The sequence below is a fragment of the Eleginops maclovinus genome, chromosome 23 (genome assembly GCF_036324505.1).
Source record: "Eleginops maclovinus isolate JMC-PN-2008 ecotype Puerto Natales chromosome 23, JC_Emac_rtc_rv5, whole genome shotgun sequence".
Classification (NCBI taxonomy): Eukaryota; Metazoa; Chordata; class Actinopteri; order Perciformes; family Eleginopidae; genus Eleginops; species Eleginops maclovinus.
Window position 1 is genome coordinate 12192700 of NC_086371.1, and position 72089 is coordinate 12264788.

Here is a 72089-nt window from a genome sequence, read left to right on the forward strand (position 1 = left end):
CACTGCATCAGTTCTGAGACAAATTCAAAGTCAAATTGATAATTTGGACAGTCAAAATAATGTGACTGGGGATTGTGATGAAAATGTCATTTATGTACATTACAGCTTTAAATAAGCAGGGATACTCATCCACCTTTGCTGTTGTTGAGTAAGTGACATGGTAAGTTGCATCAGTACATCAGTTGATAACGAATAAGAACTCGTAATCAAAAAGGTTATAACAACATCACCGTCTTCAGTATCTTGAGGATACATTATAACGTATAAACAACCTGGGTGCTTTGGTTATTGCTATGGCAACTTAATACATAAAAGAATCACACAGCTGCAACCCCAAAGACCCGCCCGGTCATTGGCAATGTGCACAATGACTCATATTGGATTCGAAAAAACAATACTTCCTTGCGGTGTAAACATACGCTACTTGCTTCATTCTGGATAGAATGAGATGACAGAAATTCTAAAATCAGCCTGACCTGAAGTCACTGGTTTTGATTTGCTGTGTGGTCTGAGAAAAGAGAGCTCCCTGAATATGACTGTTCAATGAAATTGCATTGTCCCAAGGAACACAAAGTTGAAGTTTACCAAGCCACTCTCTCTCATAGATTTCTTTAATGTAATACTTGTGGCAGCATACACATCATATTTGGCCTGGGGAAGTGACTCATGCATGTCTTTCAAAGAGAGTCGTGCTTTGAACTTGTTATTATGTTGCCTTGTGCGCTCCTACCTTACAAGCTTGGGACCAGCCAGCGATTAGTCTTGAGGATGCAGGGGTTTGAGACCCTGCTGAAGACCCTGGAGCAAGTCAATAAAGTATACAAACAACAGGTCTGTGCTCTGATTATCGCTCCCCTGCTTCAGGGGCATACAGTACAACTTGCTGAACAAATGCTTTGGTAAACATTCACAGCCGAAATGTCAGAGCTGTGGGCACAGCATGAGGTAAAGTGCTGCAGATAGAAATTATGTTGTTTTTATTTGAAGAAGTAATTTAGTGGGTGGACTGAATGCAATACAAGGGTTTGATACAAACTAAGTGCCATTTAACATAGGGCGCAGTATACAACGCTGCAGATGCAATGGTATAGTGTTATATCTACAGTTATTTATTTTATTTTGAAACCATACTATTTCTGTCAATAAGTGGCTAATACTTTCAGAATAATGCAATACAGCTCAACAGCACCAAACTAGATCTTCCAAAAATGATTAGTAAAGGTAAATCACATGTATGGAATTTTTTTTACAAATACCAAGCATTATGACTTAAGGTACTGTACGATTTGTTTGTGGGTAAAACCAAACATTTATAAGTGATACAATAACAATTAAAAGAAAAAGACCACATTTTCATTTTGCAGTTTTGCAAGAATAGCATCATGACATGAACAGAGTTCACATCTGTACAGCACACATTTTCAAAAAGCAAAACCTAAATTGACAGTTAAAATGATTAAAAGGTAAGGAAAAAGAGTAGTCCATTCAGAATCAAAAACTGTGTGTTGAAAGTTACCGGTAATTCATTTAAAGGATTCACGATTTGTTTTAATATCCTTTGAATTGAATCATCTCATAACTGCACTAGGCATCAGACATTGCGGTATTAGGGAAGACAAACAATTTTTCATCAAAGAATACAGTATGTTGAAACACTGGAAACTTTCTACCCAGCAACCTCCATCTGCAGCCCATGATAGCCTATAAACAATATCTGAAACCAATTTGCTGTTTGTGTAGAAATACCCTTTGAAATTATACCCTTTGACATCCTTGCAGCTCAGTTGACTCCACCCTTGATTGTACAGTTTGCAATGTTCCACGAAGACAGCCGTAGATATATTTGAATAGGATACACTGACTGTCTCCCTCAATATCGTGTAGGAACCCATGTACAGTGCCAGAATTTAAATCAGTTCATGAATATGGAACGGTCCAGTTGGAATTTCCGTACGGTAAAGCTGCTTGTCACTCAGAACGTCAGCATCAACTTTTGCCCTTACAAGCCTGAAATACAAAATCCGGAGACTATGATAAATCTGGCATGCCCGGCGTGCTGACAGCTATGTGGGGCTCCAGAAGAATGACCTGCTAACTGTGTACTCCATGTATAGGGGGTTCTGATCCACTGCCCCTCAGACAGAAGACAGAGACACACGCAGACAAGGGAATTTTGAGGGTCTACATGCGAATACAACAAACCAAGCATGCGTTCAACTGCGTCCCTTGGGCTTGAAGGATGTCAATGCGCTTGTTTTCCAACCTTCAGCACTGTGGTTTACTTTTTAAGATTAGAGAGGAATACAATGGAGCACATAGAAAAAGAAAGTTGTATTCTGAGTTGCCTTTTTTTCACAATTTGATTCTCTATTTTTGGTAAAAGGATACAATTGGTGGAGACAGAAAATCCTTAATCTTGACTGTGAACCCTAAGGAAGGGCAGATGATGACTATCAAACTTCCTGTGGGCCACAGTTTTACTTTTTTTTGACTGACTTGAAGTAATGATCAGTTTCTTTTAGGGGATATACTTTTTTAACAAGATAAGACATAACACGATCCCACAGAGTGAAACTACAACACTTCCTTCCCTTCGTCTAATGCAGATTATTGTATTTCTGGTTTACTCTGTCATAGTAATTCCTCATGTCAATAAGATTACATTATGCAGCTGATCCAAGTTGATCCAGAAATCCTAATCCCAAAGCCCAAGAATGCCCGGTTTATAACACTCCCAATCTTCTTAGAAGTATAGTCGAGCCTACATCCGGGGCTGTATCAGGGCTGTGACTGGCTTTGTGGGAAAACTATTGCCTTACTTGTTCTGGGTCTGGGGGGGTGAGGGGTGAAATCATGTTCGGCCATTAGGTATTCTGCACCCATCTGTACCCCAATAATTAGACTCATTCCACACCCTGCGAACTCACAGTGACCTGTTTTTGCCGAGGGAATCAAGGCTGTAGGTTGTTCTTGGGATATATCCAATCCAATTGAGTGGATGAGAAGTGACAGAGGCATAAAAGCCCAGAGTGCCATGCTGCAGATTCTGAACACGTAATTAGCCCCGTCCCAGGAGGACGCGCGGTGAGTCTCCTTATTCCAGACCATACATTAGCAATGACATCCTTCTCCAAGTAGACAGGACAAGTAGACAGCGCAGATATTTCCTTAACAGAAGGGGGAGTGGAATATAAAATAATTAGCACACATTAGCATGAAATTAAGTTCTTAAAGTCATAAAACTGTGCAAAGTTGATATGAATGGTTTTGTTTGTTTTGTTAGATTTTTTTTCATTCCATGGCCTTCCTCCATTAAGTGGAAAATGGAGTCTGCGCTGACAATGGAAAATGTGAAGAGCATAACGGATTGATTAACTGAGTGAAATTAAATCATTGCCACAGGTTTGACAGCAAGCTTACCTCAGAGATATGACTCATTCTAAAAGCAATCAAACCTTAATTGTTCCACTCCATGAACACATAACAAAAAAAAAGGAAAGAAAATGCAGATTAGCACGGCAGCTACAATGATTATGTTTTCATTAATTGTCTTTCATAAAACTACATGCTTAATTAAAATGACTGGGTTTCTTTAACAATCAGCAAAAAAAAAAAAAAGATAAATAAATCTGTGTTTGTCTGTTTACAGCGTTTTCTGTTTTCTAAAATGAATCCATTTGAAATTGGCTGAAGTGGTTCCTAATTTGTGATTGTGCCTCAGTGCTCACTTCACTTTTTGTAATCTGTTTAACCTGTTGTAGTGTGATCAGAAGACTTTTTCTTTCTTACAGCTGAGGCTTTGGCCGACCTAGGGAAGCATCTCTCAGTTGGAGATTATCCTTTACCCTTGAGTGGTATTCTTCACTGGAGGGATTCAAAGTCGGGGCTTGAGGGACACAGATTTCCATCTCTTTTTCCGCTCTCCTCTACCCCTTCTCTCCCCTGCTTTCTCTCCACTTTGGCTCTCTTCCCTCCGTGTTGATTGTGGAAGATGGATTTTACATATTCAAGCCATACTGTATGCGAATGTATTTAAAAACGTACATCTTTAATAATGCACATTAACAGCTCATTGAAAACCAGCACACGGTAGAATTGTACTGTATATACAATATTCATCTTAAATCAAAGGGCTCTAAATGCATGAGCTGGATCTCATTTACATACTCGTTTGGGTCAATGCCATTGAGAAATCCAGGCTGTCTGCCAAATCGCAGCAAGCTGAAATCTGTTTCAGTGTGAATAAAGGTGTGAGTGAAAGCAAGGATATCATCTTCAACACCAAGATATGCTTTAGCATTTGAAAATAAGCTTCCCTTAAACTCCTGGCAAGTTCCAAACTGCCACAATGTTTCAGTAAAAGCCATACTGTACTACAAAGCACACTGATCCCCCCCCCCCCTTTCATGCTCACATTGCCAGGGTGCAGTTGTCGAGGTTGTCTCTTATGTTGACGCTAATGCTAATCCTGGGCGTCAAACAAATTCAACTTACTGTCCACTGCACAGAGGAAGAACTAAGAATATTATCTCTCGACACAAATGGAGGTGCAATGGTGTTCATCAGTGTGAGCCCTGCTTAAATATTCAGTTCCTTTCCGGCACAAGGGGAAGCTTGTTTGATGTTTATAGTAGAGATTTCATGTCAGGAGCAGAGTATCAGAGAACAGGTTGGCTGTATAGGCAGAGCACAAATATAAGCAGTATTGATTAAAAGCATGGCAGTTTAAAAGTCTGTGTAAGCATTTACATGTTTTTTTTCTGAGGCAAAGACATCTAAAGATAAGAGGGGAAAAAAGTATACATGGAACTCAGTTTGTGCTTTACGCAGCAGGGAGCCAGAGATGCAAGACTTACAGACATACAAAGAAAATGCAACAGCCATGTGTGAGCTCTCACAAGACTCCAGTTTGTTTCTGAAGCCAGTTTTAATGTGCATCAATCTGTGCAAAAAGTCCATCTCATCAAGCAAAGGAGATGAATAAATGAGTGTGTCTGACAGAGCAGTCATAGTCAAGATCAAAGGAGAAGGAGATAATTAACAGCAGACTAATTGGTAACCACCCCGAGTTTTCATCAGATATGAAAAAGACTGCAGCTTTGCTGGATATTAATTGGAGGAGAATGTGCATTAAATATGTTCGGGTGAGATATTTTCACTATTAGATGGTTTGACACAATCATACTGCACTGCAAAGTATCACGAATAATTAATAATTATAAATAAAGTACAAAAAAAACCCTATGTTCAACTCAACATGTAAAAATAACAGTAAAAATGAATGTGTCATTTTGCCTTTTATATTGCGTAAGTGTGTTAGTGTGTGTGTGTGTGTGTGTGTGTGTGTGTGTGTGTGTGTGTGTGTGTGTGTGTGTGTGTGTGTGTGTGTGTGTGTGTGTGTGTGTGTGTGTGTGTGTGTGTGTGTGTGTGTCATGGTAGTGTAACAATGTTTGTGTTGGTAGAGATTTTTGAGCAATGTTGACATGCCAATAAGCATTTGGGTCTGTTTCTTGAACGATGTGACATGTCTTCTGATACTCTGTGTGCATGGCGTCTTCACAGAGAAATCCTAAAAGGAAAAACATGTAGGTAGCGGCTTCATGCTAAAAGCCTTACAATGCCAGACCAACCATTACTGAGCCATGCCATTCAAGAGGAAATTGTAATGCGAAATCTTGTAAAAATGTTAATGGCCCTATGTTAATGGCTCGCATGGCATTGTTTACTACAGTGATAGGGTTATATGAATTTCCTCCTTTTTAATGTGTGTATAAAAGCTTTTATACATGTATGCATGTCTGACAGGTCTCATAGCACAGAGTACTAGAACAGTGAGCAGACTGGAAGCTAAATCAATAATGTACATCACTCTTGAGACATTTAGGAATACAATGGTGCTTTTGGCAGCGCGATAGTATATTAAGGAAGTTTTTCCCTTTACACCAAAATGTGAGGAAGATGCAGCTGTACATGAAAGGAGAGAGTATATGGGCCCACAGAATTAATGAGTCAACACAGGCCTAATAAACAGCATGTATCAATTTATCATTTTATCCAGCAACACGTGTAGAAAATACCGCCTTGGGAAGGCAGAGCAACAGTCTCAGATGGGACATTAAAAGCAGTATTTATAAGGCTGAAAATGCCTCATTCAGCTATGAGATATGGCATTATTAGGGGCTTGGAGCAGCAGTATGCCCTGTGGTACTATTGTGAAGTAATACTCTGCAAATATACGGCTTAAATACTAAGATCTTCTTAATCTATTATTACATTGGAGGGGAAAGCCTAAAGTGTAACTTCCTTAAGATGCCAGTATCCAGAAACTACAACACAAAGCTATGCATCAACCTCTGTTTATGACTATCTTAACACACACCAAAGGTCAGGTGAATATAAATCTTGTAACTCTACTGGATTATGTGTTACTTGTTAAGAAGGAAGATTTATAGTAGCAACATTTATATCAGTAAAATAAATGCGTGTGCTTTAGTGAATATGCTGATATAAGGTTTATATAGAAATGAAAAATGTAAACCCTCGCACTGAGAAAAACAGTACATCGTTTTTTGAGGAAGAACAGATGCTTTTTGAATTGTTTTGTAAAATGATATATAATCTAATCAATCACATTTTGGGAGTCGAGCACAGTCTGAAAGCAGGAGTTGAGGACATGAACACAAACCAAATGCTACGTTTCATTGTCACAAGAGAAAACATATTTTAAAAACAAAGACAGTAAAGATGTTGTTGAGCCAATATGGGCATTTAGTGAAGTGTATGTTCAATACAAGGGCATCTCCCAAATTGAGTTGAACACTCATAGGATGTGCTATATGGATGTTTTCAAAGTGTGTTGCTATAAAATGAAATCTGTGCCCCCTAATGTTTCCTCTTAAATGTAATTACCCAGAGTAACACATTACATTTTCCGCACTTTACCTTACGATGACTGTGTCCCCAAAACACATTTGGTAAAACAGCTATGTTCTATTGTAAAATTGCATTCTTGCTACAGCAGTGACATTTTCAAAGAGGCTTTCCATTTGAAATGGTATTTAACAAATGAACCTTAATTGCTCATATTGTGTTACTGAAAGGTCATGATGCTTTTGTGCCAAAACATGTTATTGTTGTCATAATGTTGAAACTGTATGTTATTAAATAGACATAGTGCTCTAAATGTAAGTATGTAAATGTACATGTGCCAAGATCCACAGCAATGAAGCAAATCAGAAAGGTAATATAAAAATCTAATAATAAAGTTAAGCTAACCTTATTTACTTGATCTTTCTCTAGCTGACAGGGTATTGCTTATTTTTCAAAGACTGTTTTCTATTTAGTAATATCACTTCATTATGAACATCTTGTAATTTCCACATAATCAGAATTTTGGGATAGACAAACTGGTGAGAACATGACATTTGATCTGTATACAGGGCCAGACTGAGCAAATAATTGATTCCTGAAGTCCTGCATATCATTGATGAGCAAAAACAACTAAAACCATAATCAATTATATAAAGTGATGGTTGTTTATGCAGCATATGTAGGACGACTGCAGCTTGTAAACAAATCATGGCTCTGTGTTCTTTGAAATGCTTTCATTTCCTTAAGAGTTGCTTACAAGCCAACGGTGTAATAAGTCCCCGGGGGAATGCTCCTATGCCCAATTGGAGTGGTAAAAAATGTTTGTAGAATTAGGTGTGTGGATTATTTAGGGTTGTACTTGACAGAGAGTTATTTAGTTGCAGGTCCACACAAACACAGTTTTACAGGCTTACAACCCCCACTGGGAGCTGTGGGTCTAAAAATGAAAGGCCTAACAACACACATTTAAATCTCGGAGGGACGCAGATGTCTCCAGTCTTTCTTGTGCGGCACGTGTTCTTGTTACACATTTGTCTGAAGTTGTGTAAGTTGTTGTTTTGTGTATGTATTCTGCTCCGTTCACTATACTGCATGGCATGTCTGAGCTCTGATCCCTGCAGTCCCTGAGACATGGTTTAGATAGGGCCCCAGAGACCTTGTGAACCAGCAGAAAAACACCTGCTTGTTTGCACAGCTCCATAAACAATATGCTTTCCCTGATATACCCGCTGAGATGTTCATGCAAGTTCAAGAAGGCGAGCAAGGGGAATATCCAGGGCAGTAGTTAGGATATGACGCTACCTAGTTCTAGCTAGGTCACTGACTCGGTTCTCATTACCAAGCAGAACACCTTGCAACCAAAGCCCTTACAAGTATTGTTAGGGATATGTGTTCTAGATATTTTCACTCCAAGTGCTGTAGAAGTAGTGCTTAAACAATGTGATGTAGGATAACAACAAACAGCATTGCACCAACCAAAACATTTAGCAAAAGGAATAGCTAAACTTTTGGTGTAATATAAGCTTATACCTGGTTAAACCCACTATTTAAACATTACTTTTATTTGGTTTGATTCATTCACAAACAGAAAGGTCAAAATGATTAGTTGTTCATCACAGTGCGATGCCTGGCTTGTTTCCAAGGTGCCTGTAGAGACCTATAATAATGCTCAGCGACTTCATGATGCAATAAAGACATAGTTTGAAGAATTTGTTTGTGAACAGAATGCTTTATTTTTTAATTTTGAGCAAGGCTAGCTGTTTTCGGCTGATTCTTGTACGAAAGAATCAAAGATGTACCTTCCGAAATGCTGAACTATTTCAATAGTGTATATTTTACCCTCTGACCTCAAGGAGTTGCCCACAGACCTTGGGTGCTTCTTTAATATACATTGTGATATTCTTTCTTTCTTTCAGGACAATTCATAAAAAAACAACTCTTCTTGGTAAATAAATGCATGTATTGAAAGTAGCATGCAGGAAATATTGTGGCTTACACAGATACGTCCACAGTAAATGAAAACCCCCAACCAAGTCGTTGTCTTGTGTTTCAATTTCACATCCCCACAGTGTGCAGCATATAGAGAATTTGTATTCATCTATTTGTTTCACCATATACTTCTGCCAGATAAGCAAATAGCATACTGAACAACACCTACTGTTTTCTAAGAAAACATGGAAAAACAACCCATGGTAGGTGCAAGATCTCCCTACGTCTCCTATTACAGCGGGGGAAAAATAAAACATTATTAGCCGTTGTGATCCAAATTTAACATGCAGCATATTGTGTTGGCACAGCAATTGAATATCACATGTTAACAATGGGCATGTGAAGCATTTGATTCCAAAAGACATGCATATGCACAAAGGAAATATAGCAAATAATAAAACACTTTTTTTTTTCAAGGTTAACATTATGAGCAGGGATTTTTCTACAAAAAATATAGTATGAGGGCGCTGATCTTATAAAATACCGTACATGAATTCTCGCGATAACATGAGGCCTATTTACAAGATGGCGCCGCGGACATTAACAGCAACGAGACATCGGCGCTCTGTAAAAACAAAGCTGTCTGTGCTGTCTGACGGCCTATTTGACACGTTTTTCTAATTTTTGGAGTAATTATACCGTTTCTGACGAACAGAACTATTGTTTTCTGCCATCACTTTAGAGGGTTATGGGGAAAATCTGCATTTTGGTATGAGGGCGCACGGCAACAGTAAAAGGGCCCATCGCCCCTGTTACCCTGGTTAGACAAAACCCTGGTAAATATTAGACTATTTTGACACGCACAAACGACTGAATTCATTTTTTACTTTGTGTTTTCATTTAAAGTAAGAGGCTCTTTTTTATGTCGATAAGCCAAAGCCACATAGTTATTTGCTATTTTTTTAAAGCCATGTTACAAGAAGAAAGCTAAAATCCTTGCCTATCTTGACTTCAACCTGGCAAATCTGAAATCAATCATCAAATCAAGCAGAACAACAATTTCGCAAAAATGGTGCCAGTAGCTGAAGCCACTTTCTCCACAAATTACAAACCAAGGCAGCAGATCTGAGTCTCAGTTAAGATTGCTGTTCAGTATTTCCTTTGAATTGAGATTACCAGCTGATTTATTTTCTAAATGTATAATTTGGAATGTTTATTGCACTGACATTATAACGTAACCTGCATATCATTTTTGAATATACATTTTTTTATTGTCTATATTTTTTAAATATTCCATCTAAATGAGTATATAAATAACTATACAGCTAGTTGAGATATCACCTGGCATTGCACACAACTATCAAAACCTATTCTTTAATGTCTTAAAAATGTAATGGAAATGTCAAAAACAGAATATGACTTCAAAAGAGCAATTTACTACGCAGGCAGTAAAAGAGAACAGGAAATAGTTAAATGCACACCAGAGATGTTGATTTGAACAGTGCAGTGCAATGTGCCAATGTTCACAAATGCAAGACAAACAGTCCACCAAGGCATTGTTGTCAACAAAATGGCAGCAAAAGCTTAATCGTTTTAAATGCTGGTGCCACAGTGAGGACAGCACAGAATATGGAATTATAGCACAATAATACAGATTGGCTGGTAACAAGGTTAGACGCTGATAGGATTTAGGGAGAACCTTGTGCTGCTTTTCTGCGCAAGGGTGATGGGAGTATCAAGCCCTGGTTAAGAATAATGGTTTCCCTTCAGGAGGATGTGAAATTGGATTGCTCATACAAAGTGCTTTCAGAAGATAAACCTGTGTTATCCAATTATCCACCTAAACTACATTAAAAAGAAGGGAAAAAATGAAAGGTGTGGAGGCCTGGCAACATTGATGCCCTAGACTGTAAATATACAGAGACTTTAGGAATAAAAAGTAAAGGATTGAGCTTACAGTTCAAAGTCATTGGGTTTTTATATGAATAGTGAAAAGTGACCCAGTGCAAAATGTGCATTAATTTATTTTCCACATTAGGTAATGTAGACGGTGGACCAGAGATGTCCTCTCACAGTCTGCCTGCTTTGATAACCTCTTCACTGCACGCCAGAACCCATGTAGATAGCACTGTCGCCCAACAGAGGGCAATAGTTTATTGCATAATGCATTTTACAACGGAGCACAGGTTTGTAAATTAATATCTCTTAATACCTTCACTTTTATAATGGTCATCTCTGCTGCAGCATTCACTGCAGAAACATTTTTTGATTAGTGTTACATTGCTGACGAAAGGTTGATGCTACAAAAAGTGGCCTAGGAGAATCTTTGCTCTATAATGCTGCAAGAAATATCTGTTAAACACTGAAGAGAAGATGATTTAAAGACATGGATTTGACACAACCAGGAGCCATTGCCAGACCCTCATCTTATTGCAGAGATGTGCCTTTGGCCTGTTACTCTGACATTTATGTTTTACTGTTTTAATCAGAAGTGAGTTTTAAGTATTGATCATGGTATCGAATGGCAAAACATTAGAAATTGCAAAACGTCAAAAGCTCAGTTTAGGTCAGATGTGAAATTCTATAATATTCCTGTTTGCACATGTGATCAAATGAAATGTCTTTTTTGGTCATCATTTAGTTTGAAATTTGCGTATGTGGCACAGTGATGATTTACAAAGCTGTTTTAAGTTGCTTTTGCAGCTCATTTATAAGAGGAATTATTATTTCCTAATGAGAACGATTCTCAATAGAAAATACAAAAGCCTTTCTACTTTTAAAAGAGTCAGCCAGCACACATTTGCATAAAAAAGCCTTTGATTATGATAGATACAGCCTGCAGTCAAAAAAACACTGGCCTGGAGCAGCTCTCCAGTCAGTTAGCCTCTAGTTATGGCTGATATTGTTCTCGGATATGAAAAATGATGCACAACTTTGCACTGCATAGAAATGTGGAGGTGACTTGCTTTGCCTATGTTTGAATTATTAAAGATTACATACTGATTAAATACCAATCCAAACAGACTAACACACAACCTTATAAACTTACTTGTTCAGTATTTGAGCATTTGCTTCCTACCACATGGGAGAGATGAGTTAAGAGATGCAATAAGTTCATAAAGACAGATTTATTGTTGGCAGGATATATAAAACACCCAGCATGGGACTCGGAATCCAGACAGACCGCCTAAGTAAAAGATTAAAAGTGAAAATTCTAAAGTAGGAAATAAGATGAAAACCATTGGGTTCTGATAAAGAGAGAGGACCAATGAATTAGTTATCAACCATTACCGACAAACCCAGAGACTTCATGCCTCTTAAAACGCAAAGAAGAGAGCGGGGGGGGGGGGGGGTGAGGGGGGGGGAATGTGGGCGGTGGAAGGGTGGGGGGGTTGAGGGGAATTAAAAAATATATTTTGCATTTGCTGTCATACTTTTCTGAATATATTATTAGGTACAAAAGGAGAATGTAAAGCAGATTTTTTTTTCTTCTTCTCCCTAAGTGACAGTACTGTGGGCCACCCTCTGTATAACGGATTCTTCTTAAATACAGTAATTAGTGTGTCCGACACTGTGAATACACATTTATTAAAAGTAGGTGGGCTGGGTTTCTGGGGAGCACAAGTCTGGCGCTACCTAGGTCTTTCACCCCCCGTAGGAGTGTAAAGTGTCGGTAAAAAAGCTCAGCAGGCACCAAAAGCACCCTGTGCCACACTGTAAAAAAAAAAATGTTGAGAAAACTCAAATTATCAAGGCAACATGATGCAAACAGATTTTTAAGTTTTCTCAACTTTTGACTACTGTTGTTGACTTTACTAAGGTTTTTAAGTTTATACAAGAGTTCTGCCAACTTAGATGTTCTTGTTCACCTAACAATGAAATTCTTGTTTCAATGCCAGGTATTTATACCTTCAACAAACACAGATATTCTTGTTGAATAAACATATAATTATTGATTCAGTGAGATTACATTTTTCCTTTATAAATCAATGAAAATGTATGTTGCTGTAATTGTATTTCGAGTTCTGCCAACTTGGACCTTCTTGTTCACCTAAATATGATATTCTTGTGAGGCTAACAATGAAATTCTTGTTTCAATGCCAGGTATTTCTACTTTCAACAAACACAGATATTCTTGTTGAATAAACATATAATTATTGAATCAGTGAGATATAACTTTGCCTTTCTAAATCAAGGAAAATGTATGTTGCTGTAATTGTATTTAAGGAATGGTCAATAAATAAATGAATAGATAAAATAAAGGGCACACAGCTGAAAGTTAGCTGAAATCTTATTTATTCTTCTTGTAAAGCATAGGTTCTGAACAGTTCTACAAACATTTTTTTATGCGCCTGTGAACTGGCACTGTATATTTTTTAAAGAATAAAACAAAACAAAAAATTAAAATCCAGTGCCTCTTGTCAACTGGCAACTCACAATTCAACATATTTGCAAATGGCAAATGGGACTTGCATGCTTAAAATGACTGCATGTGCAAACATGTACATACATTGAAGTTTTACCTGATCACAGCAATGAACTTGAACAGTTGAAACACTGGATATGCCCCTCTTGTGAACTGGCAACTTCCACTACCACAAATTCTGTGATTCTCTATTTCAGAACAGAAGGTGACTTATATGCTTAAAATGAAATGAATGTTGTGAAGTTTTACATGAGCACTAACCACAATGCACTGGAACAGGCGAAACATAGGTTAAAGTCATGTCTGGCTTCCCCATTAATTCACAGCAAAAGCTTTGTTTTCAGAGACCTTATGCGCTGCGAGCATCGAGAGCCAAGCTCGTAAAAGATAGTCTGAATTGCTTCAAAAGTATACCTCATCTCCTTTGGATAATCAATGTTCATGGCATACAGTAAGCCAAAGAGGTATGCAAAGGCAGTAGAGAGGTCTGGTAGGTCATGCAGTACAATGGTCCCTTCCAACACAACAGCCACGTCTCGCACATTTGGTGATATGGCGGCATTATCATCTTCAATGACGGTGAGGATGCCCACAGACACACCTCTGACCACTCTTTCTTCCTGGTCAGTGTCCTGAGGAAAAGTAAAATATGCATGGATGAGTGCTATGGAAAATAAAAGACAAAATACATTTCTACTGATTCTAAATGTAGCTTTAGTACCATGCTACTGATTCTTACCATTCAGCTTGTGGAAGTTAAAATTGCAACTCAACTGCACGGCTGCCATCACCCACCAACCTTGTTGTGCCAAGTTCTATAAAGAAGTATTTTCTGCCAAAGAACACCAGCCAACAATGGCCAGCTGTACCGGGTTGGCTTTTGCCCTATCAGCGGGCATATTTATTTTTTATTTTGGGTGAACTCATCCCATTTGGGTTCATGAGGTGAAAACATCTCTGGGCTCAAAATTAAATCTTCCATAAAGTGTATTATGCATAAAATGATTAGCATCAGTTATGAAATCATAAAATGTTTAAGCTACATTAAGCAATATTGATTGTACTGTGTAAGTTTATTTCCTACAGTTAGTATTACTTACCAAACACTCCAGAAGAAACTTGGTTGTGTCTTCCCGGACAAAAATGGGCAGGCCTCTCAGTGCTGCTGTCTTTCGGTGAGACACAATGTCCGATGTCTAAGGAGTATCCAGTGGAAAACACACAAACATATCAATTAGTTTAGTGCCGTAGTGAATTTATACAAAATCTGACTTTCTGTATAGTAATGAGGAGGATAATGCACAGGTCAGATCCCAGTAACATGCTTCAGTAAAAGACTAGCAAACAAAAACAAAAAGAAACTACAATCTTGCAGACAATTTTACTTTCTACTTTTACAAATTAAGAATACTGTTATAGTTATCAAATTCCACCAACTAACACCAACTGAGTAGAATCATCATGGTGTTGTGGGTAATCCGGGACATGATTGACCTCTCCACGTTTGGGCTTTTTCAGGGTGAACGGACTGTCATCTTCATCTCCCCCTTTTCTTTTCTTGTTTACATCTACCTCATTGCAGCCCGCCTGACGAAGCTTTGACCTGTAGTTTCCAAGCTTGTATTTAATACTTGTTTTCCATCCATCGTATCCTGTGATGCTACCTGGCTCCTTCAGGCATGGATACATGGATGCAAGTTTGTCCAAAATTTCCATTTTAATGTCTCTTGTCACGTCAAGGCCCTTCTTTGTCTTTTCATATGTGCCATTGCCCTTACGCAATTTCAGTTCAACATCATATGAGAACTTAGGGATAGAGAATGGAGAGGGCCACTCTGCAACATGCCTTAAATTGCTCGGGATAGAATCGGTATAGCTAGACCTGAAATCTTCAGAGTTAACACTGGCTGTATCCAGAGAGGAGACTGAACCAATTGAACGGTCACTGGATTGGTTAAGTGGAGATGAATCAAAGTCCCACATAATATGCAGGACTGCACGTTCAGCTGGTAATTCAGACATTGCTGTCAAGTTACATAGTGCATCTCCAAACTCTGGATCCTCAAACTGTAGTGAGAAATCACCTTCAAGTTGAAGTTTCTCTTTAAGTTCATCAATCAGTTGGGCCACAGATCCTGGTACTTCAGGAAGCTGGATTCGCCGGGCATGTTTGGAGGAGACAACTACCCTAAGTAACAAAGTCTGAAAAGAGGAGAAAAAAAGAGGGGGAAAATAGTTAAACCTGGTTAGAAAACATTTGACACCTGTAACATAGGGCTGCGAGTGGTATTTTCACTTGATAAATCAATAATACAATCAATGATCAAATAATGAATCAATTTGTTCTCAATCAAATAATCCATTAATTGTTTCAGCACCACTATAATGTAATACTTTCAATTTCGCACAAGACAACATACCATTTTGTGTTTCTTTAATGGAGAATGAATGTTCTTGCGGTCACCATCACCTTTCCACCAACTGAGTATGCTTCTAGTGGGTGGTAATCCGTCAGCACATCTGGATCCAGGACGACAATTTCTGCACAGTTGCCTTCAACAAGCTCATAAGACCTGAAATGTTCAATGTACCAGGAAGAGAGTCTTTTACAAATGAATGTCACTTCCTCTGCATTGACAAGAATAGTCACAATGGTATGGAATTCTGGGAGGCCACTGCACATGCACATGCTCTTTCTACTTACTTTTAAGTATATTTGCATCTGCCTGAAAACTAATTCTAACAGCCACAATGGGGTATAACCCTAAATAAAACACATACAAGGAATCAATAAATATGGGAGCTGAATACATCAACAACACAAAAACAAGATAAAAAAGTATGTTGGAAATCTGTTTATAGTATCATTTTTATTAACACTCTCCCACTATCAGGCCTGTAATTGGTAAAATTCATAAAAAGGTTTCATCTAATCTATATGCATAATTACATATGACAAGTAACATAAATGCAAACATGAATTGAAATTTGTCTTTGTTTAGATATTATAAAAAAACAATATGAAACCAGTACATTTGCTTTTTAATCCAACTGTTTATCATTTTTGCAAATTCCTAAAATGAAACTTTACCTTATTTCTAATCGATATTAACCTATATTACAATACTCTAGTCAAGTTGAGCAGCAAAAGACTCAAACAATATTTGAAACATAAAATGATCGACTTATGTTACCTAATTATTAGTCTATACCCCTTAAATGTACTTATGTTTTACTTTTCCTATGTATTATTTTGTTTTTATTGAATGTAAAAAGCTTCTTGCACAATCCCCTTTCCCAGATGTTTTTGTCAAATTATTTTTTTAATGTCAGAACTGAATTCCCTGGCACTTTGTTTCCTACTTTTGTTATTCAAACTTATTTGTGTTGCTGTTGGAATTTGACCGTTATCAATAAAGTTGAAAAAAAAGCCCGCCGAGCATGACGTCAGCTCATATGCGCTAGCCTCACAGTCACAAGCCCTTTTAGACTGATATTCTGCAATACTGCGGTTAAGAAGATGCACGTCGGCTTTGTGTTTTTACCCTTACCACAACGTGACGTGTAACACACCGGCGGCCGGCTCCCCATTACACGTAACATTACCTCCTCAACCAGCTTAACAGCGGAACAATAATGCCCCCCCCCCCCCATTCCGTGTTCGTACGTCTTATACAGAGCAAAACACACATACATACATACATATCCGCCATGAACTGCTGTATAACAGGGACATAGATTCAGCTGTTGTGTCAAGTCGCGCAGTATTTTAGGGGGAATTATTAAATTACCAAGAGAACGATTCTCATAAAATACAAAAGGCTATTATTTCTAAAAACAGCCAGCAACATTGGCATAACAATCCCTTTGATTGTATGATTATAGCCTGATGAGGTAGATAAACACTGGCAACACTCACCATCAATGCATTATTATAGGCTGGTTGTTTGGGAAGAAAAATATGCACATTTGTGACATAATATTTGGGGGTAACAGTCATGCCTATGTTTGTAATTAAAAGATCATTTTATAGCATAAAGCTAGACAAAGCTAAACTATTGGGTTCAGTTAATCATTGATCTATTTTTCTCCTGAAGATGAGTAGGGTGCATAGTTACATAAACATTCTTGTTAAGGTAAAAAACCCCACATGGACTCGGTTAGGCAGACACGCGAAAGACAAATTCAAAGAATCCCCAAAGTAGAATAAATGCAACACCATGGTTCTGTCAACAAAACAATTGAATTAATTTTCACATACCGCACCAGAGACTTCAGGCCTCTTAGAAACGCAAGAAGAGAGCTGGGGCGGTAAGGGGGGAAGTGTCTACGGGTGTCGGGTTCGGGGGATTAAAAATATATTTGCTTGTGTACTTCAATAAATCCATTGGTTTATCTTGTTTTAAATACAGTACTGTTGGGCCACTCTATAGAGTAGAAGTTTGTGGGACCTGTGATCACATTTTTGTGGTGGTGGTTTACACAAGTGGCAACACTTTTTTCCCCCGTAGATTAATTTAAAAACGCTAAGAGCACCAAAATTCAAGCTTTTTCGTCAAGTATGATCGAGTGGAGAAAGTCAGCCTCACTGTGAGGAAATCTCTTTGAAGGGCACGGCAGTAATGACCTGTCCTCACTGTGTGGCCTCCAGTGGCGTCGAACCCTGCCAATGTGATGCTGCTTTCAGATTAGGCCTGCGAGTGCCACCGATGCAAGGGAGGGCTCCCGGTCACTCTTGTCACACTGGAGCACCGGGATCGTATTGGGCCCCTGACAGGTCTGGTGGAGGCAAAGGACGTAGATGGGAGTCCAATCGCCCGTTGGCCCCCTGACACCCACCACCATGTAGGCCCGTGATTCCCTGCAGCAGAGGGATGATTATCTGCATGACAGAGCCTGGTGCATTTGCAGCCAGTGACTATGATAGTCCCTGGCAGCAAGCGTTTTTTAGTTCACTGTCTCATGCTCCTGTTAATTTCATGACAGGGAGCCTCGCACAGCTGCAGGAGAGGGTGTGGGGTTGCATTTCATAAATAATTTCACTTAGTTAAACCACTGGATTGGACGGATGTGATGCGAAATAAAAAGGATAACAACATCATTCACCAGAGGATAGAAAGGTGATTTAAATGTAATGCTTCTCTGTCGATTTTTACTGTTGATTTTACCCTTGTGGATTGTAGCATAAAAAAGGCTATGGGCTGTAATGTGTGGGGGCTATCATGATTCAAGTCCCTACAAATATGACATGAGCCCTCCAGAAGGGTGCAAGACATCTTGGCAGCATGAAATTACAATGTAATGACTCATTTTCTGCCAACGGTATTGTATAAGATAAGTATAATGGAGTTTTCACACTGTCGGACATACTGGGGTGAGAATGCTGAAATCTGTTGATTTTTTTCCAGTTTTTCGGTATTCTTTGATAAAGTACAGAAAAGTGGGAATGGATAACATTTGGTTGTTTTTTACAATGGCCATATTCATCTCTTATTCTGTGATAAGAAAGAATTCATAGTGGCGCATCATCAAAAATGAAATGAAGAAGAGGGAAAAAAGAGCATGTACTGCGGAGTTATTCTGTCAGAATAAATGATAGCAATTAAATAATAGATTGTTGAATTTGAAAGGAAATGGGTTCATTGTAGGAAAGCCTCTCTATGATTACAGAGAGATGAAATCTCTCTTTACATGTAATGATAAGTGTCGTCACATTGCCCAGGCTGCAAATCCTAGACAGGTCATAGTTGGAAAATTCATTTCCCCGTGTCCCAATTAGAGCCGGAGGATCCCAAAGCCTACTGTGATGTGACATGGCTTCACATGAGCTCAGAGGCAAGGCCCCATACTGCACAACACTCCGGGTCTGAACAAAGCACCAGTTTCTGATTATGGTCTCTGGTATTGCCCTGAGGCAATCTGCAGTTCTTTTGAGGAGTTTTCCGGCTATGCAGATGTTTCAGTGCTCATGAAGCCTGCAGTGATGGTGTGATAGAGGACTGAGCTACCACCAGGGAGGAGGCATGTTTTCTCTACTATACTTTCCCAAGCGCTATGTTGAGTCTCCACCAGAGATGAAAACTAGTGCTTGAGACTCAAATAAAAATTCAGGACCCAGGACTTCAACATGAGGTGGATGGGAAATTTCCATCAGCACTTGATCTATCTTTAAAATCGGCCCCTGTGCATGTGCTGCATGTAGCATAAAATCAGCATAATACATTACAAAGCATCAGTATACTGTCAACTTGTTAAACCATGGTAACATACACTATATTCAAATGGGAATTAGTGTTTGGCAGCTTCAATATTCTCAAAATGAATGTTTGAACATGGGGTATTTTTTACATGAAGTGTATGCCTTTAATGTGAATATAATAGAACTGGATAATTTGTATGCCAGGACACACAACTGACAATACTGTAGGAAACATTGATTGGACTACTTGAATCTGGTCTTTCTAGACAAAGCTAAGAATGTAAAATGTTCTGATATTGCCTTTTCAAATAAAACTGCCGATAGGTTACGCCCTGACAGCCATCTACAACATGTGTCCTTGTTTCTCCTCTCCCATCGATTGATGTCTATCACTGTCTCCTGAAACAACAGTAACTCAGATAATCCACAAGAAAATGGCATCAACACCAGCAACAGTGATTGAAGCTTTACTGTATGTGTTCAACAAGCACCTGCTATGCACAATGCATTATTTATTTTCTAGACATCTAAAGCAATTTGATTTACTGATGTGTTTCTTTAATCTTCATCTTTTTGCTCTTAATTCCAGCAGACTGTTTTATTTGTTTATTTCCTGTTTCCATTTGGTGACTAACAAGGAACTGTGCAAAGAATATACGCAGTAGAGACCTTAACAAATCACATTCAAATATATTCCAGTGAATGTTCAGAAGTTAAATCATCAAAATGTGATTAAACAATGCCCACAAGTGACAGGGCTTTCTTGTGCATTGTTCTCATGTTGGTCATAAATAAACAAACAGTGCTGGAACACAGAAATCATCTGGCCGAGGGTAAAAAGTGTTATTTGTGGCTTTCTGAATGACAATGCATCTCAGACAACATAAATATGATTAATGTGGTAGACTGAAAATAACGGTGTTAAATGGTCTGCCAATAACATTTCAAAGCAATTCCACTATTTCTGGTTCTAAATGCGATGAAGAACATACGGTAGGTCATCGGTGTTTGTTTGTGTCATCCGCAATTACCTTAACAGTGATAGAACATAATGACACTTTAACACATTATAATGACAGCAATTCAAATGAAGAAAAAGGGTGGATAAAGATTACTGTGCTTCTGTCTAAGACGTACTTAATCCAAGTCAGGATAGTTTCATTTATATTCCTGAAGGATGATTACAAGTGCATGATTGAGTTGTTTGTCGGTTTATCCATGTGGGATATTCAAGGATATAACATATTGAGAATTTCTTTTATTGGACAGAATAACATCTCAAGAAAGTGTGGTTTTTGGTGTCAATATTAAGTTACAAATGTGCTGGTTTATGGTGTAATGAAAACAAACCATGCTTATCAAATAAAAGTCATATAAATCTATATCCTGTATTTTTCCTAGGAGAGATGAAGCGAAGGACACAAACAGAGTGCAGGGCCACCGTTGTAAATCCATGACAGTTACTGCTCGATACCATCAGCAGGGGCAATGGAGGTATAAATGGTCCCAATAAAGGTTAGAGGTTTTTTACGGTTGTAGCTATAGCAACCAATTGGTTTCAGAACAAAATGTCTGTCATCACCTATACCATAGACAGTAAAGATAGTTTCTGCTCATCCGGTTTCTGCTAGTACTTTACCAACCACCCTTTCACTTTGCCACACACCTTCCAATTGTATGTTCCTAACTGATGAACAGATGAGTCAAATAAAACATCTTAATCCAGTGAAAACTCCAACACTTTCTTGATGTATTATCTGGAGAACTCTTTGGGATAGTGCGCCTAGCTAGCTATGCTAAAATGATAGTACAATAACTTATACTCTTTTCAGGGCCTTAATAAGGACTGTAACGCTTCGGGAACCTTAAGAGCCATTTCTGGATAATGATGGGAAATTGTTTACTTAAAAACACAGTGAGTTCTGACAATGTTATAAATCATGTTATGAAATGTATGATGACTTATTTGTAAGAGTGCAGTCAGATGCTTTTAGAAGGCTGAAAAACTAGCTAAATTGAGTACCATCACCCCGTACAATGTGTTTTGATCGCTGCTACTTTGGAACAACCACACAGAGCGTTGTGAGTGCAAAACTGAAACACTTTGCGGCCCCAGTCCCTGTAAATGTTTGGCTCAGTGCCAATAGTGCCGTATTATCGAGAATGTTATGATGAAGTGGTCAGGCAACATAGTAACACAGTTGTTTGTGTAAAGGTTGAAAAGCAGTGGGGAACAGAGACATCCCTGTGGAGCGCCACAGTTACTTGCAGAAATTGACTTGCATGTTAAAATAACATAAAAAGCACTTCGTTTTTGTGATTAAGTAAATCACGCAGAAGCAACGCTGGACTGAGCAATATGGAAATGACAAACATTTTTGTGAGAGAAACTACCTTTTGTAGTTTATAAGGGTTTGGACAGCAATTTAAACATGGTCCCTTCTGTTTTAGGAGCAAAGTCACCAACAGGCTGCAGGCCAATGCTGCGTTTCTTTACAGCCCTTAATTATCTCCTTCAGATTGAAAACTGATGCTCATGTTCTTTCTGTTTTAAATGGGCCTTTTCTGCTGCACATCAGGCTTCCCTGTACTTCCTATTCTTATTGGTGCGAGCTATTGTGGCTGCTATTACTTTTCTGCAGTCTCATCTTGATAGCCACAGCTCACTGCAGGCTGTGTCCCTATGACATGCTCGCACAGCAAATGACCCAAAACATGGCTTTTTAATAGTGCTGGGGCACTATTAAAAAGCCAATTCAGACAAATGGGGAAACTTTGGCACACACAGTGGTAGTCATACACAAAGTGCTTATGAATGATAATATTTTGGGTGTAACTGAATATATCTAGCTTTCAATGTATTACAAATGTGTACACCTAGTAGCAATGAATGGGGTTTACCCAGTGTTTTAGGATTTCTCTGTTTTGTTGCCAGACTTATTTGAGCAATCTGTGATGTAACAGTCTGGGCAGGAACACAATGAGTCATAAGAAACAAAACACATTGAAAAATTAGCAGTTTGATGGTTAAAACAACCTTCAGTGCTGAAAATGAGGCAAAAGAGAGATGCCAAAACTGCAGTGCCTTGAATGAGAAGAAGAGGCAGGTTTGTAAAGCAAGCCAATCCTCATTTATTAAAAAACATCTGTCTAAATTATATTAAGGCTGAACGTTATGAATAATTAAGGGTGTGGCTGCTCAGAGTGACAAGAAGGTGGCGTCACAGGTCCCTAGCAGTGCTCTTAAGCAAAGCTAATCTTGCTGGGGTCCACAGACGCATCACAGATATCAAGCAGGCTAAATGTCTGGACCCTCTCGGGAGTCTGTCGAGGACCTAGAGCCAACGAGAGCTCAAGACATGGCGGGTTAAGGGGGGAGCCTGAGGGAGAAGTTGCCTATTAGTAATTTAAAAATCTGAGGTATTTATCCACAACAGCTAAATGTTAAGAAATGTATTTCAAAAACAAATGGTATGTGAATTCAACTGTAGAAATTGTACAAAATAAGCTTAAATAAAAATGTTGATACATTTAAATGGAAAATACTGAGTGTTGGAGAGAATTAAATGGTATCTTAGGAAAAATTAAACATATTTCATATGTTCCCACATATCTGGTGGTATGTGTTTACTATGTATACTGCGTAAATTTATCTCCTTACGAAATAACATAAACTACCAATATTAAGGAGAAAGCATAATAAGCCTCTCAAGTGCCTAACATGACTCATTTGCTTAACAAGACTTGAGTGGTGGCACAATGGAAAACATTAATTATTCATAACACCTGAGCTGGTAATTTGTAAGTGCTATGAGTTTCTGCATCTGGATTATGCATGGCTGTTAAAAATACCTCAGCAGCTACCCAGTACACACCGAAGGAGTGGATTTCATCAACATGGCCTGCAGTAAATCCTTGGCTCAGCAGAGGCTACAGTTTATCACAAGCACAAATCTGCTCCCCTTTCTTACTTGATCCATTCACCGATACGCAAAGGAATTCAATCAGGCCAGCCTTCCTGACATAAAAAGGATTTCTCATTGCAGTGGCAGTACTACAACGCTGAACTGACTTCAAAAGCTAACCGGACCTTTAAAAAGGGGGGTATTTTGTTGCAAAACATTAAAGGTGACCCCACACCTTCATCCCATGATTGAGCAAGTGCTTATACTCATCATCGCTCTTAATTGAAAGATTGCTTGGCAACATCATGCTTTATTGAGAACAAAATGGGCAGTATCCTGCTATTTCTCAGTTTGCCACTTAAATTACTGCAACAGTGTATCTTCCCTGATTTGAATCTGCAAAACTGCAATGCAGTCAGGTTGTATTACTGTTAGATGGGTGCAGGTTTAAAAAAATAAAAATACAAAGCCATCAGCTGGAACAGTTAAGATCAGCGGGATGAATCAATGCCAATATAAAACCAGTATTGTTTTTGTATAAATGATATAGCAAAAAGATGCAAAACATATTTAACAATGTTCTCAGGAGTTTGAAAAATAGATCATGCATTTCCAGAGGAGTACTTGCAAAACCCTGGATAGCCTTTTATTTGATTATTATACATCCAAGTTCATTGTTTTTTCAAATGCTCGCTTTTTAAAATACCGGCCTTTGGTAACTGTGGTATGATTAAGATCACATTATTAAACTCCCTTGCACAAAGATCAGATTGGTGAGAAAACTAAGGAAACTATCTGCAGCTTAAACCAATTTACTGTTGGAATCTGGGTCAACTTTTGCTAAAAGCCTTTAGCACCATGTTTAAGGATATTCTTTAAAAAAAATAAAATGAAATACGGTCTTTGGGGTTCTTTAAGTCAGTCATTTTGACATTACATGAAATATTGTGGTGAAGAAACCTTTTGGATAGTATGACACAGACCGAGCATTTCCTGTGACATTAGTTTCACTTGTACATGTCGTACTGTCAATATGTTTCAAGAGACATTGCTATCAGTGTTTAATGCTTTCATAATAGTATAGTGCGCAATTTCCTGGTAGAAAATTGAGTCAGGAAAGAGGAAGCAAAAAACATGCTTCCATAAATATTGATTTTGTTGAATTCTACAAATACAATTTAACTTCAATAAAAAAACACCAGTGGGGGAAAATAATCTGCCACAAACAAGGTAAATGCAGGATGTGAATTATATTAGACAATTTGAGGCAATTGTCGAATGAGCAGGTCAACTACAATGTAATGTCTTACTTAGTATCATGTTTTACTTTATTTTTTTTCATAGACAGATCATCCCACAAGAAAAGTTATGAGCTACAATAACAGCTCTCGTAGGCAATGGCAGTGCTGTCAACACTCAGGTTGGCTTTTGCGTTGTGTGTATAAAGTATTCCTTTGATATTTTCCTTTCAGCGAAAAGGATAAACAGCTCACAGAAAAGAAGAAACGTTTTAACTTCCAGCAAGAAGTCTGGTCTTTTCAACTTTATGTATGGGGGCTTTCATTTCATGCCTCATATTTGGATTAAGAAGAACATGACAAGTAAATACTTTTCTGTGTTTACTATTCTCCCAACGCAGTACTTGTTGCTAACATTAAGCTCTTCTTTTTAAACTTTTTATCTGCTTAGTCACACCAACACCAACATCTGATGAGCTGACATTCAAAAAGCAAGGTTTAGGAGATCAAATTGTCTCATCAAATATCATTAAAACAGAATCTGGCTCTGGAGCTGCAATTGTCCACACTCGCCTTTGATTAGACAGGATTTCCAATAATAAATTGGTGAAAGAGACGGTTCATTTTATGGTTTTTTTCAGCTTTTTTTTGTTCTGTCTGAAAATCATGTAGCTCCTTTGAACACATTTGGTCATTGAGGGCAATGGTAAGCCAGGTCATTAAGAAATAGCAAGCAGTGCAGAGGGCACAATTTGAGTATTCATGCTGCAAAACAAAAATAATTGAAGTTCCGTTGTATCAACTTTTCATTTTAACTCATTCTAACTTTATGCACTTTTAATAATGCAGTTTTACTTTTGAGCCTTCATTCAGCTTGTTATTGAAAGAAAACATTACATGGACATTAATTCCCATGATATCAAAGGCGTTGAGAGTGATCTGTGCCTAAGGCGTTCCTCCTGTCTGTGGGGTGCCACAAATGCTAGAGCCTTGGACTCTTCTTTTTCACCAACGGCTCAATTCCAAATTAACACCTAAATTTGTACGTGGGCGACTGTGGCTGAGGGGTAGTGCGGTCGTCTTTCAACCAGAAGGTTGTGTGCTCCCGGCCATGGCCAACGGTGTACGAATGGGTGTGAATGGGGTGATAACATGTAGTATGTAAAGCGCTTTGAGGGGGTCGAAAAGACTGGATAAAGCGCTATATATGTACAAGTCCATTTACCATTTACAGCAGTGACAATATCTAACAATAGCAGTCATGGTGTCGTTATCGCTTGCTCTCCAATCACTTATAATGCCATTTATCCGCGGAATATTCCTCCATCTCATGTAAAATAGGAACTTGTCTCAGAAACAGCGCCTAGTAGCATAATTCCGCGGCATTAGTGCCTTGGCATTTCAAACTGTTTTTTTCTAACGTTCCCCTTAGCGATTGCATGCTGCGTGTGCATCTGTAAAAAAAAAAAAAAGATGGCAAGACCTCATACAGCACTCCTGTTTTTCATTAATTTACTCTATTAACATGTGATTCATTAACACACCATTTACCCAGTTTAGTTTCTCTCTAAGGTCACAGCACCAATAGTGAACAACTAGCTACGAGGATACTGGCTGCACATCATGATGGCACAAGCGTGTGATATAATCCTGCCATGATGTGCTTGAAAACAAAAAAGAAAGGCGAGGAGTGAGGCAGGGGCTGGGGGGGGATACTAACAACAGCGCACCAGCCCCTGCAGTCGCCACCATGCTGGCTTTATTAGTTTAGTGTCACAAGCTTCTCCCAGTAGATAGTGTGTATGTGCCAGGATGGAGGGGAAGTAATGCTTTGTTTGCCTGGGCGAATGTGTGTGTGGGAAAATGGGCATGTGGGTCTCCTTGTATGTCTCTTTGTGTTTGTTACCAAAGAATGTTTGCTTGCCATACAGCCAGTATGCAGTTTTGTGCATCTATTTTGTTGTAGATGAGTGTGTGTGTGTGTGTGTGTGTGTGTGTGTGTGTGTGTGTGTGTGTGTGTGTGTGTGTGTGTGTGTGTGTGTGTGTGTGTGTGTGTGTGTGTGTGTGTGTGTGTGTGTGTGTGTGTGTGTATGTGTCAATCCCTGTGATGTTCCCAGCCTGTTCTCTGTTGGACATGACTCTCCAAGAAAATAAACAGATGTTGAAGCAAAGCCTCTGCAAAGTTTTAGCCTGTGAGGATCAAAACAGAACAAACCATACAAACCTTTAAAATGGTAAGTTCCAAAACAATGCTTCTGTACAGAGGGCTGACCTACCACATTCTACGTTTTCATCGGCCTAATTTGAATTTTCTGTAACCTAGAGGTTGCTTTCTAAGAACGTGGGGACTTATTGCAGCAGTCTTTTCAGATGCATATCTGAGAGCTAGAGAGAAGGTGCATGGTGCACTTCTTCAGGCATGAACACAATAAGAGAAAAGGTGGGGAAGGTCTTGCAAAATTGAACAGCTGCAATAGTTAATAAGGTTTATGTGGCAAGGGGAGAGCAGTCTCTCATCGGTCACCACGGTAACTGTGAATGTTGTTGATCCCTTGGGGAGAAGCCTCCTCTTCACATCAACACAGTCACCTCCAATGCTCACTGCGTCCAACACTAATCTTTCAAACACAGATTTATTTCATAAACTATGCAAAGCATCAGTGCTCCATTAGATAATGGCCTTCTTTATCTGTGCTGTACGGGAATATTACACACAGAGAAATTAGTTGCATGGGGTATACGATTTGCTTGTTGACCTGGTGACAACAAAACTAAGAGACCTTGATTCAAGTGAGCTTAAAGCAGTCAAGCTGGTAGTTAAACACAGCACTGCTGCCAGAAGAGGAGCAGTAAGGAGCCAGCAAGCTATCTTCTTTTCAAGACGTTTGCCAAGGAACTGGCTTCAGACCAGAATCACATTCTTGCCATGTATCTAAAACAGCAATTATTTTCAGTTTTATGGTTTGTATTATTCAAAAACTGGTATATTTTCAGAAAACACAGATGGAAAACATGAACTCTTAAGAATTTGTCTTTGTTTCAATGACACCTTCTTTGCTGTGATTTTGCTGACATCCTTCACGACTGAGAGAGCAACAAACTGCCTGAAATAAATTCAGCAAAGTGAAAGGAAACAAAGTAGTCAAAAAGTTGTACTCCTTGAGACAAATTTGACATAAAGCTATGTGAAGTTGCCTTTCATTCATTAAGCGTAGCTGTGTTTTGGGGGATCAGCAGTGACTGTCAAATCAGTGCAGGGGAGAGCAGAGGAGACTAGCGAGTGCAACTCCCCGAGGCGGAAACCAATGCTCCTCTTGTTTCCCTGTGGATCTCTCCCTGGTTGACATGTCCTGTTTTCCTCGCTGACTCGTTCAAAGGCTAACAGGCTCATTTAAGCCATTTCTACAGGGAGACATGGATGTAGTCATTTGAATAGAGTTGCTTGGACCAGACTCATGGTGGCATGGCTTCCTGCGCATTCAGGCCAATTCGTGATTGTCATGCAGGGAGCCATTGTATATTTCTCAACCATCCCTTTCATCCAGCACAAATCAGCCATTCAGTGAGTGTGTGATTTTGAACTTCATTTACCCTTAGAATAGATGCTGGGGGAACGAGCCACAATAAAATGAACCTGTAAATCTATTCTGGGGAAAAGGTTGTGTGGTTTTACTATTACATTTTAACAGCAGATTCAGATCTTGCTTTTGCTTTTGGTATGTTGTCTCCTGTCAGAGAGAACCACTTGTGTTAAGTCATCTTAGTTTCTCTGTAAATAATGTGTGGAATCATTTAAAATGTCAATAAGAAAAAACACCGTACAAATTAATTTTGAAACCAAACTTGGCTGTGGCTGACCTAACAGCCTGTCTGCTCTTTCTATCATTTTGCATTTCATCATAAACCAAACAAGCTGGTTTATTTTGAAAGCTATGAGCCTGAACTGACATGCTGCCATTCAAAATTAAGTTTGATTTCTCGAGATGTGTCTTTAAAAACTATATAAACTTCACTAGCCTCGAACAAGGCCTGTCACCAGTTCTTTTGAGAAACATTGTCTCATTCTGATCTCTGACAGAGTGCTTTGCTTTGGAGACGTTATTAACTGACGGGACATGACAAAAAGTCATACATCTCAAAGTTGTCCGATATTACTTTTATTTCAGTGCACATGCTGCTGGACATAAAACAATATCAAACAACATTTGATGCTGACCCTGCAGTCCACCTTTTAACAGTAGCAGAACACTTACAAATGTAAGTGGGGAAATAGAACCATCCTAATTCCTTGGAGAAGTCATATCAAAAATAAAGGTGGATTATTGGGTTTATACTGTTTTGCGGGGATCAAAACAATATTGTTGAGTAGCAATATTCAAAATGTCTCATTAAACTAATCATTTGCATACTTTCCTATTTTTCCAAGGTAATATTTGCAATCAGCACTGTGTCAACTGTGTCTCACAAGGTCAAGGCTCTGGGCTACACCTGCACACTTATGGCCACATGGTTAACAATTCATCACTTTAATGATTCCTTTGAGATTACGCACAAATGCATTGATAAATTATTTATTATTGGAGTCGCATTTGTGCATTTGGTTGAAGGACATACAATAGGCTAGCTGTTTGGTATTGTCTGAGGTGCCTGTGGCTATGTTGTAATGAAAGTCCTGGCACTCCAAATTTATGGTGAAAAAGAATTGTGGTGTAAAAGGGTTCTGTGGCATTTCAGTGCTCATCTGATTTCAGGGTTCCCCCACTCACCTGGGCATTACATGTTTGCTTTTCTTGTGACAATTGAGGTCTTGCCTGGTAAAGATCAAAGCTGCCAAGCTTTGTGGTAGGACAACACTTGTTGAAATTAAACCCAACAGGCCTCCTTTTTTTAAATTCCTCATCTATGAATGTAATTGAAATCATTCATTTTAAATGCTGCTCAATCAAATATCCATCACAGAGTTTCCTTGGGATGTGAAGCGATGATCTTAGGATGAGAGGCCTAGAACATACCACTTAAAAAAATCAAGTACGTTCAGGTTCATCCATTTCAAGATTTTTAAAATGTATTTGATTTCATCTACAACTTTCAAGGATGCGAACACCCTAAAACATTAACCATTTTTTGAATCTGAAGATTGTTTTGTGCCAGAGCTTTCATGTTACTTTTCTTCTCACAAACTGTAAGAGACAATAAAAAGTGTTTGTGATCTGTAAAATGAGATGGTATATTGTGCCACAGGCCTCTGTAGATGTAACCTGGAGTCTTCAAGATATGATAATTGAAACTGAAACCATTTCAGCCAGAGTTGTAACAGTTAAATCACCATACTAGTTTTCACTGATCCATCTCAGATACAAACTCAGATGATTTTCCCAGCATATCAACTTATCTTATACAGAATAAAACAACTCATTTGAGCGTGCCCACGCTTTCATTATGGGTCTCAAATGGATTGCTGCAGAGACAGCAAAGACTAAGGCTACTGTATGTATATTAGCATACCACAATACTCTGGGTTCAACCCATTAAGCAACTTCCGTTCCCTGAACTCACTTTCTTCCCACAAGTCTGACTTTAGGGACATTAATAAAAACAGCAAATAGAATTATAGCATTTAATTGCATTGACTTTATTGCTGTGTTGTCATCACTAAACTTGAAAGTAGCATGGTGCGGGGGCTTTAAAAATAGGCCTATCCGGATTAAAGCCAGTATTGACATAATTTAATCTATCCTTAACAAAGTAAAGCTGTTGTGCTGGATGTTAGAAAAGCTGTTCTGTAGCCACCTTCACCTTTCCAGAAACACATTTTTATGAAAGCACTTGCTGTTGCTGTTCATTGTCCTCACCAGAACGAATAACACCGAGCAATGTCAGGCTGACCTGTGATCTAAAACTGGGTGCTCCAATCAGCCCTCTCATTACGAACTCTCAGTACATAAAAAGTAACTTCACAAGGTCAGGGTTGAAAAACAACCGAGCAGGAAATTTTCCTCTTCCAAATTGTATTGTTCTAGAAATGCTGCACTAAGTTCTTTCCAGCAGCGATATAAGATACTAAATAATGTCGTTTTTCTTCCTATGATTGAACCACCAATTATACACAATATTGTTCTGTAAGTTTTCTTTAGCTATTCCCATATGATTTTACATTGTAATGCAGGAAATGCACTGCTAGCAGAAAGACAGACAGTCCTGGTACAACAGTCTTACTCTATGAACTAAATGAGTTATGTTGTACAACTATTGATTATATCATCAGGAAAGATTCTTTCTGGACTACTGTAGTTCCTTGGCAAGTATATATTGATAATATTAAATAATAATGGTCAACTAGAAGTGGCTGAAATGCTGGGGTACACTTTGGAAAACTCACTTCACTTGTGCCATTATAATATATTTTTTTGTAAAAATGTTATGACCTGATTTAAGTGTGATGAAAAACCACAACAGTGCTTGCAGCTACTCTTGAAAGTGACCTCTTCCCTCTCTGCTTTTTTTTTCTTCTATGATTCCCCCTTGTGCAATGTGTTCTTGTGCCTCTCAAGAGGGAGGTTAGAGGTCACAGTGCCGAGTCAGACATAAAGCCATTCCCATGTAGTTCGGAGGGATTCGATGTCGAGACACCTAAGCAGGGCAGGTTACAGAGCTGATTATAGGAAGGGCCCTCGCCACTACGCCACCCGACTGACCGTAAAGCTTACAATGACCTTTTGGAATGTCACACCCCAAACTCCACCACTGTGAGATAATGGGCTGCACTGTCACAAAACACAGCCTAAAATAAAGAAGAAACGATGACCACCTGTCATGGGAGGCTTGCCTAAAAAAGATGAACACGTTAAAACGTAATCCTAACATGAACAGATCAATATTCAATCTGTCAATCAATCTCCGGCTAACAAGTCTATCAATATTCTGACACTAGCAATGATCCAGACACTTGACCTTTTCCATGGCTTAAAGCTTGAAGCGTGGTAGACAGCAGCGCTGAGGAAGATGAGATGAATCACAATTTGGATTTCATAGGCAGGGTCTGAAATTAAGAGGAGTGACAGGGGAAAATACACTTGAAAGTTCAGAAAATGTCCGTGAAATTAAAAATGAAAGGGACGACCATTCCCCTGATGGTAATGTGATCTTTTGTATCCCCCCCTGCCATCACATTATATTCTTTAAGCTGTCAAGTTTTCACATGTAAAAGTGCCTGCTGGGTTGTTTTGTGGTCATTTGTAGCGACCTATGAGAACATGATTCTTTCCCATGCTTATTGGACAACAATGATAGAGCTGTTTCTGATCAGAAAACAAACAAACAACAAGCAGGAAATTTGAATTTAACTGTTGATCTGATAGTATATTCTGCTGATGTGGAGTGGATATCCTTTGTTAATGTTTAAACATCTGTAAGGAAGTGATGGAGATTAAGAGAAGCCGACTTTAGTATTTAGAACAATTGAGATTGTGAAAAAGGAAAGGCACCTTAGTATCAGGACCATTCCCTTAAAAATATATGCAATCATTGTATTATATTATAGGTTACAGAAATCCCTCCTTAAAACAATTTTAAAAAGGGTGAGGAAAGGGGGTAGTAAGATCAGAGGGGGAGGAGAAATTAAAAGCTTCCTGAATTGACAAAAGGCCTCGACAAGGATCGTGACGATTCCCTATCCGGCAAACTGGGCCATCATACTCACTTTTATCGTTGCCTCAACAATCAGCACACCAGATTTACAACAGTATGCTTTGATTGTTCCAGTGTTTACGTCAAAATCTGTTGTTGTGATTCTATATGGGAAAGTGAATCAAATCAACGTCGGTGCGATTTATTTGGTGCATAAGCTGATAGATAATCTGTCCATAAAATGAGATGACATCGTAAATATGCATCTGCACATGCGAAACAAATGAAAGCAAATACGGTCCTTATATCAGCAAGGAAGATATTACAGTAAACAGGGAAATAAGATGTTGACAAGACTACCGAATAAACATGAATATGTGCAGCTTTAATAAGGGTTTGCTATGTACTCAAATCCAATGCTTATACTGGGAAATTATCTTGTATATTCACAAACATTTACACAATCACTGGGATGTTATTTTAAGGTAATGTTTTTTTTTGATGGCACATGTGTTTATTTAATTTTAATTTGAGGGTTGCTTTTCCTTCTTTCTGTCTTTCCTGTTTTCTCTTTCTTTCTCTCACAAAGGATGTTGACTGACATTGTTCGTGTGACCTCATGTTAGTGATCTTGGGTGGAAAAAATGTTCTTTTAAAATCATCTGTTTATATACATCCTTTATATCACATGGACAGGGAACCTCTATGCGCGCTTTGTGAACTTCTTCTGTGTTTTCCGCAGTACAGTGTAGACCATGTCACTAATGAGACCAATTTAAATAAATTGGTTCAGCACAGGCCAAGAGACACACAAACACACACTAACACACGCGCAAAAACACCAGAGAGCCACGAGACAAATGCAAGTAAATACCCGATATGACAGATCCAATCCTACTTGTGTAACATAAACAGGGATGGATAGGTGCAGGCCCCAAAAATATTAATACAGAGTTGTGGTTCTAAGATGTGACGAGAGCGCAGGCCTTACACTCATTCATCTTTCACTTTGCTTTTCCTCCAGGCCATAATATTTCTCATCAATCAGCAAGTTAGGTGTCAAGTGAGAACAATTCAGCACAAAGTGAATGTCAAGCTCTCTTCACTGCCCATTTTCCAATCTGGCAAATGAATGGCTCTCCGGTGCTGATGAATATGTATTGATAGTGTGAAGATGGTGTGCAACAGGGGCCGGACGACCTCCCATGCTAATAAGCAGCAGACATCTTCCCTTGCTGGAGGAACAAATGAAAATCTTGTTCTTTGTAATATGGGAATTTAAATGCAGTGCTTATGCAAACGTTTAAAGTTTAGCATAATGTTCTGCATTGTTAACGTCTCTTAATTACTGTTCTACTGTACATCTATATATGAATGCAAGGCAACACAAATGTGCTGTTGCTGTGCTCATTAGTAACTTTGCCCTTAAACAAGTCTCACTGTGATACGTCAGGGATGACATTATTGTTTAACTTTAAATTAGCAAAGCAGAGCTTGTTTGCGCCTCTGCTTGATCGTCACTTTTTAATTATGTTTTAATGTTAACAATTAGTACTAAAGTGGAGTCAGCAACACTTGATTGGAATCCTTCACAAACAAGGCTGTCATAATATGTCGTTTTGTAAAAGTAATTCAATAGAAAAAGTATTTCTTAGCTTTCAAAAGTATTCTCAGTCTCTGAGAATACTTTTGAAAAGAAGAATTATGGACGCTTCAGAATCATATATAAGGGCACTCCTAAAATGAAAAAATAATACTATTGAGTAGGCTTTGAACTACAAGATACTAACATGCTGTGTGAATGACACACTGTCATGACTTATGCACTACCGTCAGCACTTTGCAGAGTATATGAATTATTGTGCTGTTTACACATCAAGTCCTGACAAACATCAATACTTCATAACCTGAGAAATTATTTGCAATCTATTTTTATGGTGCTTATGCTGTCTGATTAAGCTAAAAGCTGCTGTCAGTGGACACTGGCCTCTAACATCTCCAGCTGAAGCCTTACATCATATATCTTTGCACGGAGACCACGGAGTACATCTCCTGTTTAAAATCATATCTCTCCCTGTATTTACTGTTGGCCCTGCGTTTATGTGGCAATCCATAATATACATTTCAAACCAAAGTGAAAATGTATATCTTGGGTTAGCTTTGACCATTTCATGCACACCGAGCCATATGTACAATCATTCTCAAATTCTATTTGAGAGATCATTTCTTGGCTGTCAGCAGCTCTCCACTAAAGTTTCACTCACCACTCAGAAACACATAAATTGGAATCGGAGCAGAGGATTGGTCATTTGATGCTGTCACTTTTTTTTTTTTTACACTGCCCGCTTATTTCTCATCGCATCACTCCGCAGAATAGCAAAGTAAGTGTCACCAGAGAAGTGTCCTCCTCTTACCTAACCGCACACCCACCAGTCCACCCACCAATCCATCTCATTCATCCATCCGTCCGTTCAGCCATGCGATATATGTCATGTGCAAAAAAAAAAGAGAGAATTATCTGACAATGACGCGTCGACCATCTGTAAAAATAGAGAATTTATTGCGTGTGGCGATGGAGATAGTTGTTAAAGTGGAGGTTATGTGGTCTTGTAGTATTGAATTTCATTTTAGGACAGGAGGCAATCCATAACATTGTATAACATAAAATAATAAATCTATCTATATATCTATCCATCTATCTATTTAACTATCCATCTGTCGATCAATCCATTCATCAATCTAGATAATTTAGAGCACCCCCCACTAAGTACCCCATATACATATGATGTCATTTATAATTTCCTCACACCTCTTTATTCCAGCCATGTAGCATGTGAGAGTGCTGTTGTCGAACAAGAAATGCCGGTTTGCTGGCAGTTAAGATTAAGTGCAATGATTTTAATTCCATCAGGAAATGCATGCTCTGTCTTTCTAGCACATGCACTGCTTTTGATGGCCCATTTAATTTGTCACTGTTTTTCTATGCTCAGCCAATTTTCATTAGGTTGAGGCAGAGTGGCCCTGGTTGACACGCGTACTAACACCCGTTTCTTGTTGGCCATCATGTCCAAAACATAAGCATCTAGTTTGTATTTCTCTCTGCCTCAGCGTCTGCCTTTCTCGCCTAGTCGCTCAACCATGACAGACCAAAGCTCTCTCTTTGCTCCTCTTCTCCACTTAACTGTAATAGCATGAAGGAATCATTTGCATGTTTGAGATCAAGAGATCATAACAAATGTTAAAAAAACAAAACCTACTTGCTATATTATTCCATAATACCATGTTGTTGCCAGTTACCAAGGTAATCTTCTTTCCTTGCTCTTCCCTCAACTCCTTCTGTGACAAAAAATTGGACAACTCTTTAATTATGTCTCGCCTCCTAACTGGAACACATAAAAGGGAGCAAACTACCCCCATTTTAGCCTCCCCACTGGCTGCCTGTGCATTTTAGAGTCCATTTTAAGATTCTTTTGTTTTTAAATCTTTAAATGGTCTCGCCCGAGATGCTCCATCCTTACACTCCTGCCCGGTGCCTCAGGTCAGCTGATCAGCTGCTCCTGGAGGTACCAAGGCCTAAACGGAAGCTCAGAGGGGATAGAGCCTTTTCCGCTGCCGATCCTAATCTGTGGAATGACCTCCCATTGCACATTAGACAAGCCCCTTCACTGCCCATTTTTAAAACTCGTCTTAAAACCCATTTCTATTCCTTGGATTTCAACCCAGCATGAGACTCTGTTTCTGTTTTTGTTTCACTGGTCTTGTTGTTTTGATATTGTTATTGTTTATTGTTGTTTTTATATTGTTTTTGTGTCTTGTGCTACGTGTTTTCATCCATGTGCAGCACTTTGTTTCAGCTGGTGCTGTTTTTAAAAGGCTTTATAAATAAAGTTGAGTTGAAAGTTGAGTATAGTGTTGACCAATCGTATTCATTGATTTATTTTATTTTATATTCAAGGTCATTTTCAGGTTGCTTATACATTTTAATGAGAAATATTGATGGCTGAACAGATGTGCGGCTCCACCATAGAAAATAGGTATTAGAAATGAGAGTAACATTCAGAAAAAAAAAAAGGTTATACTATACATTTAAAATATTTGGCTCCAGATAGCTCATTATTAAAGCCACACCATGGTAAATAGCAATCAAATTTTTGGGATGACTTGTATGCATTTAGAGATCATTTGTATGCATGCTTGTTAAGGAAAGGCTTGCTACTGAATCCAGTTATTAGTTACAATGCACAATAACAAGTGTCAGAGATTCATTATTTTTCAGGAGCGGAAGGCCTGTTCATTTTAACGGTCACATTCAAATTAGGTACGAGCAGAAAACAATTGTTATAATCCAAATGTACTACAGTAGCTAAAATAGAATATTTACATCTTTATCCCCACAGTTTCCCTGGGGTTAAAGCTTTGTGAGAGTTTGTTTGAATTGGAAATTAATCCAACAAAAGTTCCACTTTATTCTCTTTTAAACCTGCTATTAACATATTTAATTTTAACAGTTTGACGATGTGTCAAAATGGCATGCTAAGCTTTATGGAAAAAAAATACTGTGAAAGTTAAATTCTACTTTTTGGTAGAAGTCACCTTTATGCCAAAAAATGAGTTTATGGCTTTAATGTATTTGGCATGTAATCCTCTTTGAAACAGAAGAGAGAGAGAGAGAGAGAGAGAGAGAGAGAGAGAGAGAGAGAGAGAGAGAGAGAGAGAGAGAGAGAGAGAGAGAGAGAGAGAGAGAGACAGAGAGAGAGAGAGAGAGAGAGAGACAGAGAGAGAGAGACAGAGAGAGAGAGAGAGAGAGAGAGAGAGAGAGAGAGAGAGAGAGAGAGAGAGAGAGAGAGAGAGAGAGGCAAAAGCATCTCATGAAAGCTAAGCCAATCCCATTGGGATTTTGCTTAAAACCTGGCACAAGTCTAACAAACTCTGACTAATAACCGCACCTTGCGATGAAGTTTCTCTAAGGACATCAAGCGTGTTGAAGGAGAAACCCCACATTCAGCAGATTAAGCTCAACTCTTGAGACTCAGTTGGGAGTTCTGATTCTATTCCAGAAATGTAACACTGTGAAAGTCTTTTTCAGTACCTTCTGAGGAAACTTTATTCACAATATAATGTGCAGAGATAAGCAATCATTATTTGGCTGGAGTGTTTCCTCAAGTAAAGTGCTCTTCTATGCAAAGGACTGAGTTAACTTTTCCAGGAAAACAAAATGTCTTCGTGTTGTTTTGGCACAGTTCTTAGGCAGTTATAACGCCATGGGCATGCTAGCAGGGAAATATCCTTGGCTCCTGGTGCTTTCTCCATTGAGTGCAGAGTATTGCATCAGGCAAGGCCAGAGGCCAAGCAAATATTGCCCATTTAATCTATTCCCATGAATTATAGACTAAATCATTTTTGAGCACAGCTGAACTGCCTGATATATATAAATGTGATGGGTAGTTTTTGCAGGTAGGTGTACAGAGAGAAAAGTGCATCATGACCATAAAAGCAATGGGTCAAGTATCTAAATATTTAAAATTGCTATGTTTGCAAAGCTCGATTTTGCCTTCAAAGAGAACAGCTGCATTTTCTTTTGTACTTGAGAATACCTCAAAAATGTTGTCAGAATAATACATTAATGGCAAAAATCCACAAAAAGCTCCTTTTTAATGGAAATAAATAATTGTCAGCGACAAATTCATGTACTATCAAGAAACATCATCTCCATATTCATATAGCGAACTAAAATCACCTTATTCTTTGGAGTTTTAGGTGAGAAAAGATACAAGTGAAACCTTTCTCTGCTTCACTGGTTCAAGATACAGTGGTATGCAAAAGTTTGGGCACCCCTTAGGAAAACCACTGCATCAGTTTGTCACTTGCTGAGCTTTTGAAGCAGCAACTTCATTTTAACATATGTTATACCTTATGGTAACAGAAACATCTCAGTAGTGAAATAACTTTTATTGGTCAAACAGAAACATGTTTATGTGCATTCAAACAAAAATAGGCATGTGCATAAATTTGGGCACCCCTAAGAAATAATTCCATTAATATTTAGTATTGCCTCCTTTTGCTGCAATAACGGCCTGTAGACGCCTCCTGTAGCCACAGACAAGTCCCTTAAGCCTGGCAGGTGGTATTTTGGCCCATTCTTCCACACAAAACGTCTCCAGTTCAGTCAGGTTTCTTGGCCTCCGTGCATGGACAGCCTTCTTCAAATAAATCCATACATTTTCAATGATGTTAAGGTCTGGGGACTGGGATGGCCATTCCAGAACATTGTACCTGTGCTTCTGCATGAATTCCTTGGTGGATTTTGATCGGTGCTTAGGATCATTGTCCTGCTGAAAAATCCAACCCCGGCGTAGCTTCAACTTTGTGACTGACTCTAGAACATTCTTGTCAAGAATCTCCTGGTACTGTAAGGAATTCATGTGGCCCTCAACTTTAACAAGTTTTCCAGTACCTGTGCTAGCCACACAGCCCCATAACATGATAGATCCTCCACCAAATTTTACAGTGGGCAACAAGTTCTTTTCATTGAATGCAGTGTGTTTTTTTCGCCATGCATACCTGTTCATGTTATGACCAAATAACTCAATCTTGGTCTCATCTGACCACAGTATTTTGTTCCAAAATGCTTCTGGCTTGTCCAGATGTGCTTTTGCATACCTCATGCGACTCTTCTTGTGATTAACACTCAGGAAAGGCTTTTTGCACATCACCCTTCCAATGAGCTCTTCCTGGTGCAAAGTACGCTGGATTGTGGAACGGTGAACAACTACACCATCAGCAGCCAGATGTTGTTGTAGTTCTCTGGAGGTGGTCTGTGGCTTCTCTGTGACCATTTTCACCATCCTTCGCCTGTGCCTTTCCCCTATTTTTGTCGGCCTACCACATCTTTCCTTCACACGGACTGTTCCTGTGGCCTTCCATTTCACAACTACGTTTCTGACTGTGGAGACAGACAGTTTAAACCTGTCAGATAATTTTTTGTACCCTTCTCCTAATTTATAATGTTGGATTATCTTAGCTTTCAGGTCAGTGGAGAGTTGTTTTGAGGTCCCCATCTTGCCACTCCCTAAGAAAGAACCTAGGCCAGGCACAGCCAGCTATTACCTATGTTAAATAGCCTTTTTCATGATTGGTTCCACCTGTCTTTGTAATTGAAGGTCTAATGAGCTAATCAAAGCAATTTTGTGCAGCAACCTGTCAGCTATAAATCCGTACAGGTGTTGAAATGAATGCTATTTATAAGGGTGCCCAAACTTTTGCACATCCCATTTTTTGCATTTTATTTTATTATAATAAAACTATGTAATGCTACCCTAAGAATTTTGGTCTGGAAAACACTAAAACGTCTACATCTTTGTAGGAAAACAAATGTTGTTGCTGTGATCTTCTATTATAAAGGAAAAGCAAATTGTCATGAAATCTCAGAGGGGTGCCCAAACTTTTGCATACCACTGTAACTATTGTTGAGAGCAATGCTTTTGAAATCACAATGGTTGCTCTGTAAGACTACACCAATACTGCAGAGTCTCTTGATTTAGGAGCTGACAGAAGAAGTGAATACAGCCAAGCCTCGCTGTTCTCACTGAGCCAAGAATAGACAGTGTAAAGCTTTAGTAAAGATGACCATTCGTCAGCTATTGATTGACTGCACTGGGATATTGATTATTTTCAATTGAAATAAACATTGTCAGTTTCAGTGTGCATTGTTAAACTAAAATAGGGGTAGGTCGGAAAACACATATCCAGGGTTAGGGTTAAGGTTGGTCACTTTACAGTCAGGTTTCACCTTTACCCCTTCTCCATGTTGAGTTATAATGAATGAAGCTTTGTCCTTTTTTCCTATCATGACTGCGGAGGCTGGATTAAGAGCACAATAAACCAATGGCTGTTAAAGCGACCAAATCCATATCAAAGGATTTTGTAATGTGTTTTATATGTATGAGTAATGTGGAAATGTGAGGTCAGCTTGGTAAATGTTTTATGCCAACCATCAATAGACATGTTGTTTCTTCGTTTCAACAAAACCTACATGTCCTTCATGAAGATATGCAGTGCGAAGTGTTGACCTCTGACCTGTCTAGGTCAACAGAACCGACACAAAAGGTCCAAAAACCCTAGAAGTCTGCTCTTTATGTACAGTATTAATTTACCGCGATTCAATTCTGCCTTTGCTAAGCACACACAAGGTCAAACAATATGCCTGTCTCTAGATGCATACCAGGAGACCTCGATTGTAGATCCAGCCTCAATGAATGTGGATGAATATAGTCAGGGCTGCTAATCAGCATCAAACTGTTATATTTTTCTCTGCAACCAAGCGAGTTGAGGATGAGGTGAAAAGAGCTCCTTAAATAGTTTTTTGTAGTTTTATAAGTTTGAGGAGGAAACAGCATAACACAGACCGCGGTGCTTAAGCATGAGAGCGGCGAACAGGCACAATGCTGTTGGGGACCTAAATTTAATAAATTCAAAAGCTGTTTTGTTGATATTTGTTCCAGCAACACCAGCCCTCAAGTAGGCTGAGTAGGGACAAATGTCAGTGTGCCTCCAGTCGCGTTTTTAATGAAAAACACAGTCCTGAAAGCTATTATGATTTTGTAATGTGTCAGACAAATCACTGCAATGGTGCATATTATGTGCAAATTAAGAATGAAAAAATGAAATAATCACAGTCAAACAAAACATTTTGAATAACAACACCTATACATGTTTTTCTTGGTGTCATATCAGAATCTAATCTTATGTTGTTATTTATCGTGCTGTTTTACAATGTCAAATGCCCGGAGCATTAACATTTGAGCCGCACCGAAAGAGAGAGAATCTATCGAGTGGGGGGAGAGAGAGAGTTTCCTTGATTTCTAAATAATATATTACTGTTACATGATTGTTCATTGTTTTACTTTTGTACCAAGCTGTACAATATGCTTTGGCAATACTGTGTTTTGATAAAGGCATTCCAACAAAGCTTAGGTTTACATTATACCTAGGTTTTTTTTCTAGAAAACTATAGTATTAGGACCCTAACGTCACTTCTGGACAAAATTATGGCCTGCCCACTTTCCGCGAAAATAATGCATTAGAGCGAAGCGGAAAAAAATAGTTTCTTCATGTCTTAAAGCTGCCAACTCATGTTTTGCACCTCAAACAACAAATATATTTGGAGTTACGGTTTCTCTACTTCCTCTACAGAAAAAAAGGACAGTAAGAGAAACAATCTAATTCAGAAATCACAGTCCGACCGGACATCACGTATTTATTCGGAGCTTCGTAAAAACAAAGCTGTCTATGCCGTATGACGCTCTATTTGACACAGTTTTTATATTTTGAGTAATGATACAGTTTATGATGAACAGAAATATTGTTCTCTGGCATCACTTTAAAGTTAACTGGGAAAATCAGCATTTTGTTATGGGGGCGCACGCCAAAAGTAAGGGGTGCAGCACCCCTGATACCCGGTTTGGACAAAACCCTGCTAATGCAAGGGTCTGAATTGTTCGTGAGATGATGTTGAAGAGTAACCTTGATTACCTTACAGGGAGACTTTGTCCTGACTAATTTACTTCCAAGTAACTGTGTAGAAAATCACCACTAATGGGATTTGTGTCCCCAGTTTGTGTTTAATGCATACAAATGAATCCTGTTGAATATGTGCCTACATACAAAACAAATAACATTGTCATTGTTGACAGTGTGTCATTACTAGGACCACACCAGCACCTAACCGGACCAAAGTAATGTTTCCAGGTATGACAAGTCAGGAAGGATTTGCATGCTTATAGGCTTGTAGTATATTTCCTAGAGCCTGCCTTTTCCTCCCTGTCAAACATGCTCACTCATATTACTTCTGCATTTTGTGTCTATCCTGATATCAGCTGTCATCTTTCTGCTGTCTCTCTCTGCCTTCAGTATGTTTACGCTGCTGTTAAGCACGCCCCTTCATCTCCCTCCTCGCCTAGGCCTTGCAGATTCATCAGCTTCATCATTTCATCAGAATCTGCCACCCCACCTCCTTCAGCTGTGTTTGGACTCCATTGTGGGATTTATCTTGCTGCTGCTCAGGGAAGACGCCCCCGATTACAAATGTCCCAGTAGAGTTTAAGCGCCAAAGACTTTCTGTCAGGACTTTATCCTCACATATCATTTGTTATGATAAACAATTATCTTTTCTTCATTCACTTGTCTCTCCTGAGGAAACTGCCAATAGCAGGTCCCCGGTAAAAGTTTGGCTGATATGTATGTATACTGAAGCAGAGAGAAATTATTTTTAAATTTGTATTGAACTTAACACTTACGAGTAAGAAATTAGCTTATAATATGAAGATATTAAATCAATAATTCACTTAAACACAGCTGCTTTTCAGATCACCCTGCATTTGCTGACTGACTGGAATATTACTTTGATGGAATGAACTGGGTTTTCTGCAATTCTACAAATTATTAATTACACAAATGTAAGTAATGTATGCACACAGATTATTAATTCAACAAAATGACTAACTTGTAAACATTAATTAGTAATTTTAGAGACACATTTACAAAACGTGAAAACATTATATACATCACCTACACAGACCGACTACAGCACTATATGATCAGGAAAGGTATAGCATGAATCATAAAATATTTAGCGTAGCTAGGTAAAAGAAAATGATGGACTGGCAGGAAACGTTATGAATCAGAAGAATTTAAATAAACTGTAACTATTTTGTATTTTACAAAAAAAAAGGTGCAATAAATGACATTAACAAAGTCATTAAACTAGAAACTAGAAAGCATTATTTTTTGCCAATAAAAATACATTTTGGCCGGAAGTGACGTTAGAGCCGTCATGCTATATTTTTCTAGAAAAACCCCTGCAATAGCGCTCCCTTATCAAGTTATTTTATAATATGGGGCCTAACACCTATTGTCGTCAACGCTTAACCAGGTATATTCTGTAAAGTGGATTGTTTTCGTTTCCAAGACACACATTAAAGCTATATTAAACTGAACAGTCAAGAGATTTCTAAAACGGAGTGTGGTTAACAAATTGACTCCTCAATACGAGAAATCTCAACAGCTACAGTAATCATTGAGTCACTGGTATTGACCGACAACCCTATTAACACCCTGCAGGTACAGTGTGGTCAGTTTAAGGTAAGCGCACAGTAAAAAGCTTGATGCATGAGAAAACATGAAAGTAGTTTCACTTTGTTGGCGTCAGCTGATGCCGCTGATTCTGCTGCACTTTTGCGGTTAAGCATTGTCCATCGCCTCCGACTATCCAGCTGTTGCCAAAAGACTACTTAAGCTTAATGTCATGACAGGAGCTAGGGTTGATTGATTGACAAACACAAATGTACTCCACAGGATAATGACCTCAGATGTGTGTGTGTGTGTGTGTGTGTGTGTGCTTCTCTTCCATGAATTCTTCAAAAAGTAATCCCCTTTTGACAAATAATCAATTGGAAGAAAGTACCATTTATGTGCCTACTTTCCCACAGTTACATAAAACTATACCTTTCTTCTCCTTTGTTACATTCGAACGTAGACATTAGACTCTGTTTGACCTCACTGACCCTAACCCCCCCCCCCCGCACATGCTTTTTACACACATGAGTGGAAAAGAAAGTGACATTTTCCAGCAAGCTTTGTTACCCATCAGTCATTGTTAGTGCGTGTCATGATGAGAAAGACCTCAGAGCACTGAGGGAGTCTAAGCTGGAGGGGTGGGGGAAAGAGGCCTTTGAGTGTAGGGAGGGGACAGAGGTGGGAAGGCTGGATTGTGTGCGCATTGAGTTTGCGCATGCACACAATCCATTGACTTCGGCTGAAATTGGCATATACAAGCAATGATCACCAACTAAATTGCATAAAAATAAAAATGAATGTGCCTAAATCAAATATTCTATATGAAAACTAACTAACAGAGAAAAACGCCTTAAGACCTTTTTCGTTTCTTATAGTCACAACTTACTCAGGCATTTGGCCAATGTTTAGCAGTCAAAATATAAAGCTCCACTTGTGATTTCTGTATACTGTTGTAACATTTTACGTGCAGGAATAATAGACGCTGCAATTGTTCATGCACTGTTTTCAGTCGGATTACTGCTGACAGAATATAACAAGACCATTTGTTTATAAACCCTTTAATAGTTTACTTTCGTACAAACAAATATTTATGTTTTTGATTGGCATAGAATTAACTTACAGTATTGAAGCCTAATATATATTCCTGTTACATTGACCATCACTTAAGATCAGAGCAGTCTTGTATGTGATGCACATGATTGGTCTGCCACATTTATAAGTTCAGCTTATTAATATATTATCAATCAAATTCATCAATGCCAAGCCATGTGTATTTAACAGTTTCAACGGTCCACAGAGAATCCCCGGCTCCCTGACGTCCGGGCTTCAAAGGAAGAGGCTTGACATTATAAAATCTGAATAATTCCGGACATGCCTGCATACTCTGAACACTGCAGCCCACAGTAAAGTATTCTGAAAATGTCATAAGACAAACCATATCTTAGTTTGCCTAATTAGTGATTAGCACTAATTTGACGCATGTGGCCCTTTAATAAAGCATCACAACTCTCTGACCTCTTAGAGACCACGTGAGTTTATCCCATGCTTTGTTAGCATGAACAGCGTTTTCCTTCAAACAGTGGTAGGCTAACAATTCCAAGTAACCGTCAGCAAATATTGGCAGCTTGATTGCTGTGATAGCCTCTTGCTTGTTCATTCTCTACGTGGCGTGCACTCGCCCCTTCACAAATGAGTAAAGCTGTGCTTACCAGATGAGATAAAGGAGGAGAAATACATTTATGATTTGAACATGCAGCCTAGGGAACGTGTTGTGTCTACAAATAACGCTGAGGAGGAAGAGGAGGGAAGGGGTTGAGGTAGGAGGAGGCTTTAAACCAAAAAAACTGTGTTTTTGGATTTGTACATTGTTATCACACTGGTGATAGTGCTGTGACACCGAGAAGACAATCGAAATATTTACTTCCAAGCCGAACATCCCTAAATGAAATTCGCCAGACCTTTTTTTTTTTTTTTCAAGCCCACAAGTGAAATTTCCATCCCTGGTGATAGTTAGATTTTATACGATGGGTCCCTGTTATAGGAAATTAATGACCATCCTTCAGCCAGAGTGGCACAGTCGCCCAGGCCATGTTATAATGTAAAATATGTTCTACAATCAATGCATATGCACACTGCGATAACTGTAATGAAAATGAAGATAATAGTTGGGTGTGAAATGAAGATGGTGTTCGGATTGCTGCCTGACCAGATCCTATCATCATTATGACACCTGCTAGAGAGTGAGATTGAAGTAATGTGAGGAGAAATAGATTGTGAGAGACAGAGAGAAAGAGAAAGGAAAGATGAGAAGGGGGAAAAGGGGAGATCTTGAGAATCGACATTATTGTTAAATACATACAATCACAGACAGAAAAATGCCCAAAGACCTGCTGGAGTGGCAGCACTTGACTAACCACTCTTGTACCCCTCCATCCCCCCAGAATTCACTTTCATAGCGGGTGTACTAGTGCATAAAGTCTTCCATGGCTGAGACCTGACAGCCTCAGATGCCAAAAATCCATCTTCCAATTCAATTTAGCACAGAGGGAGCTGGGAAGATGGGGAAATTATACAGGACTTGAGTTAGAGTTTTAAGGTAGCAGTAGAGGCCCACAGACACATTTGAAAAGATGACAGGTTGCAAGGATCTGACAAGTCAAAAGTTAGTGACTCCAAAAATAGAATTTCAGTCACTTTCTTGAGACCCCTGTGACAAGGCAAAGTTCTGAGTACTGCTGCACTCCTACTGTTTGTTTCCAAATGCTCACGATAACTAGCCGTCAGACCAATTTCACTTTCACGCCTTCTCATTTCTCACCTTAACTGAGGATATACAATAAGAGATATAACAGGAGATGAACTAATTCCAGTGGTAAGATTTGAATCAGTTTGTTCAGCATGTCGATGTATTTTTTTGTTTGTTTCATATGAATACATAATGTCGATGCATCTTTCCGAAAAGCTATGTGTTAGGTTTTTTTTCCCCCTCGAGGTTTGTGAGGTTTTCCTCTTGTGTGAATGCAATTATAAATGTGTGATATGAATAATACCTGGCTTTATTTTTACTCAAAGAAAAATACAGTGTTTTTTTCAAATATTTACTGTTACTGCAGAAGGGATTTTCTTCTTCTGAGAAAAGGTCAGTCTGGAAAATACTTTTGGAAAAGACTATTAACCTTAACCTTACACTCCCTCAGATGTATTACAATGTGAACACACAGACTCCACATACTTATCCTGATCTCAGCAGAAATCAGTCTCAGTGATAGTAGTATCTCTGGTGGCAGATCTCCTTTAAAGGATAAAGGTTTATAAATCTGCTCGAGGAATTGCAAAAAAAAAGAGGCAATACAAACATAATACATACCCAAAGAATGACGAAAAAATGATGTGCTGATAACACGACTGTGTCTCAGATAGCATTACAAAAAAAAAAAACATTAATGGGAGCAACTGTTTGGGATGACGCCAAAGCGTTCAGTATACTGCAATGCTACATCATCGCGTGAATACATTCAAAAAAGTTAGAAACCCTGTAAAATGTCTCCACATAAGTAGTTGTTGTTGGATTTCAGAAAACTATGTTAAATCTGTACCAATGTGGACATTGTTGAATATGTTTATATATATATATATTAATTAATTTAAGGTTTTCATTCTAAATAAATACTGGAAGTTGTATTCATAAATTAAATTGCCTTTTTCCATTTTGAAAATACCACTTGTATTGCATACAACAACTTAGTGCTTGTGTTTAGCCAATTACTGCAGATCACAGGCAGAGAAACACATCTCTTTACATATAGCGGAGATAATTGCTGAACACAATTGAACTGGATACAAAGGTTGGCGGTAAATACAGTGGGGCAAAAAAGTATTTAGTCAGCCACCAATTGTGCAAGTTCTCCCATTTAAAAAGATGAGAGAGGCCTGTAATTTTTATCATAGGTATACCTCAACTATGAGAGACAGAATGAGAAAAAAAATCCAGAAATCACATTGTAGGATTTTTAAAGAATTTATTTTCAAATGATTGTGGAAAATAAGTATTTGGTCAATAACAAAAGCTCATCTCAATACTTTGTTATATACCCTTTGTTGGCAATGACAGAGGTCAAACGTTTTCTGTAAGTCTTCACAAGGTTTTCACACACTGTTGCTGGTATTTTGGCCCATTCCTCCCTGCAGATCTCCTCTAAAGCAGTGATGTTTTGGGGCTGTCGCTGGGCAACACAGACTTTCAACTCCCTCCAAAGATTTTCTATGGGGTTGAGATCTGGAGACTGGCTAGGCCACTCCAGGACCTTGAAATGCTTCTTACGAAGCCACTCCTTCGTTGCCCTGGCGGTGTGTTTGGGATCATTGTCATGCTGAAAGACTTTGAGTTTTTACCAAAAAGTTCTATTTTGGTTTCATCTGACCATATGACATTCTCCCAATCCTCTTCTGGATCACCCAAATGCCCTCTAGCAAACTTCAGACGGGCCTGGACATGTACTGGCTTAAGCAGGGGGACACGTCTGGAACTGCAGGATTTAAGTCCCTGGCGGCGTAGTGTGTTACTGATGGTAGCCTCTGTTACTTTGGTCCCAGCTCTCTGCAGGTCATTCACTAGGTCCCCCTGTGTGGTTCTGGGATTTTTGCGCACCGTTCTTGTGATCATTTTGACCCCACGGGGTGAGATCTTGCGTGGAGCCCCAGATCGAGGGAGATTAGCAGTGGTGTTGTATGTCTTCCATTTTCTAATAATTGCTCCCACAGTTGATTTCTTCACACCAAGCTGCTTACCTATTGCAGATTCAGTTTTCCCAGCCTGGTGCAGGTCTACAATTTTGTCTCTGGTCTCCTTCGACAGCTCTTTGGTCTTGGCCATAGTGGAGTTTGGAGTATGACTGTTTGAGGTTGTGGACAGGTGTCTTTTATACTGATAACGAGTTCAAAAAGGTGCCATTAATACAGGTAACGAGTGGAGGACAGAGGAGCCTCTTAAAGAAGAAGTTACAGGTCTTTGAGAGCCAGAAATCTTGCTTGTTTGTAGGTGACCAAATACTTATTTTACCGAGGAATTTACCAATTAATTCATTAAAAATCCTACAATGTGATTTCCTGGATTTCTCATTCTGTCTCTCATAGCTGAGATATACCTATGATGAAAATTACAGGCCTCTCTCATCTTTTTAAATGGGAGAACTTGCACAATTGGTGGCTGACTAAATACTTTTTTGCCCCACTGTACATTACACGTAACCACTGAAATCAAATTAATAACCCTGAATGTACAACAACAGACATTTCAATGGCTGTTCATTTTAACTTAAAATACTTAGCTTTCCTTCAGGGGCTCACAGAGCAATCTGTGAAAAAGCCAAGTGTAATGTGGGCAAAGTGCTCGTGTCCCTCAGAGGAACACATGACCTAACTGTCAGATGCCAAAATGCCAACGGCTTGATTGACAGTCTTGTGTTAAACTGCACGTTTGAACTCATTAGCACATTAAGGCCGTGCTACACTGAAAACCCCCGCTCGTGTTTTAATGTTGTACTCTTGCTTGTTTCAACTTGTCAGTCAACGCAGCACCCTTTAAAAGCCTTCAAAAAAGCTTGTTATCCATTGAAACTTATATATCAGACTTATCATGTATTGGCCAAAAGAAGTGGTTTCATACTTAGATGTCCTTAATGCTTAAAGTGGTACTGCGCCCAGATAGACATTCACACAAAGCACATCAATCAAGACTCAGTACGGGTTCTTTTTTTACAACAGCTGTAATTCCAGTCTCAATCAGAGCACAGTGCTGAAAGCTCAACATCAGTCAAGTCCACCCACTCCTATTCTCACATCTGTCACATCAAACAATCACGTTGAACTTCAGGGTTCAGAAAATCTTTAAAAAAGGGATACAGAACAGTAAGGGACATACAAACATGTGTTCATACCAGGCTTGTATTTGTTGACAAAAGGTTAGTTTCGGGACAGAAGTGCAAAAATACACGGATGCATCCTAATGCGTACACCGTAATACCTTGATACTGCGTAGGTTACAGAAAGGCTTTGCTTTTCAAAGATGAGTGCTTGCATTTTCCTTTTTAAGTTGGAACTGTCACCATAATGCATCTTTCATGAAAATGATTGACGTATGGTGTTATCATCCTCAGTGGCATTCTAAAAAGGGCTAGTGGCAGTCTCAATGCACTCTTCATTTTTAACTAATGGGGACAGCACATGGCTGGAAGCTGTCGCCTTGTTGGTTCCTGTTTGACACTGATGCATTTCTGTCCAAACTGAAAATGCTTGGTCAATAGCCAGACTCTGTATACTGTATACTGTGCATATGTTAGCATTTTTCCTGGTGTCCCTTATAGTTTTCGGTTGTGCAATCAGAAAATAAGACATTGTATTCTTTGCGATATGAAATATTCTCATGTCGACAATAGTCCTAAGGAGGATGCTGGGACAGTTTAGTCGACTGAGTGACAAGAAAATGCCCTTTAGTATAATGAGACTTTGACAATTAATTTCCACTCTGACACACTTTTCCACCAAGGTTATAAATAATTAATTTGAAGAAGTAAGCAGTCAAGAGAATGTCACGTCTCATTTGGTTGCGCTGAGCGACAATGACGAGCTTGAAACATGCAGCTTATAGGATATTACTGGACGGTTCTACTAGATATCCTGTTTCAGTGACACTGATGTAAGTGCATCTTAGTAAGAGAAGTAATGTTCAAAGCAGGGAATTTAATTTGTTAATTCGATAGCTCTTATTAAGCTTAATGTTTTTATTCACTCTCACTTTTAAGCTTCTCAATCAATGAGAAAAAGATTACGCCACACAGAATCCTTCAGAAATGTAAGTTTTAGGAGGGAATAAAAAGAGCATACATGTCTGACAAAAAAAAGGATTTTCAACACACAGAGATTCATCATGATGTTTAGATTTGTTTCCCAAAGTGACATCTGACTTCAAATGACAGAAAAACAGTTGAAACTGCAAGGATGAAATACACATCCTAAGAGGCTTGGCAATTGAAGTTTTGACAGGCAATCAAAGGCATATCCAATGCAAATTCTCACTAATGTCCTACACAGTGTATTTCCTCATAACAATTTAAAAGTATTCTTTAAAACAACCTCATGTCTAGACTGACTGTATTGAGCCTTCAATATAAATATAGATGAACATCCGACTAACCTTCAATTGAAACTGACTGTATGATGCAAGTCAATGAAAGTCAATATTTTACTGGATTTCACTGAAATTACCATGCATGTCTTACAGGGTCAACATACTCTTAAAAGAGCTTCCCCTGCCATTGTGGACGGCAGATTCTCCTCCATAGCCCTAGAGTTTGGTGATGGAAATGTATTCCTTTTTCAGGCTGACATGGAATATCGTACAGGTCATATCAGTCTTTTGATCCAGCAGCCATTAATAATCATGGGGCATGAAAAACTAGACTTGCATATAGTCAGTTCCATTAATAAGTGATAGCTCTGATCCAATTAAAAGGCCTTGCAAAGGAGGGTTTCTCAGGGTGTCCTCACAGAACATTTTTTGAAGGCATGCAGGCCTGTAAATAATCAAGCCCAGGGCGCTCCCGCCCTCAGTACCCAGGAGATGCAGGCTGTGTCAACAGTGTGGCACTGTGCTGTCACCACATATCACTCCTGAGCCTTCTCACAGCCCTCAGTTGTGTGAAAACCTCACAGCCCTTATCTCTTCCCTCCTTACCACTTCACCATGTTAGCCATAGAGCATACACACAGGAGCCAGCCAACTATTCAGACTTTTTTTTATTTTCAAACACCATGTTTGCCATCTCCCTTTGGCTTCCTTTCTGTAGTGTTTTGTGCTGTTCAAATATAATACAGTGGTTTGAATTGGCAGATATATCATCATGAATACAAGCAGAGGTATTGTAGAATCCAGGAAATTGTCCCCTCTCTATTACCATTAATCCCTTCCAAATTCACAATAGTGTTTAAATGTATTACTGTGATCAGTCACTCATTAATAAATACATTGTTCTGACTGTGTCTAAGCCCCTATTCCTGCTGATATCACTAAGAGCTTTAACTAGAATAGAAGCTTGACACTGTTCTTGCGTCATCATAAAACACGTCTTTTGCCCCATTTAAGTATTTAATTGAAGCCTCAGACTCCACTCAGCTAACAAATATTGTCAACCACTGAATTTGTGACAGAAAATGTGCGATTAAAGACATTGTGGTTGTTGCTGGTTAAGCTTTTGTGTGGCGCACAGATCGGCCCTTTAAAAAAGAAAGTGCATGGAGATATAAGTCTTAGATGAAAATGCTTGTGACGTGCCATCATTAGTGGAACGGACATGCTCATCCAGGTTGTCATTTAGCTTTGTGCCCGAGGCTCGATGATGCCCTAAAATATGAGCCATGGTGTGTGTAGAGCAGGCTGTGACCCTCTTACACTGAAGCGTTAATACAGCAGAACAATATGATGGAACATTGGAACACAATGCTCTTAATTAAGAAAAGGACTCATTCTGTCTGACACCAGCAGAGTCACCAGTCTACCAGTCGATTCTCCAGTACCTTATTATCACATAATGACTTCCATTGAATTAAACATGTCAGCCTAACTTAAATGCAGAACGAGGGACAATGCCGTATAGAGTGCGTGGTGACATTACATTCGTGCTGATCCTGCGATTGAAAATTATAAGGTATGAGCAGTTTTTGTGTAAAATGCACTCTCTAATTGAAAGGAATATGGAGCATTAAATATTTATTTAACCATGGCCAGATCATTAGCATTTTGTCGCTACTCAAAAAACATGAAAATATGTATTTTGAGCGGGGAAGGGCTGACTTTCAGGCATCAATTTAACATTGTCAGGGCATCGTCTTCATGATTCCCAAGCTTCTCTTGCATTCTAATCAGTGTTGAATGGCAACAATGCAAGCGCTGAAAATTCCTTATTTTATGAATACATTTATATAAAACAAAACTTCCCCCCGGATGGTGATAATTAAGCTTATAACTTTAAATTATAAATAATTTAATGACAAGGAAAAAAAAGCACTCAATTCCTGCAGATTGAGTTTACCGAACAATATAATATATGTTTTGTCCTATAATCCCTTGTGAAAGTCATTGGAATTCATGTGATTATATACCTGATTACAGAAACACACAGTGGCAGATATCTAGTACAATTAAGATGCTTGCTGTTGATGACTTATTTGGCCCATATAATAATTGACAAATCCCTAAAGTGCAAGCAAGGCATTAACTCAGGGAGAACAACAGACATGAATGTATGCAATGTATTTATTGATGAAATAATCATCAAGCTACACTTCATTAGACCCTACTTTATGTTTCAGTTTTAATTATTGGCCCTGGAAGACGTAACATGACAGGATCTTTAATCACCTGAGACAGACGCTTGCTTCAAAAGGACACCTTGCTGACATGCTGAGCAGGGAATGTGTGTGCAATGCAGATTCACTGATCTCTATGAGTACATATGTCACATTACCTTGATAATTAACAAAGGGATGTGTCAATTACCACTGGGCTATCAGGAAAGCCGTGGCAGCAGGTGGGTTCGAAGGCTGGGGATTTCAGTCAGCGTTCAGGCCTCGCTGCTGCCAATCAAAGGTGTGCTCACCTTTCCATATAGGTGGGGGGAGACCCCCAGAACCAGCAGCATTCCCACAGCAAATATTCAAAGAAGGGCAAATTGGACTCAGCTCAGTGGAGCAAGGAGGGCACAGAGTGAACCCTTCTACTGCCTTGTTGTGCACATGCGTAGTGAGCGTCTCCTGTTCCCACAAAGATAATCTGCATTTCAGCATCATATGATTCACCTAAGACTAAAGGTGTAGGAGAAAAGTAACACATCTTAACCAGTTTTGAAATGCATTGCATCATACATCAATGAGAGATTTCACAGAGAATAACTGTACCATATTTTTTGTCCAACCAGAAAATTAGGGGCTTCTGTAGCCTGCACCTGCCACTGATGATCCCGCTGTGAATGTGGAAGGTCCAACATGAATGAGCATATATAAGTATGCACTTCAAAATGAATAGGGAAGGGAATTTAGGAAAAGCTTCATCTGAAGAGACTCAGTCAAACACACACTTTACAGTAGAAATGTCAGGGAGCACACAGAGGGATACAGGTAATAGTGCTGCAGTAAAATTGTAGTTTATAAACTATAGGAAAGTAGTGTTTAAAATATTCCCCATTTTAATTAAATCTATGATTATAAATATCACTTAAAATGTCCGTGTCACTTTGTTATCTGGGCTCTTGTTTTCGGTTGGCAGTTGTCACTGAAACAAAGATTTCCGTAACAAAAAAAGACAGCTGTCAATTCGGACTGCAGTGCTTCGGACAAAGGCTGTGATTGATGAGAAGTGCAGTCGATCCCATCTGTGTATTTGTGATGGTTTCATGCTACTGCCTGTACTCCCTATGCTTGGATATCGTCTGTACATTTACATTCGATCAGGATGTGTCTTTACACGTGGATTGCTGCAACCCCATCCTGTATACACTTCAGCGGTGCAACTAACGATTACTTTGATAATTGATTAATCTGTCGATTATTTCTACGATGAATCGATTAATCTGAAGAAAAAAAAAAATGTTTTCTATTATTTTATTCAGAAAACTGAATTTTGACATCAACACACAAAACAACCAAAATGTGGGCTATAAAACATATGAAATGTTAGTATGAAATATGAGTTTGAATGGACCTGAGCCGTTGTAAATAATACAGTAAAAAATAAAATTCTGAATCACAAACAAAAGTGTTAACAGGCATTTGCTACAACAAATCTGCAGTTACACTCTCTTAGACACACTCTCTCCTTCTACAGTATATTTACTTGAATAGACCTGAGCTCCTATAAATAAAAATGAATAATAATTTTAAAAATCTAATCACTAACTAAATGTTATAAGGCTCTTCTACATCAAAAAGCTTTAACATAGGTCATATACCATAAAAAGGTAGATGTTTCTCCATTGACACTTTCTCTCACACACTCTCTTTCACATCCCTTTCAACACACACATAAATGTTAGCGAAATGATGTCCACATGCTCCTGGCTAAGACTAGCTCTTCTTGGAAGCTATGTTGCCTGCTGCAGAGAAGAGGAGCTCAGAAGGTGTTGAGGTGCCAGGGATGCATAAGAAAGACATTGCTATCTTAGCCAGGGTGGGATATTTATTCTTGTTAGCCTTCCACCACAGAAGAGGATTTTAGGGGCTTCTCTCCAAAGTACGCAAAGATTTCATTCCTCACTTGACTGAGATCATTATTTTCTATATCCACTTCTTCACTGCTGGCATTACAATCAAGGAGTGCCAGGAGAGACAGGAGCTGCAGGTTCAGCAGCTGCATCATCGGTGGAGGTGGCACTAGTGTGGTCACAGAGAGTGCCATGCTGCTCTTCCATCTTCTTTCTCATTTCAAGCGCCAGTGTTTGCACTTTAGTTTGCACACTAAGGAATTGGTCAGGTGTTAGACCCTTAAGTCGTTTGAACCTTGGGTCCAGAGCTGTAGAGAGGATCGCTGTATGTGGTGCCATGTCTGTGTAAGAATCTCTCATCTCTGTTGCAGCTGCTCAATAGCAGCGAGTTGAACAGTCCGCACTGGGGCTGATTCGAAGGCAGCAATCTCAATGGAATTCAATAACCCCTTCACAATTGGAGGTACCGCAGAGACTGTAATATATTTCTCCCCACTCATGAAGACAGTGGCACATTCAAAAGCCTTAAGGAGTGTGGAAAACTCTTCCAGGACGCTCCACTGGTCTGGTTTCAAATCCAGATACCTTTTGCCCTTCTGTGTTACGGAGGAGTCAGACAGCGTCGCTGTTACAGGCCATCTTTGCTCTAGCAGTCTGCTGATCATGTTGAGTTTGCTGTTCCACCTTGTGCTTACGTCCTGGTTGAGCCTGTGCTCAGGTCTGTACATTTGCTGCTGTTTCTCTCTGAGCTTGCTGCAGGCTAGCTCACTTTTTTTTTATGTTCCACAAGACATCTTGCTGACCCAATAGCTTTTTCAATGCCTGGGTGCTTTAGTGCAGAATTTATCACAAGTTGTAAGATATGGCCAGTGCAGCGCACTGAGGACCATCCATGCTTTCCCTCAAGTATTTTTGCCCCAGCAACAACATTGGCACCATTGTCATGCACAATGCCAATAATGTTGCCTGGAGGAATTTCAAACCTGGCTACTAGCTCCTCCAACCACTCTGCGATGTTAGATGCTGTATCTCCCAGTCTTCTGTAATGTAATGGCATCTAATGCCAAGGTAGGCTTCATTGGCTACACTCGTCCATACATCAGTGGTGGGAGCGATTTTGCTGTTGTTGGCTTTTATTGCAATCTTCACTTTCTGGAATGTCTCTTGGAATTTCCTCTCCATTAGCTTAGTAAAATGGGTTTCTTGAGGGAAGAGTGTAACCAGTGTTGAGGGTTTTGATCATTGCTGTGAAGCCATCATCTTCAACCATTGATAGTAGCCTCATGTCGGTGACAAGCATTTTCAGTATACTATCTGTCAAAATAGCTATTTGCTGTGGTGTGCATGCAACTTTATTCCCCATCAAGAAGTCACTCATTGTGCGTTGTTGTTTTTTGGAAAAAAAGACTCTCTTAGTATGCATAGTAGCACCGTTTACATGTAACTCAATGTTATTGTAGACATTAATAAATGCTCAGATATGCTATAAACTATTCAAAGTGTCCTAGTTCACTCCTTAAATACAGCACAGTGTCTCAATCCAGCCTACTTTCTACAAATTTGAAATAACTCAATCAATAAATTGGCATAGTTTAAATAAGTTAAAATAAGTGAAGCTAGTTGTTATTTGTTTAGTATTTGGCCGTGTAATAACCCGGATAAGGTGCAGTGAGCCAGTCATTGTATGTCACAGTATGATCAGAGAGACCGACGTGAAGCGGAGGGATCTTGATTGATGTGATATGCAATACATGCCAGCAGTCTTTCATTAAGTTTTTCTAGTAACTTACGGTGCTGTTGAGTCCCCTTCGTCCATCGTGGCTCCAACATGTTTGCATTTGAGACGTTCCTGCATCACTGTGGTGCTCCCGTGCCATGCAAGTTCTGTTTTACACAACTTGCAGGTAACACACTTTTTAGTGTTGTTTAAGGTGAAGTGCTCCCAGGCTGTTGATGATTTTAGTCGGACCATGCTTCTCTCAAAGTTTTTTTTTTTTTCAAGTGACATAGCCAGCTCCACAAACAGAGAGTAACAACATAGACCCAACAAATCGTGCATGTTTGCACCTACCTGTGTGTGGTTAAAACTGAATTTCCCCCCTATATATAATCAACACAATGTGGAATCAGTGATTGGATTTCAATCATTTATTCAAGATGGTTGACTTACTGCACATGGGGGCATATGGTAAGAAGGTAAACATATGAAATGATTTGAGTTAACTGCTAGCCTTACAGTGTCATGTATTGTGTGTCATGTGTGACACCTGTCTGCATTTTGAATGGAGGGAGCTTATCTGATTACCTTTGTGAGCGGTAGTCATTTGTCAGTGATGAACATCCATGGCGTACAAAGTGATGCCTGACAGCTGGATAAACAGATATAATTAACTTGAACTCTCTAGTCCATAAAAAGAAGAAGCGTTGGGATACCAACGGGCTATGTACTTTATTATTGAGGACACTTGTTGAACAGGTGGCAGAGACGCACATTAATATACAGTGTGTCCAGAAACATGATGTGCAGTCTTATGAATATCATTTGCATCAATCTGAATCAAGAAAAAAACCTTTCTAAGTGTTCTGTCCATTATTCTGTTATCTACTGTCTAGGAAATTAGAAAGGCATTGGACCCATCTTTAGCATTTCATGTCACAAATATTAAATTACACTTTAGTTCTAAACAAATCAAGCCTTGAGACACATTTCCAAGAATCTCTCTCTGTAGGCCTGGGCGCTTCAGAAGTGCGGAGCTGTATCTTTGAGGAGAGCACAGCCTCCTGCACTCATTCTGCTTCAGGGGACAACAGTGAGACGATGCAGTTCCCCATCTGAAGTGACAATCCTGACAGAATAAAAATAATGGCAGTCCTAAACAGTGGGCATGGATCTGACAAACATTTAGATGCTATCTCCCAGTTACAGTGAATAACTGCGCCGCAACTCCTACCACACCAGTGTAGCCACTGGCAACACCAGCCAGACATGTAATCCCTTTGGACAAGAGAGCACCTCATCAAGCACAGGCCCAAATCAAAGTAATTGACAAAAGCGGGGAAATAATGAATAGACCACGAGTGTTTAAGCAAGCATTATTACCGGAATAAAGCCTAGGGCTGCGCGTGCTTTGCTGTCCTAGTCAACAACAATGGAAGCTGTGATTTGGGAGGTTAACATGGCCAGAAATATCAATTCTTTATTTGTTAATCCATACATCCACATCTCACTGAGAAAATGTCAGTTTTATGAATAGAAATGTCCATGTTGAAGGCCTATACGTTTTCAAATGAAAAAACACATTAAACACTCAATGTTCCGTTTTCAAGTACGTGTCAGGCATTTTAATACTGCATGCTTTACTTTTAGTCTGCTCGTTACCTTTATTGTATTGTAGAAGTTGTAAGGCATAAAAAGCCACACAATATTTCTTCATCTCATTTACTGGATGTCGCCTCTGGGCCACACTCAGTATCTGGGCAAAGACTTTATCACATACACAACCTATTTACAGATGCAATTTTATCCCTGCTTCTGCAACGATAATTTGGCTTGCTTTATCGTGTTTTGATATCCATTTCCATGTCTGCACAGCCACCCCTCCACTCCCCTTGTGTGTCAGCAAGGCTGAAACTACATTTTAATGAGGTCAAAAAGTCCTCAGCAAAGAGGAGGATTGCGAGGGTCCCGCACTAGAGACATTTTGGCCATTTAAAACCAATTTCCTGCAATTTCACAATAGATCTGCATATTTTATGTTCGTCACAACCTGCAAAATTGACTTATTGTGCAAAAGATCCAATCATCACAGCAGCCAGGTGCTTCGGTAATTGGGGTGCCATTTGTTCCTGAAATACTTGAATTCTTTCCGGCACCTCTCAAACCGTTTGGCTCTGTGGTGAGATCATACATTACAACATTTTTTTTTTACAATACATAGCGCTTACAGAAATGGAGGTATGCTCTCTTGAAATGTAGAGATTCACCCATTTTCAGTCCCAAAGAATTGTCAAAAAAAAACGCTTCAGGCTGGGGTGCTGTATTTCACCAATGTACTACAATTACATCCACTTGTAGCAAATATAAAAAAGGACAGGTTAAATAATTAACCATCCACTTTAACTGCCCTCTTTAGTCGGTAGAAACGTGTGCCTTTTTGAACTATGCATCTTTGTGGCCTTAACATTGCTTGTCAAAACAGTGGTCTATCCAGTCATAAAAAAAAACCTCTCTCACAGAAACCAACAGTGGTCAAAAACTCCACAGGGACCCTTAAATGGAAAGTCACCCCAGCACTTGTCTTTAATCGTAATCCAGTTAAGCCAACAGACAAACCCATAAAGGAAGGTCCCACTAAGTAAAGTCTATAAAACAAATCTAATTAAAAGCTCAAATTTAGACAACCACAGCTTTAAATAACCAAACAATTCCTCACTAGGAATACCTTTTTCTATTAACATTTAAAACATATACTCAAGCTAAATGTAGTTTAATAAAAACACTTACAATATAGTCAAAGACTGGAAAAAACCTCACTGTTAAACGTTTGGAAATGTATGTATGTAAGCATCAGAATACAATTAAATGATACGTCTGCCTGTTACTTAATTCTAACTATTATTCTAAATGACAAACAATGTGTCATTTAATTTAAATGACGTCCTCGAGGCTGCACCTTTTCCTTGGAAAAAGGAAAGATGACAGAGAATAAAGCAACCTTGAAAGAGATATCCAAGTTTCCTCTGTCAGCAAGTGTAGAGATCACAGGGGTTGAGCAGTCTCACTTGTTTCTCTGCCTTCAATGTGGCTTTCATGCAATGTTTCACCTCATTACTGTAAACGTCCTCTAACAACTTCAGCAATCAACCCATTTCTGTCTCTAGGCGCGCTCTGGTACAGTAAGTTTGATACATTTCCTTCGCAAAAGGCTCATGCGATGCAGTTGCCTCATCTGCCCTAGTTTCACAATTATCCCTCCATGGTCTAAATCGTAGCGGGGCCAAGAACAAACATAAGAAATATTTTAAAGTAGGCTGAAATTTTCTTTTTTGTAATGTACTGTTGCAGCGGAAAACCAAATTAAACAAATCCATTTATAGCACTTGTACTTGAGTAGTGGTGGTTCATAAGACAAGGACAAGTTTACTTTTTTAACATTGTTGTCGCTGGTGCCACGCTCATAGGACTTTCTGCCTAATGGCTTCACAAACATTGCAAACGTCTGTTAACGGTTAATGGTTTAGCTTTATTTAATAATCAACATTTTTAATTGCTGCATAATAAAAATGAAAAAAAAGGTTTTATTAAATGGCATTAAGGGGCATGCATTTAAAAACAAAGGTAGATATTTAAATAATGTTTTCACCTAATGGTGCCATCATAAGTAGTGAAAAAGAAGTCCTAAAATCCTGACGGTGGAAATAGGGCATCTCATCAATATTGTGAAGCCTAATTTTGTTCCTACATTATGATATTAATTCCAAAGTGGACAGATGGCACCATTTGCATGTCTACCAGCACTCTTCGGGATCAAGCAACAATTTTGCACTTCACTGCAACTGTCTCATAAGAAGGTCAGTCATTAAGTTATGCGCAGCTTTAAAAGCCTTTTCATGTATTATGAAATTAATTTTGAAAAGGAGGACGCCCACATTTCCCATTCTTCACTGGACTAGCTGTAGTCGAATTACCACATTTACATTTTTTCCCTACCGAAAAAGAAAGAGATTTATTATAAAACAACCATTAACTTTAACTCTCAGCCTTTATGTTTTTCTTTATTCCAGTAATAATACACCAGCAAGCTCAGCGAAAAGTCGGCATTCCTCAGGTTTTGGAAATACCTCTGACCTTGAGAGGACGTTTTCAACTCAATGTACACACTGCACCTCTTTAGAGGGCAGCGTTGAGGTCGTTGGCTCATTGTAATTACGGAGGGGAAATATTTGGGGGATCATCTTCATCTCTGATTTAATGATGCATACTGAAATCTTATGAGAGTCACTTATGTCCCATAAAAATCCCTGGACAAAGCTGTAAAATCAATGACCTGTTTTGTTACTTAATGAGTAGCTCAACTGCGGAAAGGTTGGACCTCTCTGATTCTTTTGCCCCACCCCTCAAAGTATAACATTTGCTGTGTGCCATTGGAAATACCGTTCCATCATGTATGCTTTTATCTGCAGGTTTTTCCTTTAATGGCCTTTAAAAGACACACTAAACTGTAGTCTAAGGTTGCACGATGACACAATTCTTCAAGTGATATGGTATAATCTCATGATATTTTCCCTATTATAAACTGCTATGCAGGTATGGATACTTTGCTGGCCATTGTACTACAGCACGCTGGATGTCTTCCATAATATTGTACCTTCTAATCTCAGTGGGGTATTAAAACTGGAATGATTGGTATGCAGCCTTAATGTGGGAGAGTTAAGAGTTAGGGGTGAGAGAAAGGATATAAAACCAACCAGGGGAAAAATTAATATGAGGCAAGGTAGTGGAACTGATAGTATTCTATAATGTGTTGGCACCGAGATTGGAGGGAAAAAAAAAAAATGTCACCAAACATAAAGTGTTGAAAGTTGTGAATTGTTTAGAACATTTCTCATAGCACAAGAGAAAATGCTATGAAGCTCACCATAAGAGAAATCCTTGAACTGTTTGATGATCCAGTTTATTTTCTGAAAGTACTTCAAAACAGTTAATTACATCTCTTTACTTGCGTTATTTTTCAAACTTTCTCAATGAAAGCAAAATGCACACAGTGAAGCTGTACATCCAGGTGAGGAGTGATTGTGTATTCTACCCCATCCTTGTAAATCCATAATCATTAACATCTGCTCTAGCTTTCTTTATTGAACTATTTCGCCTATGTGTGGTCCACTTATCCTCGTTAACTCCACTTTAGCCAACTCAGCACATAGATCGAAGGATAGATAGCAAGGAAAAGAGGGAGAAACAAACAGAGAGAAGAACAAGGAGACAGGAGGGCACCTTTTTGAAAGATAAAATAAATAACTTCTGGCTCTTTCTCAAGCTTTTAGGTTTAGGCATGCGCACAGAGGTGGCTTACTCGCCTGTATTTTGTCCCAGGAAGAAATTCCTTAGCCTCTACTGTAGTTTCACAACTGACCCATAGATTTGCTGTCTGGTTGCAGGATGTCTTGAAATAATATCTATAATTGCCTCTCTAACATATTGATTCAGGCCCAAGGTTAAAATAAGAACACAGCATGTTTATTGAAAATGTGTTGACTCCTGAAATTAAAAACTCATTAGAAATCCCATTGACCTTGTCCCTTTGATAACTTCAAAGTAAAGCTACATTTTTCAGACGAATACCAGAAATGCTGTGCTCATTTATTACAAGTAGTACTATGGCAGCTACAGCAGCAGCAACTGTTGCAGTAGTAGTACTGCGAGTAGTATTTCAGGTGTTGTGAAATCCCAGCGGTGCACTGGACACCCAGATTTTCCAAAATCACACATCACCCTGCATGACCTATTGATATCAAGTGACACAATATCAATATGCCCAGGCCCTGTCAATATTAACAACCCCCTGGACAGAAGATGAGTCTTAGTGCATGCATGCACAACAATCTAATAATTACACTCTTATGCTGTTATTTGCAATTACATTTTCGCGGCCTTTCGCAGACCTTTCTGTGATTGCATGTAACAATGTCAAGGTCATACTGTGTACAGCAGCTAACATGTGCAGATGCTGTTGTTAAAGCAGGCAATGGGCTTCATGCATTTGCCTTTTACACCTGCATTCTGGCTTTATCCATACTAGAAGTCAACATTTATATTTTTCTTGTATAGACATGACCCCGTATATTTGCCTAACCTAAGTGCTTAGATTTTCGAACCCTTTAACATTGACAGAGGTATCATAGAAACAGCCAAATGATAATTGTTTCCAATAAATTGTTTAAAGATCTGTTTATTGGTTTATGATTATTATGTCGGATAAAAAATGATTTAGATGTTGTAGAAAAGGCAAAATAACTACATATGTAGCAATGGTCAATTGAAGAAGATAAAGCTTGTTTAGTGACAAACCTTATAGTGATATTCTGTAAAGGACTTATACGTTTTAAAATATAAAAGGTTTAAAGTATATATAAAGAACTGTAGTACCAGGTCACTTGTATGGACGTACAGAGCAAAACACTTTGATGTTGCTACTTTGATGTTGCCAGACTGACCAGCTCAACCCTCTTTTCCCCCCAAGACAAACATTCCATGTCGAACTAACACCAGGTATCACAGAATGAAAGCTGGGCACCACCAGAAAGACAGAGAAAAAACTGCAGATTTTTTATGTAAGTATTAACTATTAAGCCACATGGCAAACACATTCCCTTCATAGTAAATAACTGCAAGCAAATACCAGGAAAACAGTTCCTTACCACTTCAGCTATAAAACAAATGATTGGCTTTCTTCATGGAGAAATAATTTTCTCATCAGTTTGAATTAAATTTGCTTTTTTTTTTTAGGTGGGGATAGAGGGATGCAAAACATTTATTTATCCGTTACAAAAAATATTACTAATTAAACTGTATTGTCGAACGAAAGATGGACTTACTCCCACCGAAAACATTGTTGGAATCTTTCCCCCGATGGAGTAACGTCATTTAGTGCACATTTTAGTACATTCGATTTTTTTCACATGTGAAGGCAATTATAGAATCCTTGTACCTTTATGTACACTTTTCTAGCAATGCTCCTCAATGTCCCCAAAAACACACATGCAAGTTCCCTTTGCAGTAACCCGCTTCAACCTATCTCTCTCACTCGCTCACCCTTTCTCCCCGGCAAAAAGGGCCATAACTAGAATATTATTTACTGGATTGGCAATGTTAAAGTTAATGTTGCAAAAATTCCCTTTCTACAGTCGGATTCCGGCTCTAATGAGGCTTTACTGATATAGCGTTGATGGCTCTGCAGAGGAGACGGGCGCTTCTGGAGGAATGTCAAACACCTCTACATTCTTGTGTACCATCATTAGGGTCATTTATTTCTATCGAATCGCACAGAAGAAAGTGGCAGCAAAGAGCAAAAAGTCCATGAAAAATCACCTTGCGCATGGCATGTGCAAAGAACTCAAAGTGTATTTGCATGTTCGAGAGGGAGAGTGCAGGCTGTATCTGCCTCCTGAGCTCTTAGTGCACGCGAATGTATTGATTCTAAAGTCATTTCCGTGATCAGAGTCACTTCTAGAGCAGCATTACATACCATGAAAAGCTATTTCGAAAGATCTGGTATAGCAGAGGAAGGATTCTAGCTGAAGTGATTTTCTTGTTTTCTAGCGGCGGGTTGCTTTTAGTGAGTTTATATTCAGTGTTGTCCTCTCTCCATTGTATAGTGTTTCATGTGAGGAAAACCGTATATGAAAAATGTTTCAGGTATCATGATTTATTGAAATACCTCCACTTGTTTGTTTTATGTTCGGGCCATTTGATCAGGTGATGGCATTTTAAAGTCCTCGTAGAAGGCAGTACTTTGACATCTCAGGTCTGCTGGACTGTCATGACATTTGCCGCTGACAAGTATTACATCTCTGGGGAGGATTGTGAGGCCGCTGACTGACATTACAAATGAACAGCGCCTGAAAGAAAACACCTCTTGATCAAAAAGTTTAAGTGGACAGACGGGCAGTCCGCTACAAAAGTAATGTATTCTCCATCACTCCTCACCTTTTTTTTTTTTGATTGACTTGAAGATTTCATTTTTCTATTCACTTGCTTTCCATGTATTTGAAGATAGGAATTTTTTTTTCAGTGCTGAACTCCTGCTGTTTTGTAACCAAGGGACCTACATGGCTCAAAATAAAGGAGGGCTTTAGATTCTCTACACTATATTATTTGTCAGGTAAGGTATAATCTAAAGCAAAATGTATTCTTCTGTGACAAAATCTCAGTAAGGCATAACGATAAAAATATGTTTTATAGGCATGGCGACGACCAAGAACCAATCTCATCAAAATAGTTTGGAAATAATCAAAATGATCACCGACACAATTACATTTTATGCCCTTCAGATCTCCTGTTCCTTTGAATATGGAAGACCTACAGCCCCAACCATGGATGACCCTCCCATCCCACACACACACACACACACATTTTCTCAATTGTAATACTCCCACACCACGGAATGCATTGAAATTAGCTTCTGTTATGGTACTACAGATTAGAATAGACATTTTTGTTGAAAACCTGCCCGAAAAATCAAACAAATGATACTTGTTGAAACTGTCGGATGTAATAAAACAATTGGGAAACCAGACACCCTTTTCCTTTGATGTGAAACACCCATCCATCAAACTGAAGGTCAAAATTACATTTGTGTGTCTCTGCTAGGGTCGCAAAATTCCGGGAATTTTCAAAGATGGAAACTTTCCATGGGAATTAAAGGGAATAAATGGGAATTTATGGGATAAACTGTTTGTTTTAATCAAGCATAATCTTGACTAAAACAAACAGATTTCATTCAAGTATATCCATGCCATTCCTCAATCACATGCACATAGCACACTGCTTACTACATGGCTATTGAGACCACACCCCCTACAGGCACTGTGCATTCCTCCATCACATGCACATATGATTTCTAGAAGATTGGACCACACTTTTGAGCTCAAAGCACAAGACTATTGAAGTCACACATTTGAGCCTGTGGACTTATACAACAGGAAGTAAGGTTTGATGATATTATGGGTCAATATATTTATTTTATGTTTAAATTGCAAATATCACATACAAATGTATTCATCTAGTAGATAGCTAGCTGATAACTTAAATGCTAAATAAGCCATAGCTAGCATCACTTCATTTACCATCTATGAGGCACTCTTATAAAGATGCTAGCTACCTCAATTGTGATGCTGTTTTTTTCTGCCTCCTGCAAGATGTTTTGAAGATCATTCCAGTTGTTTAGCTAGCCTAACTATTTATATATGTTCCATTAATTCCCATAATTCCCATTATTCCCATGGAAAGTTTCCAATATGGAATATTTTCAAAATTCCTGAGTTTAACTTCCCATGGAAATTTACCGGAAACTTACCGGAAATTTACCAGAAATTGCAACCTTAATCTCTGCTGCTGATCAAAACACCATTGTGCAGTCTTAAACTTTGTCTATCCTTAATTACTGCAACTTTGTAATATTGTGATATTGCAGGCTTCTACCTAAATGTAAAATCCTCCTGACTCCATATAGCAGAGATCAGTGCTTGTCTATGTTGCAGTCGAAGACTGTGCGGGGCACATACTGTAGGTACATAACGGCTGCACAAGTATATTTGGCGACCCATTTCAGCAAATGTATTCTTAATACCTCCAAGAGAACAATAATTTTTAAACCACTTGAAAAAAAAAGTCCCAGTGTCAAAGAGACCGTTTAAATAAAGGAGTAAAACATATCTAATGAGGAATTCATTTGGACTAGATTAGGTTAGTGTTACTACAGAGATATTTTTCGACAACTATTGCATAGGTTTTTTTAAACTATGTAGCCTGTAATATTTGATCAACGTTTTCATTAAAAATATTTTCCCAGTATGTCATGAATAACATGATAACGTTTATAATCTATATCATATTTCAAATCCTCAACTCAGGAATTTTGCACAAGTCTTAATATTAATAGGGCTGGTCTCCAAAGATAAAAGCTTAAGATCAGGAGTTTCATTAATGATAATTTTAGAATATCAGAGGACCGTGAAAGTTCTGTATGAAGAGGACTTTGATTGAGGTGGGAATATCTGTGTTAAGATACAGGCTGGAAATGTTCCACCACTTTCAATAAATCAGCAAAAATCCATATCCCAAAGCTCTCCAAACTTTTACCTGCTGGGATCTGTCAGAAGCATTTAGCGATAGAGCTTTTACACTTCACAGAGAATTATGCATTGGGTTTTCAACAGTGTAGGCTTAACATCATACAGACCTAATACATCTATGTTAAACAGTTGTCAAGATTAACACTTCCAAATATGTTTACATATCTTGCCTTCGGCAGGGATAGGAACATCTAAGCTAAGGTCTCAGGGTGTGTGACTTTGTGATGTCTGTGTGATATTGCTCGGCATCATGGGAACTCCTCGGCCGGTTGATGAAAAACTGCCAAATCTTTCATTTTTCTCTTGAAATGTGCGGGCCTGAATTTCCCCCCTCACTCTTTTCATGTTATCTGAGGGACTTGTGGTCAGAGTGAATGATCTTGCCTCGAGGCAACATCATACACTTATGGAAGTTTGAAACTTTTCACTAGCAAATAATTTAGTTTTGGACAGGTTAATTTATATCCATATAATCAACTTTTTTAAAACCCATAAAAGGCTGTAAGTGTCAGGAGGGTGTGTTTAATGTGCATGACTTTGTGTGTCTGGTTGTGTGATTTGGTGTGCACGCATCCCCTACAATCCACCTCATATGCCCAAAAGCCATCACCACACATTCGGTACTGCATTGTCTTTGTCATTAGTCATACATTTTATAAATATTCAATCAGTTTGACTAGCAGCCGAACGCCAAGTTTTCAAGAAAACAATTTCATCGCCCATTACATTATTTATTTCTGTACCCTCTTATAAATTATTTTTCTTGTTCAACTATCATGCCTTCCTTTTTCATATTTCACTTTCCTGAATGTAAACCTCAGCAAAACAAAACCAAAATCCACAGCATGCTTCTAGTTATGAACCGAGTTGTAAATTCCTCTGTTGTGGGCCTTTGAATGTGGATGCTGCTCTTGAAGTTCACATACACTTTTTGATGTATTCAGGGAGATGTTTGGTTTACTAGGACACATGAAACATTGCGATGCTATCAATATTTGACTTGCAAAACAGTGAACATATATTGAGGAAAAATCATATTTGATTTGTGTTTGTTTTATTGCATCAGGGATACTACAGTATGGAAGTATATATGGGACATTTGCAGGGAATAAGAATATGTATTTACAGGTTTCCCATGTTGTCCTACTTTAGTAAGCCATGTCTTTTCAAAAACAAATAAAAAAAGATACTTCGTACAAAATGTCAAATCTTTAAATTCCATTTACTCTGTTTGCTTGTTAGCGCCGTGCTTCACCATCAGTGGACAGCAAAAACATACCCGTGTTTAAGTCTGATATTCATCCCAGCAGGTCATTAGTCCCTGTCTGTGCCATTTCTCATTCAGAAAACCATGTACTTTTCATCCTTCAGCCCATTTAAGCTCCATTGTCCCAAGTCATTTTTTTGGTGATGAATTGGCCCCAACAGTGGCACTTCAATCAGGCCTGATTTTCTATAACACGTTAGAAAATGAGAGAGAAAATGATATGGAAATAAATCACATTCTGCTACTTGATCAGAACCACAGTCTGAGCCCGAGCTGCTCTCTGCCGTGAGTCAATTACTCATTACACACAGCTATTGACCTTCTTCCAACAGGAAGTTCAGTGAATATCTCTGCAAGGATTGTAATTGACAAGATGTCTCTTTTAATAGAAAAATGCCCACATTTCCTCACAAGTTAATTATAAATTCAATAGCGGACCCACGGCCACAGCCACTGAGAAAGGTTAGTATAGACATTTGTACCTGCCAGGCTGCCCATACATGATCACATAATTTATGCCTGACAGGGAACCCATTTACACATGTACTTTCATGCCATTTAATATTTGACAGTGTCACAATTGGAAAATTCCCATCAATATACAGTACATAATTTCAGGTGCATGTGACGTGAAAATAGATACTTTTATGTCATTTGTGTAACCGCAAGTAGCAGATATACCGTGTCCATGCTGAATGGTGCGAGTAGGCTTGTCAGCACAGTGCATACTTTATAGAGCTCCAATTTCCAAAGTGAAAATGATGTAATCGTAGTGCGATTAAGTCCCGCATTATGGGACAATTTAGAAGTGGCAGCAAATCTGTCACCATAAGGAAAACATGACAAGTCCCTGCAATAATGCACATAGATCTGCCCTTCATTTGCCCTGGAGCCTTTCCCTGAACTCTGTTGAGTGGTATGGCAATGATATACATACAGTACAGCAAGTCCAACGGTAAACAATTTCTAGAAAGTATACATTTATCTGCTGAAAATGTGTGATACATCCTGCCAAGGGTGCCCTGATATAAATAAATCCCACAAAATTCTTTCCCAACCCTTTCCATTATATAAGTGAGTTCAAAGGGACACATGAGATGGCATCTGTTCCTTCTTTCAATACAGCAAACAAATACTTGCACCAGTTGATGCATTTTAAAAACACAGCATTTCATTCTTCAACATACAAGTGATGATTTAGCAGTGTTTACAAACTGTTTTCTAAAAACCCTTTTTGTAGTTTGAAGTGAAAAGATGGAAAAAGGCGCTCAATGGTGTCATTAGGATCATAAAAGAAGTCAGCCTAAAGACCTACAACTGAGAGCCACTTAGCTGACAGGCACCTCTGAATTCTTGCAACATTGAAGGGGGGAAATGGAAAGAAAAAGAGCCGCCAAAAGTATTTTCTACCAATGAATAAAAGCCACATCGGAAGGCATGACATTAATCATCCTTTTAGCTGTAATCACCAAGAATGACACTGAGCTATACTGCCAATCTTCATCATTGCTATTCTTGTGACTCACCTTTTTCAAATTATTTTCAGCAAATGCACCAATACATGTGAATTGGTCTGTAAATGTTCTGTTGCCTTCTGCGTCTCACATTCTAAGATTCCATTCTGCTTTATCAAATATCCTGCTGATAGATGTCCTTGTCAACCTGCAGCCATAATTCATCCATGCGATGTGAATAGGGCTCCATTTTTTGTAGCAGCGGGGTCTGGTTTACCATTCCGGTAATAATTTTGATATTTGGCAGCAAATTCTTAAATGGCACATGAATCAAACACAGCATAATAAAATTCATTTAGGATTTGATGGCGGTATTTGTGACATAAGTAGTTCAGAGGGAACGCAGATTGCTAGCTGTCCCTTCGAACAGTTTTACCGTATGCCACCTAAAACATCAAACTCAATTCTGCCATGACCTTGCAGAATTCAACTAAAAAAAGTTACTGTGGTTTCTGCAGACCAAGAGTCAAAACCGCTGCACTAAATGATTGGAAATACAGATGAAATCTTTTCCCTGCTGTTTCAGACTGATGAAAAGACTAGAGTATGGAGGAGAATCCACATGAGTACATGCATCAATCATGCCCCACATCAGGCCGTGGCACAGTGATGTGTGGTCTTTTCTCTCTGTGGCACATATTTGGGCTCTTGATAAAAGAGAAGTGATGGCTCAGTACCACGGGATAGCAGAGAGCTATTGCCAATCAGGTGCATCCCTAACAGCATGAAACACTGCTGCGGAAGGGTTTTTTCAGCAGGTTAATACCCCATGCCACATGAACAGAATTGTCCAGGAACGGCTCCATGAACATGACAGTAAAGTCAGCTTACTGCAACAGACTGCCCAGTCACAAGATTCCAATCCAATTGAGCATCTGCTGGATGAGATTGAACATTTGGAGTAGAGATCTACTTCCAGTCAACTTGCTGCTACTGTGGGTAGCACTAAAGACAACATTGGCTAGCATCCCTGTGGAACCCTTTTGACAAGATGTGGAGGTTATTTCCTAACAAGCTGACACTGTGAAGGGGGCAAGATTGGATGCGAGTGAAAATGAATATCATCTTCTTAGTGCAGCATCTAGAAATAACTGGTGGGAAGAAATTTGACACAGTAACGTATATCTTTACAGATTTTTTTAACGGAATCAAACCTCATAGAACATTTCATATACACTATGTTTCATCTGAATACTCTGTTATATAAAGCAGTTGCAAGAGAAGCATTTATTCATTATGTTATGAATCCCAACCAGTGAACTCATGCAGTATGCCAGTGAATATAATACAGCTGCCGTATTTCAACAGTACTGTACTTTTATTATAATAACATCCAACAACAGAGTCTACTCTCAGAGTCATTTAAGTGTGGTAAAGTGATGATGCATCAACATTAATCTTTCTCTTCAATCCTATACTCCGGAAATGCCTCTCTTGGGAAGTTTAGTGAACCTCCTGACATGCTGTTTCCTGTTCATTACCCAACCAGCTGTTGTTCCTAATGAGCCTTAAGGCAATCTCTCATTCTCTTATAGCCATGGGTCTTGTGCAACTGGTGACACATCGTCTGCCCACAGAGTGAGGGCCAGTCACTAGAAACGTAACTTTGTTGTTGCCACCAATTTTTCCAACATTTTTCCTAGTATTAAATGATGATGTGGACTTCATAAACTTGATTCCAAACACCTGAAGTGTGGATACATTTAAAAGGATTCACATCGAAATACTCTGAGAATTTTCAGCATTTCTTTAACTATTTTACAGAAATGTACTGGAACAAAACTTAGTTAAAAACTGTCTAATCTTCCTAATTAAAAACAGTTAGACCCACTTAAACACTGCAACGTTAATGGGCCACAAACCATGGCAATAAATAACAAGTCCAAGGTGTCTTCATTAATTTTGCAGCATGTTGATGTATTTGTTTGCTTTATCTCACTAAGGTTCCCTTTAATGATGAGCATAAGCTGTCCAATTTATCAAGATTTTTTTCTCTTCTTGTGTACTTTTATGCATTTCCTTCTGTTGCTGAGTAATCGTTGAATATAGGACAGAAAAGTTAATGGTGTGTTGATTTGGATATGGTCCATATCAGTTGAATGAGAAAAGACATATAGGTACACAGCCCCTTAAAGTCAATGTAATTTTGAGTCTTGAGTAAAATCGTTTAATAATGAAACGCTCAAAATAGTTTAATGCTGCTTCGCCCTGCACCTCATTTTTGGGGTAAAAAAAAACACTCCCTCCATATTATCTGACTAAATCTAAATTAACGTACAAAGAGAATATTGTCCTCTGTACATCAGAGCTTCAAAGTGTTTTTGGAGAGTATCACACCTGAGTAATTCATCTGCACGTAGTCACACAGGTCTTCGCAAATAATCGGCACCGGCCCCTGACAGGTTGCAGAAGGTGTAGATTAACTCACACTCAGATTACAGCCTCATGAATCCTCATAGATAGAGCATGTATCCTGACGGCGAGTGAGTGAAACTGCTTGTGCCAGAGGAGAATTACTCCCCTGATGTATCACATTAATATATGATAAACAACCTTGCATTGCCAGATTACAATAAATAATTCACTGCCCTTCAGAAGATGTGATATGTGCCTGCACAGATTATTTACAGCTCTGAAATTATTCTTTTAATCTCATACAGCAAGCTGCCAAGGTGAACCTGGAGTAAATAATGCATAGTTAAAGTTTATACCTGCTTTATACTCTTTTTTTGTCTGATTATATTTGATATTGTTTTTCAGTGAATGGCTGAATGACTGGAAAATTGTGGCTGTGTGCGCTGGGTGATTTGCTGGTGTATTCCTTTGTATCTAATCGAGTTTTGGATAATTTGAGGGTTATTTAATATTCTTGTGAGGCGCTATGCAGGGTTCATGCTCGGTCCACAGCTAACAGAAGGATAGAAAGCTGAATACAGA

The 72089-nt window shown here is 38.8% G+C and overlaps 1 long non-coding RNA gene across 1 annotated transcript; it reads right to left on the reverse strand.

The window, feature by feature from the left end:
• Positions 1-13078: 13078 nt before the first annotated feature.
• LOC134859472 (uncharacterized) lies at positions 13079-16745 on the reverse strand. Its single transcript, XR_010165104.1, has 5 exons — positions 15930-16745; positions 15646-15798; positions 15310-15427; positions 14326-14421; positions 13079-13857 (listed from the first exon to the last, which is right to left on the reverse strand). It is a non-coding gene; the product is annotated as an uncharacterized LOC134859472 (long non-coding RNA).
• Positions 16746-72089: the final 55344 nt, after the last annotated feature.